The 66538-nt window shown below is 34.0% G+C and overlaps 5 protein-coding genes across 5 annotated transcripts; all 5 read right to left on the reverse strand.

Moving 5' to 3' along the window:
* Positions 1 to 5826: 5826 nt before the first annotated feature.
* Positions 5827 to 32039, reverse strand: LOC117785925. The gene is made up of 6 exons (XM_034624200.1): positions 31681 to 32039; positions 12929 to 13245; positions 11291 to 11707; positions 10072 to 10694; positions 8204 to 8924; positions 5827 to 7051 (listed from the first exon to the last, which is right to left on the reverse strand). Exons 2-6 carry the CDS (start codon positions 13241 to 13243, stop codon positions 6452 to 6454), a joined length of 2676 nt encoding a protein of 891 aa, XP_034480091.1. The 5' UTR covers positions 13244 to 13245; positions 31681 to 32039; the 3' UTR covers positions 5827 to 6451.
* On the reverse strand, positions 16765 to 24513 carry LOC117785926 (phosphatidylinositol 4-phosphate 5-kinase type-1 alpha). The gene is made up of 3 exons (XM_034624201.1): positions 24358 to 24513; positions 19910 to 21306; positions 16765 to 18402 (listed from the first exon to the last, which is right to left on the reverse strand). Exons 2-3 carry the CDS (start codon positions 21297 to 21299, stop codon positions 17390 to 17392), a joined length of 2403 nt encoding a protein of 800 aa, XP_034480092.1. The 5' UTR covers positions 21300 to 21306; positions 24358 to 24513; the 3' UTR covers positions 16765 to 17389.
* A 16543-nt stretch (positions 32040 to 48582) lies between the features above and the next one.
* LOC117785883 (probable 4-coumarate--CoA ligase 3) lies at positions 48583 to 51176 on the reverse strand. Its single transcript, XM_034624144.1, has 4 exons — positions 50813 to 51176; positions 50506 to 50698; positions 50318 to 50440; positions 48583 to 49609 (listed from the first exon to the last, which is right to left on the reverse strand). Exons 1-4 carry the CDS (start codon positions 51174 to 51176, stop codon positions 48634 to 48636), a joined length of 1656 nt encoding a protein of 551 aa, XP_034480035.1. The 3' UTR covers positions 48583 to 48633.
* A 1144-nt stretch (positions 51177 to 52320) lies between these two features.
* Positions 52321 to 55706, reverse strand: LOC117784255 (luciferin 4-monooxygenase). The gene is made up of 4 exons (XM_034621944.1): positions 55328 to 55706; positions 54708 to 54906; positions 54533 to 54652; positions 52321 to 53329 (listed from the first exon to the last, which is right to left on the reverse strand). The coding sequence occupies exons 1-4, from the start codon at positions 55668 to 55670 to the stop codon at positions 52357 to 52359; spliced, it is 1635 nt and encodes a 544-aa protein (XP_034477835.1). The 5' UTR covers positions 55671 to 55706; the 3' UTR covers positions 52321 to 52356.
* Positions 55707 to 58591: 2885 nt separating this feature from the next.
* On the reverse strand, positions 58592 to 59884 carry LOC117785884 (UDP-glucuronosyltransferase 2B20-like). Its single transcript, XM_034624145.1, has one exon. It carries the CDS (start codon positions 59882 to 59884, stop codon positions 58592 to 58594), a length of 1293 nt encoding a protein of 430 aa, XP_034480036.1.
* Positions 59885 to 66538: the final 6654 nt, after the last annotated feature.

Genomic DNA, 66538 nt, shown 5'->3' on the forward strand with positions numbered 1-66538 from the left:
TTATCATAATTTAAGCATAATCCCATCGAACATTTATTCAGATTCAGCTGAGTTTCATGAACTTGTTCGAGTTTGTAGTCAGATCGTTACAAGTGAGATGATGAATGAATGAATGAATATACCCACATTGGCACTCACAGTTGCTGCTAAAAGTCTTTTGGCAGCCTTTATGTTTATGCGCAGCCCCAAAACGCCGAACTTCCAACTTTCCACTCTGAGTCGGAGATGGTAAAAGAAGTCGCGACTCCAAGTGGCATACATTTTATGCACTTGCAATCAATTTGCGGCCATAAATTCCATGTGGCCCAAAACTCTCTCCCAAAACTCACTGCTTTTGAGTCAGCTTTGAGTCTGCCCTCGGCGCATCTTGTTCACGTCTGCGACATGGCCAAATAAAAGGCTAAAAGCAAGCTTAATGCCGTCTCCTTACAACCCTTTGCTGCAGCAAATAAAAATTTATTACAACATCGCAAACTGGGCAGGGGAGTTCAAATAAAATATTGGCTAATAATCGCATAATAATACCGAAAGGATTCACATTTCTTGAGGGGCAACAACATTATTGTGGCATTTCAAATGCTCTGGGGACAGACAGACGAACACACGCTGCGTATACGCAATCTACGCACTGCGAAACCATTTACACATTCGCCATTTCTTGCTACATTGTGGCACGTTGAAAACACTGGTCAACACTAAGAGAAATATCTAAGCTCTTGTTTATTATTCTTGGCTAAATTAAATCTTATGACTGGGACTATGGGATGGTTGTCAAGAATATAAACCTTGAGTAATTTCTTACTAATTTTAATTATGAAAATATTAATAACAATTTGAGAAATACTCCATTTATTTAATAAAACACAAAAATTGGTGTAAAATAATTTTGTTAAATATCAAACAGCAATTAATATTTTAAATAATCAATTAATTAATAAAGTAAAATAAATGTGAAAAATACAAATATCTTAAGTACAAGGAAAATGTTTGCATAAAAATTCAATTTTTTAGGTTCTAGGTTGAAAATTGTTCAGTGTAATGATTTGGTTTATTTGGCTTGCCACGCCTCTTCTCGAGTGGGGGGTATTCATAATGACAACTCGTTTATTGCGCTCGGCATCAAATGTAGCCTCAATGCCTGACTTACTGTGCAAAATGGAGGAGTTAAAGCTGCTTTACTTGTGCTCCTTTTGCTCCTTTTGCTCCTTTGCTCCAGCCACCCTGCTGCTTATCCTAATTGTTGTTGTTATTTTCACTGCGCTTTTAGTCTTGCCACAAGGGTGTGTATCAAATAAAACGTTGCCCCAGTGGCAGCTGATAAGCTGCCATCCGTTAAACAGCACACTGAAGTTGCGTTTAAGTGCAGTTGCCACCCTTCCCTCCGCCTTCCATTTCAACCCCCTTCCCCTCTATCCTCCTGCTGGCACAACACATGTAGTGCTTCATGGCAAGTGCCTATGGTTAAGTTGTTGCACGTTGTGCGCCTGTAAAACTTAACCCTCTATTATTATAAGCATGTTAAAGTCCTTTGATGGAGTCGCTCCTTTTGTAACGAAAAAGCTTAAGCTTTCACTTGTTAAGCAGCTTTTATTTCCATGTTGATTAGCTTGCAATATTGAACACACATTTTAGAAGATTTCAGTTTTCAACTTTTATAAGATTTTTTAATTTTTTGTATAATATCAACTGCTCAAATATCTGTTATCAAAAATATTCACACAAGAATATAATTATCAGGTTGAATGTGAAAACCACAGATAAACTTTATTCAACGGGGTGAATCAATAAATTTTAATATTATTTTGAATTTTCAATTTTATTAGTAAAATTAATTTTAATTCATGACCTATAAAAAAAAATATAAATAATAGCTATATTCTGTTTGCGTAATAAAAATAAATAATAGGAAAATTTTAAAAACAATAACATTTTATCTGATAGCTATTATTTAAAAAATGTAATTGAAGCTGCTAATTTTTTTTTTACATTTTATTTGAAAAAAAAATCAAACATAAAAGCTAAATTAAATATTCATAGCAAAAACAAGTAGCCAATTTTCTTCATTTTTATAATGAAAATCAAATATACGATACGAAAATGAATTATAGAGTCAAACATATATTTTGTTGTTAAAGAATTGTGATATTTTTTACTGTTAAATATGATTGAAGTTAATCTTTTAATAAAATATATATGTCTTATGACTTTATTTTAGTTTTGTTATATAATTGAAGTTAATCTCTTAATAAAATATATATGTCTTATGACTTTATTTTAGTTATCTCTGCCTTTTAAATATTTTTCAATATTTTTCACTAAACGTGGCTCTAGTTTTCTAGATTTTCCTTCTCTTCTATTGTACGTAATTTTAAGTAAGTGTCGTTCTTGTAAAAAGTTGCTATAATTTTTGAACAAAACTAAAAGGAAAGCTGTAGTAAATCGGATTATTCTGTGAGCTAAAACCGCAGCAAGTGTAATGTCAATTCGTGTGGCACTCTAACTAGCTCTTCCACTTAACTCATTGTTGTTGTTGTTGTTGCCAGTGTTGCACCTGGTGAGCAACTTGCAACTTGAGTTAAACTTGCAACTTTACAACGTTTTTAGCTGTTGATAGTCCGCAAAAGTTGCCAACTCCATTTTGTCAGTTATCAAGTCAAGTTGCAGCAAAGCTTTAATTATGCTGCAACTGTATGTGTAACACACACACACACACACACACACATGCATTGAAAGCGCGTTTTGGCCAACACGCAAATCGTTTTCCGCTGATGTTTTTGGCTTTGCATTTTTTATGGGATTTGGCTCAAGCTTTGCCACTTTAAATTGTGTGAATAGGAAAAATGTGAAAAGCGAAAAATTCATACAAAATGTGTCAGCCACAATATGTTAGCTGCCATTATATATGTGTGTATTTTCGTGTGTGTGTGTCTGTGTGTGTGTGTGTGTGTGTTAACGGGACCAGCGGCCACATGCGGAAATCACTAAAGGCATTTCCTGTCGCAGCGCCAACAAATGCTGTAAAAAATCATGAAATCAGGTTGTTGTTGTTGTTGTTAGGGTTGTCAGTCTAGTGTTCAATAATTCTATAGGCTTATAAATTTGTGACCATGTCTGTCTGTCTGCGTGAAGCAAATTTATCTCAAAGACTAAAATTTAGAACAAACAAATACTTTTTGGTTTTTATTTTTATTCAGCATCAAAATTAGGAAATTCAATTTTTTGTTCTTCACTGTCAATTTTTTGCATATTTTCGATCACTGTCCATTTTCTCCATACTTCCCCCTTGACACTTTTTATCAAATTTCAATCTGCCATAACTTTGTCAAATTTTAACCGATTTCCTTGCGGAATGTCAATTTTATCATTATTTGTCCTCTATTTTTATGCTGCATCAAAATTAGAAAATTCAATTTTTTGTTCTTCACTGTCAATTTTTTCCATATTTTCGATCACTGTCCATTTTTTTCATACTTGACACTTTTTCACAAATTTCAATCTGCCATAACTTTGCCAAATCTTAACCAATTTCCTTGCGGATTGTCAATTTGATCATTATTTGGCCTCTATTTTGATGTGGCATCAAAATTGGAAAATTAAATTTTTTGTTCTTCACTGTCAATTTTTTCCATATTTTCGATCACTGTCCATTTTTTTCATACTTGACACTTTTTCACAAATTTCAATCTGCCATAACTTTGCCAAATCTTAACCAATTTCCTTGCGGATTGTCAATTTGATCATTATTTGGCCTCTATTTTGATGTGGCATCAAAATTGGAAAATTAAATTTTTTGTTCTTCACTGTCAATTTTTTCATAGCTTTCAACACTGTCCATTTTCTCCATACTTCCCCTTTGACACTTTTTCGCGAATTTCAAACTGTCATAACTTTGTCAAATCTCAACCGATTTCCTTGCGGAATGTCAATATGATCATTATTTGGCCTCTATTTTCATTCTGCATCAAAATTGGAAAATTAAATTTTTTGTTCTTCACTGTCAATTTTTTCCATATTTTCGATCACTGTCCATTTTTTTCATACTTGACACTTTTTCACAAATTTCATGCTGTCATAACTTTGTCAAATCTTAACCGATTTCCTTGTGGAATGTCAATTTTATCATTATTTGTTCCCTATTTTCATTCTGCATCAAAATTGGAAAATTAAATTTTTTGTTCTTCACTGTCAATTTTTTCCATATTTTCGATCACTGTCCGTTTTTCTATAGTTTCGATCACTATCCGTTTTTCCATAGTTTCCCTTTGACACTATTTTTAAAAACTAAGAATGCCATAACTTTGTTAATTATTCTATTGCTATATTTTTCTTTTTTTTTATTTATTCCATATTTATTTCCTTGTTAATTTATGTTGATTGAATTGAGTGCCTATTAAGTGCCGACTACTGGGCATCTTTAAGTCGATTAGTCGTCTAGCTTGCTGTTATTGTATTTGTTGTTGCTGTAACAACTTATTCTGTTGTTGTTGTTATTGTTGTTGTGCACCTATACATAGATAAGCCCACACGTTTAACGTATTCAGCTCTAAGCCGAGGTCAATGGGTCGTTCTCTTTAAACGTCCCTCTTTCTAGCTCTCTTTCGCCATAGCAAAATGTCAGTCATACTTGTCATAACATGCTATCACACACACACACACATACACACACATGGTAAGCCGTCAAATGCCACAACACTTTGAGTCTGAGTCTGGCATTCGAAATGACGCAAACAAACCGCACAAACTGAAGACTTTCATGCTGTGCGACTGTGTGTGTGTGTGTGTGTGTGGGTGTGTGTGTCTATGGCATATTTCTAAGAAAATTCTGCCACCCATCACACACACACACACACACACACACAGACAAACATAGAGTCATGCTGGACGCAACCATGCAAAATATGCCGACATTAAATAACTTCAATCTACTCTAAAGAACTTGTTTATGCTGTGCCTTCCCCTGCTCCCTATTTCCACTCCCCCCTCTAGGGATATGGATAGCAAGGAAGCTTTTTGACATCTCAGCTAACGGGAATTTCACTGAGAATCCTCTTTGACACACGCTTACATATAAATATATGTTTATATCAATTTTTTTAGCATACTTTTCAGCGTTGCCTCAGTTCAGCTACAAGTGTATCTTTAAGCAGCTGCTGCTCTCTCTCTTAACGCTTTTTGCATGTGTAAGCCAAGATTATCAGTGTCCGATAATGTGCATTCCCTTATATAAACATATAAGTTTGTATGTGTATAATGTAAGTACTTTCTAGATGTGATCATTGCAATCTCTTAAGAATTTTCCCTTTTCAGTTTGTCAGTCAGATTCGATGGATTTTGCAAATGACATTGGCAAATGGAGTGCTGACCAAAGACAAGCTGTGACATTTCGTATGCAAACTGCACGAATATGCCAAAGTCAATATTGATTACATATTTGTGCGAGGGCAGCTTGAAAAGTCTATCAAATTAAATGATGCATAGAACTGCAATTTAAATATTAAAAATGCAAATGTGAACACAGAAACAAAACTCTTTCTATATATTTATGTGTAAGAATAAATTATAATGCAAATAAAATATATTATTTATATATATTACAAAAAAAAATTCATATAAAAATTCATTTAAAAGAAACTTTTCGCAATTACTTTAAATTATTGCTTTTCTTTGAAAAATTCTTATTCTGAATATTGATTTTTAAATTTGCAACCTTTTGCAATTATTATAGCAACCCTCGCTTGTGCTTTGTCCACTGAAATGCAGGCTAATTTATTACCTTAAATACTTCACTTTCACGAACAATTTCCGTTGAATAAAAAGCATATTGTATTGTTGTATTGTATAATAGATTTTATTCAATATTAAGGGAAAATGCATTTACAAATGTAAACTTCAATTAGGAAATTGAAAAATTAAATTAAATGCGTAATTTTTCAATGTTGTAACTTAAATTATTATAAAGATACGATAACTGTACATTAGTAATACGAAAATAATTATTTACAAAATAACGTTTTTCACATAAACATACATTTTTTTTGGCACACAATTTGACTATAAATACAAAGTTTGGTTCAACTGCCGTATGAAAAATATTTACATTGATCTATGATTAATATATATAGAAAGGGAATGAGTGGGAAAGAGAGAGGAACAGACATATGTACTTAAGTATATTTTTGCGTTTGGCTCACAAAAATGCTAAAGTTGAATGTAAAATGAAATGTATTAATTGTAACTTTGTTCCTATGTCTTTTTTTTTTGCTTGGTCGAAAATATAAAAATGACTTCGTTTACATTGACAAGCATGGCATAGGAAAAAAGTGGGATGTGGGATGTGGGATGAATAACGGGTCAGAGACAAGTAATAACACTTGACGCACGTTTCGGTCTTCCGGTTTTTTAGGCCCCGGTCAGAACGTGCTTGGAGCCATTCAGGTGTGCTCCTTAAAAACTAGACAAAACTTTCCTGACGTGTCAAATTGAATTTCAGCGATGATGTCGATAGTCTTCTGCTTTTGCCAGCTTGCGCCTCAGGCGTCTGATGTCCACTGCTAAATGTTGCCTCTCTTTCTGCTGTTGCTGCTCCTGCTGCTCCGGTTGCTCCCGTTGCTCCCGTTGCTCCTGTTACTCTAAGCGTTAAGAGCAGCTGTTCCTGCTGATGTGCCTGCAGCAATTGTCGCGCCAGCTGAGAAATGTCTCCACTGTAGCCAGCACTTTGATCCAATTGTGCAGCTCTTCTTTCTCCACCACCTCCTCCATTTCCACTTCCACTCGTGTGCATGGCCAGCGATTGGCGTAGTAAATCCGGTAGACACCATTGCTCCAGGAGTTCGGCGCCCAACGTGTGTGAGTGCTGGACAAGACGGGTGAGTGTGTGTAGAATCGCCTTAATACTTCGCCGCTGGGCATCGCATTCGGCACGTGAGTCGTAGGTCTTGTAGAATTCCGTTTGGTAAACGGACGTGATGAAATTTATGATGATGCCATTGGCCAAGTGACTGTGGCACTTCTTGTTCAGCGACATGTTCTGCAGCATCCCAACGATTTGTTCCTGTATTTTCCAAAAAAAAAACGATACCAACAAAAAAAAGGAAATGTTGATGAGCAAAAAATACTTGTAATACAAATGCATAAGTAGCAGTGTGTGTGACTCTGTGTGTGTGTGTGTGTGTGTGACTCTGTGTGTGTGTGTGAGTGTGTGGGTTGAAAGGCAAATGAAAAATCGTGGCCAAGATTGTATAAAAATTGCTTTGCAAATGCACAAATAAATTTTACGAGCTACTTCCACAAGCAATGCTTTCAATAAAATTGCTCACAAAACCAGGGCTGGCAATCGATATTTTAAATGGCAGCAAATAAGTTCCAAACAAATTTTTAAATTGCACAGAAATCTAATTTTTCATTTAAACTTTTCGTTACAAAAAATTTGGTTGAAAAAATGTATAAGGAGCAAAAACTTATTTCTTTGGTAAAACTTGCTCATTAGTAAATATGAGGCAGCTTAAAAGAAAATTTATCATTAAAAAATTAATGATAATGAAATAAAATTTAACGAGTATTAAAAAAAACAAACATTAACATTCACTCCTATTGAAAATTAAACTACTAATGAAATTTATCTATTAACATTGAAACAAGTAATGCTCGTAAAATAAATGTTTCATTAATTTTAAAAATAGTAATGCTAATGAAATGATTTTTAATTATTTATAGTAAACATTTAAAAGAAAACAAAAAGTTGGAATCTTTTCATTTAATAATAATAATTAAAACCTAATTTCATTAGCATTAGACATTATTTGTTAATATTTCATTAACAGAAAAAAATGTAAAGCTAATGAAATGATTTTTAATCATAAATAATTGTAATTAAAACTTAATTTCATTAGCATTAGAAATTTTTTTTTAGTATTTCATTGACAGAAAAAATGTAAAGCTAATGAAATTATTTTTAATTATAACAAAAAATTAAAAGTAATCAATATATTTGCATTTTCTCATTAAGTAATTATAATTAAAACTTAATTTCATTAGCATCCAAAATTATGTATTTTTAGGAATTTAAATTGTAAAATGTTTGGATTTTTAGTGCCGATTCAAAGAAAATGTTTGAGAAATTTAGTAAATTTAGTTCTTTAGTGAACTTGTTTCACACTCTATCCCTGATGCACAGTGTAATTTAATATTCAAAGGCAGCACTTACATAGAGAAAGACACTGATGCCGTTGCTCTGATGCTCCAGCGTGGAGATCAGCTTGAAGATGGCCTCGTTGGACATGATGGAGTAGTGTGAGGTGACCTCCATCCGGCTGAGATTGTTCAGGGCGGCAGCACACAACAACAGGGTCTGGGCACAGCAATCCGGCTGCAACAGAGCCGCCAAACCGGCGACCAGGGTCTCGGCACAATCTCTCAGTCCTGCCACACGATGCTCCGGTCCATGCCAGCCGGCTGTGATCTGTGCCAGCAGAGAAACCGCCTCTCTCCTCTCAATTCCGCCCCGTTCCAGACTGCCGCCCACCTGGAGTATGTCGCGTACAATCTCAATGCCGCCACAGGCGCCCAGCTGATCAATCGCTTGCGGGGCACAGCATAGGGTTGCCAACGCACGCAAAGCCAGAGCGCGCACCGAGCTGAGTTTGTGATCGAGCACCACCAAAAGCAGAGCACGTACTGCCTCGTTCTGCACAAAGGCATCGGAAAGGGAGGCGAATCCATCGTAGTCAATGTTCATCAGGGTTGCCACCATATTGATATTTGCACGCAGCAACAAATCACAGCGACTCTGCTCGATGCTCAGCACCAAAACACGAGCCAATCTCTCAAAGATGAGACGCAATGTGATCAATGTGTGACGTTTCAGCAGCTGCACATCATCGAGCAAGGATTCCAGATTAATGTAGTGCTGTTTTTCCAGGGAGTACCTAAAAAAAATATACGTAAAGAAATGTTAATTAAAAATATATTATCTAATATGTGTTTTCTATTATTTATTTAATTTTTAATCGTTTTCTAATTTTGCCTGCTTCATATTTTGCATTATAAATTACTTGTGTTCAGCGCCTCGACTCGAAGCAGCGTTTTTGCTGTGTGTTATTTATTTATTCACTTATTAAAAGGTTTCTAGCTTTGTTCTTTTTTATATTTTGTATAATAAAATACTTGAGTTCAGCGTCTCGACTCGAAGCAGTGTTTTTGCTGTGTTATTTTAATATTATATTATTATTAAGTGTTTCCCAGTTTTTTGTTCTTCCCTTTTGGATAATAAATAACTTGTGTTTAGCGTCTCGACTAGAAGCATCGTTTCTGCTGTGTGTTATTTATTTATTTACTTATTAAAAGGTTTCTAGTTTTGTTTTTTTTATATTGTGTAAAATAAAATACTTGTGTTCAGCACCTCGAATCGAAGCAGCGTTTTTGCTGTGTTATTTTAATTTATATTATTATTAAATGTTTCCCAGTTTTGTGTTCTTCCCTTTTGGATAATAAATTACTTGTGTTCAGCGTCTCGACTAGGAGCATCGTTTTTGCTGTGTGTTGTTTATTTATTCACTTATTAAAAGGTTTCTAGTTTTGTCATTTTTATATTGTGCAAAATAAAATACTTGTGTTCAGCACCTCGACTCGAAGCAGCGTTTTTGCTGTGTTATTTATATTTTTTTTTTTGTATTAAATATTTTCCAGTTTTGTGTTCTTGCCTTTTGGATAAAAGATTACTTGTGTTCAGCGTCTCAACTAGAAGCAGCCTTTTTTGCTGTGTGTTATTTTTTTTATTATAGCTAGGCTGTGGTTTATTTCTTATCGAAGCTAAAGAAGGCGACATTGTGACGACAATTTTGATGTAAAATTTTTCAAAATTCTAATAAGAATCAATTCGACTCCCAGAGACTTCCAATAAAATATTTTTACTATCGAATTTTTATAACTTTTTTGGATTTTAATTTCCCCATTACATATTTCCTCATATTAATTTATTAAATACAATAACTAAGGAACATAATTCTTCAATATATTAAAAATAATATATATTTTCTATATTTTTTATTTATTCAACAAATAAATCCCACATACCTTGTATCCCTGCTGACTGTGCGAATCTGCTCCAAATGCTGCTCGTAGCGTCTTCTCTCCACGCGTGCATCATTGAAGAAGATGGCACGACGTTCCAGCACACAGGTGAACTCATCCAGGTGGGTGAGCAGCCTTGTGGCACCGCTGAGTGCCTCGGGCAATGTGGTGGCCTGCAGTCCGCTCAGGACTCGCTCGCTCCGCTCGAAGTGTGACTGAAGATCGAGAGCTTGTTGCTGCAGTTGACGCATTAATTTGGCCACAGCACTTGTGGTGATGGTGAAGTTCTTATACGCCTCCTGGGCAATCGATTTGTGTTGCAGCATGCACATCACTTCCGGTTCGCAATTCCAACGTTCCTCGTCCAACCAAAATTGTACTGCCTGATTCTGTTTCATTGGAGACTTGACGGGTTTGCGGGTCTTGGTCTTTGGCGTACTTGTGCTCGCCGTGAAACGACTGCGCAGTGGAGAAAGTGCCTCCAATTTGAGAGTCTCCTCGTCATATTGACCAGCTGTACCGAAGGTAACGGTCTCATTGTTATAAGGAGGAGGCGCCTCGCCCAAGTAAACTGTTTCATTGTTGTAGGGCGGCGGGGGAGTCACTGGTGTCACAGGTTCTTCATCCTATAATTCGATAAATTGTAATCAGAATTTGAATATATAATTTATGAAATCAAAACTAAGATAAATTAGGAAATCAAACTAATAAATAATAATTTTATTTATTTGGATATTGCAATCAGATTATCATTATAAGAAAAAGTTAAAAAATTTGGATGAAAAACTAATAAAATAAAAATATTGAGACCGCAAAAATGTAAAAGAAATAAATAAAAATATTTTTATTACATTATTATTATTAAAAACGCATTATTTTTAGTAATTTTATTTTTAGTATTTTTATTAATAGTATTTTTTACTCCTTTTTAATATGACGGGCGAATTTTGAAAAATACTCTTTATAAAAAAGAACCAACATTTTGTCCTATAATTTTTTTTTATTTATTCAAGCTTTGATTCATATGTAAACATCTAAATCCTTTTCTCATATTAAAGATATAGATTTTTTTTAATATTTTTACTTTGATTTTCTCAGTTGAATTTCCTAATTTATATGCTTCTTTTTTCATACTTCTTTTGGTTTCCTTAAATAATATTCTTGGTTTTTTTATTGTTTTTTTTTAATTTTCATCAAAATATTTGCAATATGTATAATGTACCTCCGACAATTCCTCCTGCTCCAGCTTCGCTTTCCTTGCCAGACGCTTGCGACGTCGCACCGCAGGACGTGGCGGCGTTGCCGGACTGACCTCAGGCTTATCATCCAGTTGCAGGCTGTCCAATTGTTCAAACAGGCGACTGTGACTCGCCGACAACTCCTCAACCTCATCTCTATGCTCAGCTTCATTCTCATGCTGCTTTGGCGTTGCCACCCCGTTGAAAGAAATGCGACGAGTTACGCTGACCAGCGGCGAATAGAAGGACGAGTTGCCCACACGGCGTATGACAGTTGGGGGCGTGGCCACCGAGCGTAATGAAGTGGGCGAGACACTGGGCGTGGCTGTTGTATTTGCTGCTGTCACCACAGCTGAGATTTGACTATTGTGTTGCTCCTCGTTATCTGAAAATCCCGAATCCTGCGGATTGGAAAGCAAAAAAAAAGAATTAATATAAATTAAGTTATGAAATGGAATGGAAAAATTATGAATCGACTGTGTATTGAAAAGATTAAATATCAAACGAGTTGACATAAAAAATAATTGAAAATGAAACATAATGGAATTTAAATGAAAAGATGTGGCACAAAATGGAATTAATAAAGATAGTTAAATAGAAAATTATTTGGAAGCATAATTGTGAAAATTATAAAGAACATAAAAAGGTGAGACGAATAGAAATGGCACAAAATTTAAGTAAAAAATAATGAAATAAATTTAATGAATTGGAAATGTGACGATTATAAAAGAATGGAATGCATGGAAATGGAACACAATTGATATAATAAATTGATATATAAAAACTTATTAAATATAAAACAGTTAAAGCTTTAGAATGAAAGTGAGACAGTCTGAAATGACGGAATGAATGGCAATGGAACACAATGTTTATTATGAAACTGATTGTGAACATCAAAGCAAGTAAAATATCAACTAATTTGGAATAAAGACTTTTAATAGAAAAAAAAGCAGCCTTTACTGTAGGAATGAGTGGAAATGGAACAAAAAAATGTCCTGTTGCCACTAAATAAAAATTCTTCAAAAGGTAATTGATTTCTGAAAATTCTGTAAATTAAAGATTGTAGTACAAAAAATTGCATGCACTGATGGAATTAGTGGAAATGGAACATTACCATAAAATTTAATTTGTTAATTAGAAAATTCTATTAAATAAAGGCGTTAATTTGAAGTTTGTACACTGATAAAAAAAATGTTCTAAAATCGATTACATAAAATTTTTAAATTAGGAGCACGCATCTTGATATTAGGAACATTTTTAATAAGACCAAGTTTTTATTTTAAGAACAAATGTTCTTCAAATTGTAATTAATAAATAAAAAAAAATTTTATACATACATATTTTTTTCTTGTTTTATTCTGTTTTAGTAATTTTATAAATGTTATTTTATTTTATATTCATAATTTAAGTTTTAGTAATTTGGTCTAAAAATAATCTTATTTTTAGAACAAAATATTTAAGATAAATGTTCTTGATTTTAGAAGTTGGTCTTTCTTTTTCAGTGTAGTATTCAAAATGTCACTTGACGATTTCACTAACGAAAACTCTTATTCAGTCGAATTGTGGAACACATTGCACATGAATTTGAGATTGTTTGTGAAATATATATTTTGATAACACACCTGACTGCGCAGACTGCCGGGACTGTCGTGTTTGTGCCAGGATAATTTGGAGCTGTTCTGCTCATCGTCGACCTCCTGGATGCTGGACAAATTGCCCGAGTTGTGGCCGAGATGCCGTTGCAAGGCGCTGTCCAAAGATGCGGGTTGTTGCAGCTGCTGATGCGGCAGCTGATGATGCTGCAGTTGATGCTGCACTTGCGGTTGCTGGTGACCATAATTGTAATGCGAGTAGAAGCCGCCGCTGGTGAAGCTGCTGCCCGTCTGTTGACCCTCCGATCCCCACCAGACTTTACTGTAGCTGCGTTGAAAGGACATGCCTGCAGGCAAAGAGAGAGAGAGAGCGAAGTGTGTGTGTGAGTAAAAGCGAGAGCAATGCAAATCAGTTGTGTCAATCATTTAATAAATTGCCTCATTTGTTTAACCGCTTTAAATTCATTAAGTTTAATGCAATTGACGCCTGCTTCATTTATTTTCAACACGCCCCCAAGGGTCCAATGGCATTGGGGCAAATGTCAACAACTATCAGCAAAAGTTTTTAAGTGTATTCCCAAACATATACACACACACACACACACGCAGCCAGCCTTAAATATAAATAAACACACACGCAGACAGACTTCAATTTAATATCCGTTACAGAAAAAAATTAAATTTCCGCCGTGTGACGCAACAAATCATTATTTTAATCAATATACAGTATGTGCAGTAATTGTTTTGACAAAGAAAAAAAAGGCACGTATTCATGTGTGTGTTTTTTTCTTATTATTTCTATTGGTTTTTAATTTGTTTTAAGAATAATAAAAATAGGAAAGATTTTTTAATCAATACACATTTTTTTATCAATACACAGTATGTGCAGTAGTTGTTTTGACGAAGAAAAAATTGCACGCATTCATGTGTGTGTTTTCTTATTATTTTTTATTATTATTTTATTTCTATTGGTTTTTAATTTGTTTTAAAAACCATAAAAATATGATAGATTTTTTAATCAAAACACATTTTTTTATCAATACACAGTTTGTTCTGCAATTGTTTCGACACCGAAAAATTTTACATATTCGTGTGGGTTTTTATTATTCATAGATTTTGTTAAAAATATTTTTCAAGAATTATAATAAAATAAGAAAAAACATTATTATTCAAAAAGACCACGTTTTTTTTTTAATTTATCAAATTTGTCCATATTATATTATTATATTTAAAAAAAATGTAAACTTTTTTAAAAAACTATAGAACAATAAGACAACGAATTAAAACAAATCAAATATATTTTCTTTGCAAATAAAATACAGTTGGTCGAGTAAATATTTTGACTAAAAATGCACATATTTTTCTTTTTTCATTGTTTGTTTTATTGTTTTATAAAAAAATGCAAATAAAAGAGGTTTTTGTCAAACAAGTTTTTTGACATACTGTATATATATAAAGCTTCATATATGTGAGTGTCTTTGAGGTCGACAATTTAACCTCAGCGGAGATGTCAGACACAGTGAACACCCAAGAAATGATACAGAGAGAGAGAGAGAGAGAGCGAGAGCGAGTCAGTTGAGCTTTGAGTTGTGAGCTTAATGCAAAGTTGCTGTTATCAAAATGACATTTGACATGTGGCAGAGACATAATTAGAATGCAGCCTACTGCCCCATGTGGCATGGAAATGGGATTGTGGCAACTTCTGTGTGCGTTTCTCTGCTCTATCTGTACTTACATATATAATTGTGTTATAATTTCAAAGTAATTGATGTGATGCCAAATTTTGTGGCCAGGTATTTATGTAGATTTTCTCCGCCTCTCCTCTCTTCTCCCACCTAACCATTGAAATCTGCACAGCTGTCCAGCTTTCAACTTCAATTGGAGTCCCTTCTACAGTTTATACAGGGGGGAAAGGGGAAGGGGAAGGAGCAAATGCAAATGTTGGCCAAAAGCATTTACGCTATATTATGCAAATGAAATAAAGTAATTATGCCGCACATTTTCTGTACCGACTGCTACCGTTATTCCTCTCTCTTCTCTCCTCTCCTCGCCCCACTTTATTCACTTTTTGGCGGTTTTACGACTCCAAAATATATTTTTGGGTTGACAACAACCAAATGTACATTTTGTGGCAACAACATATTTATTACTGTTTATTTATTTTTTTATTTTTATTTTCTGTTTGCTGTCTGTTGGTTTTAGCATAAATATACAATCGGGTTGAACAAAAACGCAGTTAACCGAAAGCGTTTAGTATATTTTCATTTACAGCCGAAAAGTATGCAATGGTTTTGGTTTTGCAGTTTGACAAACACTGCACAAACATTGACTGCATAATTTGTTTTAATTGTATATAAATATTTATATATTTTAATTAATATTTATTAATTAATTTTTAACATTTTTTAATAAATGCGTATATTATTTTTTAAAGCCAAAGCACTTGAAAAAATACCCTATAAGAAAACATTAGATTTAAACACTTAAATAGTTTTTTGTTGATTACTTTTAAATATAAAAAACCCTAAATAAATATAAATCTCATTAACTAGCTGTTGTTATTACTGTTAATTATTTTTGCTAGACATCTGCGAGATTTTTAATTAAAATGTAAACACAAGAATTTATACCTCTTTAATAAATTTAATTTGAAATTTCAATAGATGAATTCCAAGTCTGCTTTTCATTTGCATTTGCATTTGCATTAAAATTGCTTTATTTATTTTGCGCATTTCTTGTAAACAAATTCATTGTGATTTTCATCCTGCGCTTAAAAGTATGCAATGCAAATTTTCATTTAACGAGGCGCGACATAAAAAAAAAGATGGCGGCTAATTAATGAAGAGCTTTGCGAGCAGCTAAAGGGGAATGGGAAGAGGGGAAGAGGGGAGGGGGATTGCACGCTCTGTTAAGGCTTGCACAATAAATATTGCGCAATTCTCGTTTGCAGCAAGGCGATAAAAATTAACGGTACTTAATACCAATATGGAAAATCATTAAGTGATTTATGGCCCAACGCACAGCAACAGCAGACAGAGCGATAGAGACAGAGATAAGGAGCATACGAGTGAGTGAGAGAGAAAGAGAGGAGTATAAAGCAGGCGATTAATATTTGTCAGCGCTTTTAAAGCTCTTCAGAGTGACACAAAGAATCAGCGTAGCGAACGAAAGCATATTAAATGTTGCAGCCCTGGCTTAAGCTTATTAATTATGCATCTCATTAAATGGAAATTCCATTGAAAAACTTAATACGATTTTAAAAGTGACAACACGATTTAATGTTTTTTTTATTAGAAAGTGCTTTAATTTGGCAGCCCTGGTTGATGCTCATTAATTGAGAATGTTGTAATGCATATTTCAGACCAGTTTTCATTAAAAATTTCATTTTTTAAATTTTTTCTTGACAAGATTTTTTATTAATCGAAATTTTCATTGAAAATTTGAAGTTACAGCCCTGATTTAAGGTGATTAATTCCTTACTTCATTTTCATTTATTTAACTCATTTTCATTAATGTGGTAGCCCTGGTTTATGCTCATTTAATCAAAAATCAATAGATAAATAAAATTTCATTCCTCTTTTTTATCATCAATTTATTTAATATTTTAGCCCTGGATTTTTCTCATTTAATGAGCTTGTCATAAAAACTGTGACAGTCATTAAAACTTGCATTAAAAGTGCATTACGTCAGCTTAAATTCAAAATGTTCAAGTTAAGTTCTCCTTTAAAAATTCCCAACGTGTTTTATACTCCCAATTTGTTGTTTGTTAATAATTTGTTTATTTATTAAATCTGTTAAGTATATACAATATATATGAGCCTAGCATACAGATAAACGCATTTTATAATACAAATACACAGATAAACAATGTCAAACTTGTGTTTATTTTTTCTCTCTCTCTAATTTTCTCACATTTTCTAATGCTAGAGAAAAACTTGCAGTACGAGTAATACATATAAGATATAATATCAAGAATTAATTTCCAATAAAGGCCACAGACAAATTACAAGTCGAGTTTACAACAAACAAAAAATGAAGGAAAAGTAAAATAAACAAATAAAAGAAAAAAATAATGCGGATTTTTTAATGAAAGAAAAGAATAAACAAATTGTGTTGAATTTTTGCTAGAATTTCCTTTAGATTTTTCAGTTGGTAGCGCGAATGTTGCATGTGTGTGTGTGTGTGTTGGAGTGTGCGTGTGTGTGTGTTGGAGTGTGCGTGTGTGTGTGTGTGTGGCAGTCAATTAACAAACGCGCCACATAAATTTTCATATTGAATACATTTTCGCTTTTTTGGTATTTGTTTAATCAAGATAAACGAGCTGTGCGAATATGAGAGTCCGCCACTTGCCACATGCCACATGTGGCACACACACAAACACACACACACAGTGTGTTGCAGGTAGTGAAAGCCAGCACCAATCTGTTGTTGGGTAAACAGGGATATATATTTATTACACGCCTCCAATCTCTGTCTCCACTTTCTTGCCCCTCAATGTGGCACATCGTTGAGCAGCAGCGTTGTTGTATAGCTGGGCGCCTTTGTGGTGGCATGCAACACCATCGGCTTGCCATTCGCCGCATCCGGTGTCTGCTCCACATCCAAATCCACCTCCTCCACATCCACATAACCCACTGTGGTCACTTGCACACTCGTCTTGGTCAGTTGCAAGGTGCGTTGCAAGCTGCGGGCTTTTGACTCGCGCTCATGTTGCAAGTTGCCATTGCTTTGACTGTGAATGTGACTGTGACTGCGATGTTGACTGTGTCCTGTGTTGGACTCCAGATCATCATCATCGCTATAATCGCTAGTCATTGAACTGTTGTAAGACATTGGTGAAGTCGTCTGAAGTCTGCCACCTGCCACAACTCCTCTTCCTCCTCCTCCTGCCACTGTTAATGACGATTGCCGCTCACTGTTGCTCGATCTTTGCTGCAATGTTGTGGAAGATGCATCTGCTGTAATATCCTCTTCGGAGATATCATCAAAAGCTGGCGGTGGCGTTGAATTGCCCGACAACATGGTCAAACCCATTGCACGTCCTCCCGTGCCACCGGCCACGCCCACTCCGGCTGGATTGCTGTTGGGCGTACGTAATAGAGGCGTACGCAATTGGGTCGTTGATGTTTTACGCTTGGAGGGGGAATGTTTAAGCGGAAATGTTGGCGTCTTTGTGAACACCTTGGCCATCGCATCCTGAAACCGCTTGGCATAAAACGACGGACGACAGACGGACACTGTGTCCCCATTGTACAGTATACTCTTGAATGTATGCTCCAGTTTCTTCTCCAATCGATACGATTGCAATATATCGATAATGCCAATGTACAGCAATAATCTCTCATCCCTCGCCGATCTGGCTGGAATGCCACCCTTCGGCTCATCGTCGCCCTCTTCGACAGTCGCATCCAGATCGGCGGTGATCGATTCCATGGCCGTGGAATGTGCCACAACACGATGACGATTCATGCTGCGTGAGCGATTCAAACCGGATGCGGAAGTGCCTGCGAATTTACGGGGTGGAAAACATCAATGTCAATTTATGACATTTATTTTTTTTAATCGACATAGTTCTGGAATTTTTCGTTGCATTGATGTTTGCTTCTTATAAAATCTACTTTTTACTTTAAAAATTTATGATTTTTTAACTAATAATACTTTTATCATTCAATGCTACTTTAAACGAAATTCATTTTTTTTTATTTTGTAATGTATAATGTCCAATGTCATTTTATTCCAACTGGTTCCCCTATTACAAAAAAAAAAATCATCAACTCCTTAAGTCGTAATAGGTATAAAAAAACACTTTAAACTTGATTTTGAGGCCTTTCATTTTTTTGTAAAAAATCATGCCAAATTGAACAAAAATTTGGACTTGTAAAGTGGCTAAATTCGCAGTCTGACCAACTTCAAACTGTCATAACTTGAGTAAAACTGAACCGATTTTCAAGCGGAAAGTCATTTTAATCATTATTTGGCATGTTAATTCATTCTGCATATAAATTTTAATAAATTCTTAAAAAAAAATATTTTTCTCTAGATTCTACCAGATATTGATTTCGATGCTTTGATCTCTCATAACTTTGTCAAAACTTAACCGATTTTCATGCGGAATGTCATTTTGTTCATGATTTGGCCCCCAAATTGGTTCTGCATTTAAATTTTATACACTTAAAAAATTTCATATTTTTCGACTATAAGCCAAATATCATCAAATTTTCCATAGCAACCCCTTGACAATTTTGCGAAAACTTTGATCCCACATAACTTTGTCAAAACTCAACCGATTTTCATGCGGAATGTCATTTTGTTCATGATTTGGACCCTAAATTCATTCTACATTCAAATTTTATTCATTTAGAAAATTTAATTACTTTCGACCAAGATTCGATTTTGATGGTAAGGGTCCCCCCTTTGAAATTTCGAAAATTCAAAATTTTAAATCTCAAGTTTTCATTTTTAATCAACTCCTTATATCGTAATTAGTATAAAACAACACTTTAAACTTGATTCTGAGACCTTTCATTTTGTTGAAAAAAATCATGTTAAATTGAACAAAAATTTGGACTTGTAAAGTGGCTAAATTCGCAGTCTGACCAAGTTCAAACTGTCATAACTTGATCAAAACTGAACCGATTTCCAAGCGGAATGCCATTTTGATCATGATTTGCCCTCTAAATACATTCTGCATTCAAATAATTTTAAATTAGTTACTGATACCGAAACCGAAAGAAAAGAACTGAAATAGAACCTTTTACCGAATTAGTTATTTCGGGACGTACCGGAACCGAAACCGTAACCTATATTTGTTTCGGTTTGATTCCCTGCATAATTTTAATGTTCTAATAAATTTCTGTTTGTTTCCCCTGTTCTATTTGATTAAAGTTTTACTCATATTGGTATTTCTAGCACTATTTTCAGAAAATCGTATATGATAGTCTCAAAAACAAAGAGCAACATCGATGCAACGTATTCCAAAAATACATTGTTGTGTTTCTTAAATTTATCTACCTGGAATGGAGGCATAGGAAGCAACTGCATGTAGTTGATGCACTTGATCTGCTTCGGGAGCATTAACATTTACACCTGATCCTCCTGCTCCCTCCTTTTTCTGTAGCTTTGCCCGCGCATTACGTATACGTTCCTCCCTCTTTTCCTCTGCCGCAACGTCGAGATTATGTATGCCAAGCAACAAGGAATAATCCATAATCTGAAAACTCTCCAGCACCATGCAATCCCTTTTAATAGTATTCATTAAAGCTGTATATGTATCTGCTTCCAGGTAAATGCCATGTGGATGATGCTCGGCAAAATCGAGATCCTTAAAAGTTGGACTCGCCTTTTGTCGCTCCGCTTTGGAAGCCTTTCTGCGAAATGTGGAACCCTTTAAATCGTATTTGGAGTGCATTTTAATGTCCGAAGGCAGCAAATTATTCATGGCTACCAAACGCACATTCTTCGAGTTGTAATGGAAACAGTAGAGACCAAAGAATTTGGGTAGTAGAGTGCGTGGATTCTGCGAGAGATTCATGTAGTAACCCGGCAATAGTTTCTGCAGAAAATCACACTCCTTTTTCTGCACCGTTTTAATGATAAACTCATCATCATCCGTCAAATAGAAAATGGAACCAGACGCACCCGGATTCGATAATTCTCGCATGGGAGATGCACACATGGACATGAGAAAATCATCGGGTTCAATGTGGAATAAATCTCGAAAATAACGAAAAGCAATTGGCGCATAGACTTTGAAACGAAAGTCGTTATAATGATGGGCGGGTGTTAAGGAGGAACCATCCGGGGGAAATGCAATTGTTTCCATCTCCCAGAAATCGTTCATTAATAGATCTCTTTTGGGTTTCGATGCCAGACTTCCCACAGTATGTTGTATGCCCAATTGTATGGATCCCATGATCTGTTTGGATTGTATCTTCTTGTAGGTAACCTCTCCTCCTTCGGCCACCCGACGATGTCCGAGTTTCTTTTCGTGTCCGTGTCGAGTTCCGCCTGTTGTGGAGGGATTCCTGGAGACGGATGGCTCCAATTGTGTTGCCGCAATGTTGTTTAGTTCATGTTGCATGAATGCCGTTGATTCCATGACTCCATGTGCACTTGACGCCTCTTTAAACAGTTGTCGCGATGTTCCCGCTGTGGCAGGTGTTGCAGGTGTTGCAGTTGTTACCGTTGTTGCCTGTGTTGCAGGCAGCGGCGTTGTTATCGATATGACGGGCAGCTCTGTCACATAGTTCTCCTGTTGTTGTTGCAACTCCACTTGCAGCAATTCTCTCTCTTCCTGCTCTTCTTGCTCCTCCTCCTCTTTGCTGCTGCTTCTTTTGCCACTCAGCTCTGCTTCTTTTTGCCTCTGCAGCGGTTGCAACTCCAGTTCTATGTGTTGCTCCATGCTAACACTGTTGCAACAACAACAACAACAACAGTGGGGAAGGGGTAAAATTAAAGGGTATTCAATTAGTCGAGCAAGCGACAATAATGTGAAATTTGACAGTGGCTCACAAACTGTAAAACTGTAACAAAGGCAACGCGCTCATTATTTAATTGCAGCTATTCAAACTATAATACAAAACCTATTATTAATAATTATAATTTATTTTTATTTTATACTTATTTGATTTTGCTTTTCTTATATTTCAATATTATTTTTTTTTTCAATTTTTATTCTTTTTAACTTATTTTGCAATTGAATTATGTTTTTTGTCGTTTTATTTTCTATTAATATTTTTTTTTTATTCTTTATTTATAATTTATTTTATTTTATTGTATTTTATTTTAATTTTCATGTTATTTTTATTTATTCCTTATTCCCTATTCAATATTTTCCTTTTTATTCCTTATATTTCATTATTTTTATTTTAATTATATTTTTTTGTCTTATCATATTTTATTAATATTTTGTATTTGAATATTAATCTATTTTTCTAATTTATTTTATTTTAGTTTTTTATTTGAACTTTCTTTTTATTTTTAATTTTTCCTTATTTTATTTTGTTAATATTTTTGCTAGAATTATTTTCTATTAATATATTTGTGTTTAAATGTTTATCTTTTATTAGGTTTTTTTCAACTTTAGTAATCAAGATTTTATATAACTTTAATATTACTTATTTATTTATTTAATTTACATTGTTGTTTAATTTTCTTTTCGAATGTTTCTAGGTAACATTAAATAAATAAATACAATAATGTGTGTGTGCGACTTTGTTGATGATTAAGCTTCAAGTCTTAACAATAATTGTCACGTTTGCAATTGCACAACAATAAATTCAAGGGACAGTGCACACCCGTTATGACGCATCAGTAAATAACAATTATGGTTTGCCTGTTAAGCATATCGAGAGTGCACTGTAAGCAAGTCTGAATCAACTGCATTCAGTTTAATATCAATTGTTGACATTTTCCATGATATTCCGTATTTTCCACTCACTTGGAGATTACTCAGCGGGCAGCTGGTGGCACAGACACCACCGCACCACAGCACCACAGCACCACAGCAATACTCGACACCAAATACGCTGCTTATCGTTGCTTACAACAACAACAGTTGAAGAAACATAAACAATTGCAAACAGTTTTATCTTACGCATAGAGCAAATAATTATATTTAGAGCAGTGATTCTAAAACTGCAGTAGAATTTTTAAATTGAAAATAAAAACTTAAAGAACGTGCCAAAAATAGAAAAAAAAAACAATACTAAAATGCATTTACTGGTATTTATATTTATATTCTGTTTTTCATTTGAAAATAAATATACATGTGAAAAATTGGAAAAATACTAAAATGTATCAACTAGGATTATTTGGAATTTTTTCGCATGTGTAATTATATTTTATTTTCAACTTACATATTATATTAAAAATATTAAAATAAATTTTTATTAATGAGCTTTTAAGTTGAAAATAAAATAGATAGGAACAACACTAAAATTGGTATTATTTAGAATTTTTGGCATGTATATTTGTATTTTATTTTCAATAAATACATTAAAAATTGAAAAATAACTTAAATTTAAAATTATTTAAATTCGAATCATAAACTTTAATTTGAAACTATATTTTTTTTAATGCAATTAAGTGCTCTGTTAGTCTTGAAACAATTTAAAAAATAGAAAACTGTAGTGCTACTTAAACTGTGCATGGAAATTATTGAAAATATTTGCAATAATCTAATTACACTTTAGAAATGAGAGCAAAGCAATTGTTTGCACATTTGGGGGCAAAAGTCAAAACAATTGTGATAGAAAAAACATTTATTTTGACTTTGATTTTCGAAATGGAAAGCGAAAAATAACAAACACACACACATACACGTGCACATAAATAAAAGTATATGTATTTATTTTATTTTATTTTATTTTTGTACTTGTCAAATGCTCTCTTGGATACAGATACATTTACAGATACATATAAAAATACATATAAAGATACGGATGCGGAATTATGTATAATAGTGAAATATATATTTATATATATATATTTATGAGCAAAAATGACAACGGAAAATTTTCATAATTCTTTTGCTGAATGAAAAACTGAAATGATGTGTGTGAGTGTGTATTTATACTGTGTATTCATCATTTGTTAAGCAATTGCCAAACTGTGGGCGTTGGAATTTTATCTTATCAGCTACAGCAACAAAAAATTATAGCAGACGTCATTGACAAGCCAAAAGTATTATTAGCTACTGAATTATAGCTAATTAATTAAATTACTTCACTTGGCCTTAGTTTAATAACAGTTAACAGCGCTACGTTAACAGTTTCTATACTCAACAGACCATTTAACAGTCGTTTAATATCAAGTTCATTAGTTAACAGTGGCTTTAACAGTCATTAAAATTAAAGCTCACGTCACAGTGTTGTTTGTTGCATTGGCGAAGACAAAGTTAACAGTGGTTAAAGTTGTAGCTGCTGCCACTGTTATTGTAGTTATGGCCAGTTTAGCTTATTTATATCTAAGTTAAGAATATTTTTAATGGTTTATTACTTTTTAAAATTGAAGAACATATTTTGTTAAGTTGGTCTTTTCTTTAATATATTTACATTTATTGCTACACTCTATTGTTTGCTTTTAAATTTAATTTTATCTATCTTATTTTTCACTTAAAGAAAATAATTTTAAGCAAAATACATTTTTTTTGTTAAAATTTATATATATTTTAAATTCCTACACATGTTTCTGACTTCCAATTCGTATATTTTCCAATCTAGCTTTTTTTTAGCTGTCACAGTTTTGTCAACACTGGTTGAATATTGTTATCGCTGCTTCAAGGAAGCTTGGAAAAAACCTTAGCTAATATTTTGTAAACGTTTGTTGTTGCCATTTGGTTACATACATACATATGTTTGTTTGTATGTACACATTTATGAGCTTGCAATTTAATCGCGTTGTTGCCTTTTGTTTCAGCCGTTTTGCTGCCATTTGAATAAATTTATTAGCGTACTTACACAAAAAATGCTCGAGGGGAAAAGAGAAACGCCGACAAAGGTCACACGCACACACACAGCGCTCGCTTATATGTATATATGTGTGTGTGTATGTACGCAACAAGTTGTGCTTGTTGTTGTTGTTGTTGTCCAGCAGAGTAAGCTGTGTGCTACGAAACTTGCGTGCTGCTCTCTTTTACTCCTGCTGCTGCTGCTCTCTTACTGTAATTTGCTCTTACTGCTAGCTGTCGTCGACGTTGTTGTTTTTGTTTCTGCTTAAAATTCGGATGCGATCAATGAGCGTTGTTGTTGTTCGATATCCAGTTGATAAATTGCTTTCATAATTTACAAATTCAACAACAATATCAATGAATGTGTGTGTGTATGTATCACTCTGTGTGTGCTTGTGTGTGTGGTCGATGACGTCGGCGGCATTCAACACAACAGCAACAACAACAATTTCTGCGACTGCGGCAGCCGCCTTAAAAACCCGAACATTTTATTTTAAGAGAGCGCGCTCAACACAAAAAACAAATGAACAACAACAAATATCAACTGTGAGTTAAACTATAAAGTCTTCTACTATTGTTTAATGTTTGAAAAACAAAGTGAAATCTTTTTTCTTTATAATTTTCTTGCTTCTTTTACTTAATTTTTTTTGTTAAGCGCACAGCACAGCTGTCCAAGTCATACGCGCAGTGTGAGTCAACTGATTTGGCTCAGTGCTCGCTATGCAGTCCAAAGCACGCGTTGGAGCAGTGCCGCTATATGTGTTTGCAAGGCAGGCGAGAATGAGTCAACAGGTCTAGTGCAGCTGTTTATTTACAGTGCTGCAAAGCGCTATCGGCAACTGCTGCCAACTTGGCTAGTTTAAAGTCGTTTTAAGAATTCGTTTGCCAGAAAACATGGAAATGGAAAATTCAGCCATAAATCTGTCTATGCTAGGCTCTTATTATTATTATTTTCCTGATTTGCTATTAATTTTCATAAATGATACACGAATTTCATACTTTTAAATATTTAATAATTTTATTTTTTTGGTTATTTATTTTAGCAATAATTTTGCTCAACTGTTATTAGTTGACCTTAAATAAATAAATAAATTCATGCATATGAAAAATGCTATAAATATAAAAATAATGTTTATAAAAATGTTGGCTCTTTTTAAAACCAATGTTGCTTTGCAGATTTAGCTACTTTTGTTTTTCTTACCACAAACAGCCATTTTTTCCACTAAAAAGTTGACAGCACTGCTGGCAGCTGGCGCCATCTATCAGACAGTTGCGCAAAACAGCCACAACGATCACAAGCTATCGATAGACATTTGGAAAATGAACGTTACATTTTTAAATGGAAAATCTAATTAGAAATAATATTTGTAATATAACCAGAGCCGTCGCACTCTGTGGATTAACTAATTAGATTATTAGATTATGGCCGAAGCCAGCTAAAGACACAGAAAGCGAAGTCGACTCACACTCACTGTGGTGTTAATTTACAGCAACAATTTAATGCGCCTCATTAGCAACAACCACCAACAACCAACAACAACAACAAGCAGAATAGCTGCGACTGTAATTTACAATTGATTAAAAAACAGAAATAGAATCGATATTTATTGCCAGCGATGAGTAATTTTCATAAATGTTACGCTCATTAAAATCACAACAACAACAACAAAGGCGAAGCTCGTTAGAAAACAACAACAAATTGTCACGTTTTTTCTTTTATATTTTTTTTTGAAATTGCATTTAACAATTGACTGCGCCCCGAGCTGTGTTTAATAGTGTACAAATTGATGTAAATTTCCATTTCGATTTCGATTACAATTGGAATTTGTGAGGCTGGCAATTTTCACCCACGGGGGGAGTTTTATTTCAAGGCAGGCATAATTATATCACATTTTGTGGTTCCCGCACTCTCCCTCTCTCTCTTTATCACCATCTCCCTCTCTCTCTCTCTCTAATTAAAAGATCGATAAGCAAAAAGTGTCGACCTATCAAATTCATATGCAAATTGTTAAAAGAATCTTAATAAAGTTGTTTCAAACTGGTTTTGGGTTATCATTCGTATCGAGTATTATTATAGCGATTTGTATTCGTTTTTGTATTCATAGCCGGCAGCATTCTCGATATGTGATGAGTCGATGCGGAGGGAGGGGGGGGAAAATTAATTGCGCTTTATCGAAATGCTTAGAAAGGCGATAAATGAAATTCCTTAATTTATTTATAGACTAATAAATACCCTGATAGCAATTATTGTATATAATCAAATATGAGATTTAAATTTGCTGTTGGTATTAGAGGTAGTCCTTGCTTCAAGACATGAATTTAAAAACAAGAATTTCAATAATTTAATAAGGTATTTTATTTTAGAAAATAATAAATAAATTTAGTTAATTTTTTATGAAATTCTTCTTTCAGTAATTTTAAATTAATATTTATTGAACTTTAATTAATATTATTAAATATTAATGGTAATTTATTAAGCCAACATTTAGGGCATTCCATAAACAGTAGATTTCCTTTTCCGCTTGTATTTCTCTTTTCGTCATTATTAAATTATCGAAACCAACTAATCGTCTCTTTATAGGGTATGTTTAGGTCATACCAAAATGAACTCATAATTTATGCAACACGCGACGCAACAAAAGCGGCGACAGTTAACGGCACTTTTGCTTTAAGCCATATACAATAAGCCAGCATACAATTGGGCCCATATCCATTAACGTCTTCACATAACGTTGAAAACTTTCAAGAAATGACGATAACAAAAGCGATCAGCGATAACAAGTGCTGATAAAAAATTAAGGGAGATAAGGAATACCCATAATGTACATAAAATTAACTTTTTAAATTTGTAGCATTTGTTAAAATTGACATACAAATTTAAATTTATATGAATCAAGTAAATAAATGAATTGAACAAGTGGAAATGTTTTCCATTGAAAAGCAGGAAAAATAATGAGAAAGGTCGAACTCAATAAAAAAACAATGCATGTAAATAATTAACAAGAAGATAATATGAATAATTATGTTAATGCTGCATGATTCGCCATGAATTTTGGTAGTAATTTAAGTAAAATAAATATTTTACAAATTTTACATTCGTAAGAAATTTAAAATAATTAGTAGGCAATGTTTTTTCCCTCCTTTTCAACAGTTTTCTTTCATTAGTTAGTTGTAATGATGCAATTAATTTCACTGTTCATTTCATTTTTAATTTGTTAAGCACGATTTTGTGGAATTTTGCGGCGATTCATGTGGAGATTTACTTAATTAAGCAACACTTTAATTATTAATAATAATGAAAACAGCGGTCGCATTTTAATAGTTTTGACATTTAAATGACAAATAATAAATTGATAAATTGAATAAATGCGAAATGTGAAATGCGAAATAAGCGCAAAATAAATTTTAATCGCTGTGTTAAGCATTTCCCATTTGTTTATACACATTTTGCCAATTTATATTGATTATTATTGCTATTACGAGTAATAATATTAATGTGAGGGCAACTTTCTTTCCTCTTACTCCCCTCATTATTTTATTTAATACTTATTTTGTCGTCTGGCAGCTGTTGCATTGATTACAATGCAAATTATTTATTTATTCATCCTTAAACGGGGGCATTATCATTTATTCATTGCATTTGTAACCTGGGAGTAAAGTTAATTCAGCATGTTCCCAGTTGCAATTTCACAGCAATTTCGCGAAATGCTTTTTGGTGTAATATTCAAAAAAAATACAGGTGGTCTAGATTTTTTTTAAATGTATACAGTTTTTACAATACAAAATTTTATATGAAAAAGCCATTAAAAAATTCATGAAAAGTTGTTTAAAACATCTAGAATATATGTTGAATTGAAAGCAAATCATTTCTAGGTATATTTCAGCTTAAATTTTCGGTACAATTCTGTTTTTAATATTGTTTCTAATGAATTTCACATATTTTGTAGAGTTATTCCTAAAATGTTGCTTTTCATCTAATCATACATAAAATAATTCAAAGCTTAAAAGAGTATTAAAATTTCTGCATGTGCTTTCTATTGTCTCATTATTTTATTTGTTATCTTTATGTATTGTATTTCAGTCTTTAGTAGTGCATAATTAATTGTTGCCATTCAAGTGACAAACAATTAAAGAATAAATCAGTTTTTAAATAATTGTGCAATTATGTTCAATGCGTTCTCCACTTCTTATTTTTCCATTTTTTTTTTGCTTTTCCAATTGCAATATAAAGGAAATTCTAGTCAAGTATTTTCCGTGTGTGAATCATGCGCCACAAAAAAAAAAATAAAATAAACGACAACAAATAATTGTTAACAACAATTGCCACAATAAACAATTGCCAAATGGCTCTTAAATAGAATTTGGCATTGTCAAATGGTGAAATTTATGACACATTACACAACACTGTAACACTGTAACACTTTCAACAATGCAACACTAAAGCTCCTATTACAATTGTTGTGCTTTCTTGAAAGTCGCTCCATATTGGGGCATCTCGATTGGCATTTTCAATGGAAATTCAATTGAATGCCAGCGAACGATGCATTAATTCACTTTAATTACACCTTTAAGAGCGGTATTCCTTTCCATTCGATGACTAACGGTAGCTAATGTTATCGACACCATTGTCATTGATAAACATCTCATCATCTCAGCTTAGAATGTGAATGTGAATCGGAATCTGAATGTGAATGTGGATCGCTCAGTTGGTTCAGTAGCCCAGTATTAAATAAATAAAAAGAGTTATAAGTTTGTGGGAATGTTTGTCTTTTGTATTAAATAATCAGATCTCAGTGACTATAAGAGCTAGAGCTACTAAATTTGATGACAATGCTCCTATGCTCAGCTGGCAGATAAAATTTATTTTGAAAATTGAATAAAAAGAGCCAACTTAAAGTTATAGTCTTGAAATTTGGTATGCAGAATGCTTGCTATTTTATAAATGTTTGCTTAAAATTTCATCTCGATCGGTAAATAAACAGAGAATATAAGTGAAATATAATTCGAATATTAAAAAAATTAAATTAGAAAAAATATACATATTATTCAAATTTCGATCACAAATGAATCTATTAGTATTTTATCTAGATTTCGATACCAGAAATTAGTTAAAAATGTTGTAATTATTATAAACTTATTTATTAAATACTTTTTCCGACAAGCACTGGGTATCTAACAGTCGAGCAGCTCGTCTGCAGCGTTTTTAGTTGTTTTAACTGGAACTTGGACTTGGACTGAGACTGGTTTAGCTACTCTCGTGTGGTCAGTCAGTTGTTGCATGCCACATGCCGCCTTGTAATCAACTTGAATAACGCCTTGACATGGTCAGTTATTTAGTTACTCAGTTACTCCATCTGCAACACGGCACCGATCTTTAATCTCTAATGACTCCTCTTTAACACCGCCGCCAGGTTACACTCTCCGTGTGTGGCACGTTGCATGCACCTTGTGGCACGGAATCGGAATCGTGTTTAATTCAATTCAATTCAATTACGAGTGCCATAATCAAAGTTATCAACAAACTGTTTGTAAACAAATCGCGCTGACAAATTGATTAATAACAATTAAATGTAATTACTCAACGAGGGTTGCTCATTACGTTGCTTAAAGTTAAGGTTGCACTTAAAGGAACTCAACTTTGTTTATTCACAATTCAAGTAATTAATCAAAAAATTTTCTTGAACAACTTTTAAAAGTTGGAAAGCTAAGAATAGAATGAATTAAAACAGAGAATAAAGCTATAAAATGAAATATCTATATGTATAAAACTGTTTGTCCTGTCTGACTGACTGACTGATCTTCATGCAGCCCAAACTGTAAGATCGAGGAGGATGAAATTTTGGCACAACATAGCTGAGAACATTTAATCGTGCAATAAGACGGCTTTTTGCGCAATTCGCACTCTAAAGGGGTCAAATTCATGGTTAAAGCAGTATAAATTTTTTAAATTTTAAATAACATTTGAAATTAGAAGACAGTTAAGAATAGAATGGAATGGAACTGAAAATAGATATAACAATAATATAGAGTGTAATATGATAGTTTCATTAAAAAGAATAGATTGGTTTGTTTTTATTTTATATCTTAGTTTGGCATTAACATTTCCTGGTTTCCCCAAGAGCGAAATCTTTGTCTGATGAGTAGACAATTTACTGCTCTTATTCAATGAGTCATTCATTCATTCATCCAACTCAACAAAATGGTGACGTCACAAAAGGTAATTTGTTGTCATGCTAATTATATATAAATTTTATTCTTTTACGATTATGGTGATGAATCTAATTTAAAGAGATTCTGAGGATTGAGAACTACAAAATTTCACAGTTTTTCACAGTATCTGAAATACTTATTATTATTAGAATTAAATTATTTATCTAATATTTATACTACTTTTTTAACTAGTAGAAATACTAAAATCTGTATGTAAAATTTGTAATTTAGATAACTTATTATTATAAGATTTCAGTAACACATTTTCTAAGAATTAGGAACTTTTCTATTTATTATTTTTGCAACATTCATATAAGTTTTTAAATAAAGTCACAAATATTTTAATGCATTTAAGATATTCCATATCTTATCAATATTTCGGGAAGTTAATAATTAAGATTGACATAAGTGTGTCACTGATAAGGTTGGGACAGTTTGCCATGCCTAAATTTTGGTTTTTTAAAAACTTTGCTTCGATTAGCAACAATCGTTATCAAATGTTATCGACTTGTCAAGCATTTTCCAAATATTATTCAGTTTTCCCACACTCGAGTTTCAGCTCATAAAAAGATGATTAACCATTTTGTGCTCAGCTCAGCTTATGATCACTCATAGGGGGTGGGGGTAAAGCTGCCACAAAAGCTCACCAGGTTGTTCCTGCTGAGCATGACTCATGGGCGACAGAGATAGAGAGTGAGTGCGTGAGTGAGAGAGAGAACATTAAGATATAAGAATAACAAACAAAGACGCTAAAAATCCCTGAGTCATAAATGGCGCTTGGGATATTTTGGGGTTGGGTAGGGCATTTAGGGGCGTGTCAGTGGGTTTATAAATCCTACAACCCAAAAGTAAGTGCTCGTAATTACAGTGTAGTTAAGTATGGTGAAATGTCAAAGCCCTTTTAATGAGGGGCGTATTTAAGGAATGTTGTTTAATATTTTTGTTTGTTATTATATCTGTTTCTGTGCTTTTATTGATAAGCTACCATAATATTTGTTGTCGTACAGTTATTGGGGTCAACATCAACATTAAAGCCCCAAAAGCACATGTGAATATATATGAGTGTTCTTTTGAATATGGTCATGAATATGCCGCATAGTATTCACTTTTATAGTCAACTTACCGTTTGTTTCTTCTTTTTTTTTGAGGTATCAATAAACAAAAGTCGAGGTAATCCCAGTTTAGTATTAATAACGTTGTTTAGTTTAGTATTTTAAGCACGTGTCATTTGATTATGTTCAGCATATATTTACACAAGCACAAAACACACACAAACACAAACACACAAACAGTCTGTCATTGAGCGGTGGGTGGAGTTAGAAACACCCGCTATAATTAGTTTTACACTGCGATAAACAACACAAAAACACCGCTTAAATACGTAAATATTAAATTCGAGAAATGAATTAACGCGACACGATCGCGACGTTTGCGTCTGCGTTGTTTGAACGTTAACTGCCGAATGACAATCGTGCAGTCACTCCGGCTGCTCTGAAGCCACGCAGAGAGGCTAACTCAGGAAGAGAGTAAGTTGATGAGAGTGTGCGAGAGAGAGTGGTAGGTGGCGTGCATTACCTGAGAGCGCAGCTAAGCAGCTGCCGCTGTCGCTGTTTCAGTCTCCCATTTGCAGTCTCCCTTGTCTCGCTTGGTTCGTTTATAGCTGCTGTTGTTGTTGCTGTTTGCTTAATCATATTGTACATAAGCTTCGCATAATGCAGCCGCATTGTTCGCTTCATTGCTTGTTGTCGTTGTTCGTGGTGGTTTCGGGTTCTGCTGCTGTCGCTGCCTCTGCTGCTTTCTTACTATTTCTTATCACACGCTGCACAGCTGTTCAGCTGCTCACCCAAACCGGTAGCTACGTTACGCTCACTAACGGTGAGTGACACAGAGAGTGTGAGAGCGGGAGAGCAACTGCAACTGAGGTGTGATCTTTCGCTCTCTCGCTCTCACTCTTTCGTTTTGGGCATGCGCGGCATTCCATTCATTTGAACTCTCAGCTGCCGTGATTTTCTTGTTGTTTTTCTTGTTCTTGTTCTTGTTGCTTATTATTATTATGTTCTGTCTTGCATAATTACACACATTTTTGGCGCTGACTTTTTTTCGTTGTGTCATTTGCATAGCAGATGAACACATTAATAGTGCGAGCGAGGTGAGTTCAATCAGTTGCAGCTGAAGTTAGACAATGCTTACAAATGTCAATAATAAATTGTTACTCTCTTAAAATTAAAAAAAAAAAACAATTATGAGTGTTTTTAATTGCTCAAAACACTTTCTTAACTAACTATATCTTTTAAAATGGGAAATAAATTAAATAAAATTGAAATTGATTTAAGCAACTCAGTTTGTTTCAAGATTGAATGAATGACAGTTTTTTGTACTAGAAACAAGTACTTAAAAAAAGACTAAAACACAAAGATACTTTGTAGAAATGAAGTGACTAACAAAAGCTGAGCTTACAATTCATTTCAGCTTGGCTTTCTTTTCTACCTGCAGAGCTTTCCATCTCTCAGTCAACTTTCTTAGTATTTCCGTTTCGTAATTCCTTTAATAAATTTACAGCCCAAAGCACAAATGCTGATAAGATTGAAAACAAAAAAAAATACTCGAAGTTTACGACCAGCTGAATTGTGTAAACTTTGAGGTAGCTGATTGAATAGTTTGATAAACAAACGCTCCAATTTCGAAAAGTTTTATTGTAAACAATTTAATGTCAATTATACAATTGAGAAGACGTAATAAATGTTATTAATGTCGCCCACCTCACAGCAAACAACAATTAAAGCAACCCACGCTTCAATATTAAATAATTCGCCAATTTTATAACAAATTACAGCTGACAACGCTAAACACAAGTCATGTTAAAAAGCTCGACTTTTTGAGTGTCTGTGTGTGTGTGTGTGTGTGAAAGTAGTGCAGAAACAAATTGCGACAGTGAGCGAGAAGATTGTGGGAAGAGAGCGCACACGTGAGTGAGAGTAATAACGTAAGAACGCAACGTAAGGAAATTAAAATTGAAAACAAATGAGCATGCAAAACAAAGAAAGAGGAAGAGAGAATGTGTGAATGCAGGGCTTAAGAATATCCTATAAGCAATCAAGGTGTCTAATCGATATGAGTTAACAAATATCCTCTACAATTATTTATTACTTTATTAATTTAAAGTACATCAAAAATAATGATACTTTATTATTAAATATTTTAAGTAGTACAAAGAAAATAATAATTAAAATTATAATTTGTAATACATATTTAATTATTCAATTTTTTCAAAATAAAAGTATGTCAACATATTATTTGTTAAAATAACTACTTCACTTACTTTTTTGACTTTTATAAATAAATAATTTAGTACATTTTTCTTTTATCAATATATAATTAATAAATTATCTATCGCAACCAAATTAACCTATAGTTGTACACATTCACAGGGTATATCAATTGTTGTAGTTGTAAAGGAAATAAAAATTGCGACGCGAATGTCGAACTATTTCATTTGCAAGGAAGAAAATCGTGCTGAGTAAACATACGGCAGTCACTGTATGTGTGCGTGTGTGTCATGTGTGTGTGAGGGAGGCACATAAAGAAAGTTCAGAGTGCACACGTTGAAAGGAATTTCGTTGAGCGAGCAATGTAATTTGTCAGTTCAAAGACCTTTGCACGTAAGCGCATCAACAACAACAACAAGAGTGGAAGAGAGCGTAGAAGAAGCAAAAGAGCAACAACATGAACAACAGGAAGAGGAAGAGGATGCAAAAGGATCTACGTGCATATTTTGACCGAGATGCTTACACTGCCGACGACGAATACGCCGCCGCTGACGTAAGCGCCAACGCCAACGCAGACGTAGACGAAGACGATGATGTTAAGAGAGCGAGCGAGCGAGCGAGAGTGGAAGAGACAAATGTGCCGAGTGTGCAGACGTGAGCAGTCCCCCTTCCCCTTCCCTCTCTCCTATAAGCAAGCAATGTAAGACAAAATTTAATCAATGTATTTTTGTCACGTTAACGAAATTTAGATTGTTAAGAAAGCAAGAACAACAAAAAGAAGTAGGTGATGCAGTAGCAGAAGTAAAAGCAGAAGAAGTTGAAGTGCAGCTGCCTTTGGATTTGTTGTCGTTGTTGTTATTGCTGCTGCCTGGATATAAACATAAATTCAGTTGCAGTTGCCGAATTTGCAGCGTTGTGTAGAAATCCGAGCAGCACAAAGGATTCAAGTCACACACACACGCACATTATAATTATCCTCAGTCACAAACAGAAACTCAACTAAAAAGTCGCAGCTGCCTTTGGCGCGAGCTCACCTCACTCTCTATCTCCCTCTCTCACTCCCAGCCTCTCTCCCTCTCTCTCTCGCTTTCTGTGCAATTGCTCAATTGCATGTTTGTTAGTTACCCCCTCCTCTCTTGCATTTGCAGTGATGTGTGCCTTATGCCACGACTTCCGAGCATACACTGAACAAAATCTTACACTTTATGTATTTTTATAAAAGCAAATTTTTAATTAAATAAATTATTAGATATATTTTAGACAAAAATTATTAATTTTAAGAAAAATATATAATTTAAGAGCTGAAAATTCTTAGTTTTGCAAGAAAAATATTAATATCGCTTTAGAAGTAAGTAGAGAACATTTATTTAAAAATCGCTTATCTTATATTAGTCTTTGTATTGTGAAAAATATTAATTGTTTTTATATCACTGATGTTTAAGACCTACAGTCTTAGTTTTGAAGGAAAAATATTAATTTTTTAATCATTATTTATTTTTTTTTTTATTAATTTTTATTAGTTTCCTTGAACTAAGCGACAATATCTTAAATATTTAAATGTGTTTATTGTATTTTGCTCATAAAGTTGTCTTTCTTTACAAAAAAGAGTTAGTAAAAGGAAATTTCTGAGTTTTTGAAGCCGATCTTTTTTTATAAGTGTAGCATTGTAGTATATTCACCCCCCGAAATGTGAGACTGAAGAAAACTTAAGTGCATTATGCGCCATCGTCTGCCAGCTGTCTGCACCCCGATTGCCAGTCCCCTCACACACACTCTACCTCCCTCTCTCTCTCTTTCTTCTTCCGTACCTCACTCCGTCAAGTAATTGAGTTCTACGTTATCGCAACTATTTCGATATGCCGTTGCATTGGTAAATTTACGAGCACGGCATTTTCTCGACTATTTATAGGCCAACTAATTGCACAACGTTACCAAAATTCGAGTGCATATTAAGCTATCTATCGATAACTCGACTTTTTAACAAGGTTTTCTACTTAAATTTGAAAGATAAGCGAGCTAAAAACTTCTGATTAAGTTTCAAAAGTTTCAAGGTTATTAACTTTGGAAATAAGTTTAAATTTGTTTATTTAATGTAAGAAAGAACATTTTCAACATTTTTCAATACGGTCATGATTTTTATTGGAAGTATCTCTATAGAAAATTGTCTCATTTGAAGAAAATATAGTTTTGATAGGAGTTTTTATTCAATAAGTAAATAATAATTAATTGCTGCTGATTTTATATAATCGAAACTTGACCTATCCATATATCGACTTTAATACCAAATATTTTGCTGAAATTTGCAGAAACAGCGTACTACGTTCTTTTCTTAATATTTAACTTAAATCAGCAAATTGTATAATAATATTTCTTTATAAATTCAATTGATAATTTATATAATTTTAAACCTATCTGAGATAAATCTGTCTCAAATAGAATGAATCATGTGAATTCCAAATGTGTCAGCGAAATGAATAATGAGAAAGAAAGAGAGAGAGACAATGGGTGATTAGCTGCTGTCTCTTTCTGCTGCACAGTCATTCAGTGGAGACACTTTTGCTGTGTTGGCAAAAAATAAAAGTAAACAGTTTATAATCCGAGTGTATCAATTTCATCGCCTCGTAATTTGACTCCTTGAAGGCGCCTCAAAATGCATATTATTATTTATATTTCACTTTTCTTATTTTCTTCACTTTTAGCGCTGCCTCAGCATTTTCCGCTTATCGGCGGCGCAGCTCTGTGTCATCATAAAGTAATATCGAAAAAATAAAATAAAAAGAAGCACAATAAATAAAATATGCCATGCAGTAAAGAAAAATAATTTAACGACGTCGCGACGCAGCGCCAATCAAAACAAGCGCATTAACAGCGACGCGACGTCGACGCAGCGACTGCAACAAGTCAGTATGGAATAAAAAAGCTATATCAACATTTAAAAATAGCTAGAAAAGGCTAGAAAAATAGATAAAAAGTATTAATAGATGTGGGCTTTAATTTATTAGGGAACTTAATCATTTTAAGTTTTATTTTTACTGTTAACATGTAAAGGAACATTAAATAAAAAATACTATATAAACACTTTCATTTTATTATTCATATATATTATGAAAAAAAACTAGTTTTAATTAAATCCCATTTCTCTAGCAGTGATAATTAATATTTTAAAAACATTGACTAAAGTACGGCTACAAAATAAAAACTAATTATATTTTAGTCTGCTTAAACTTTCAAACTCTTCAGTTGGCGGAAAAATAGCTGAGCTGGCAACACTGCTAAGCACACGCGTCAACGTCGCTGTCGCAGTCAGCGTTGCTCGCTGTCGCTTGCTGTTTACCTTGTGTCAGTTGTCAATGCGGCGTGAAAAAAAAAACTGGCGTCTAAAGTTCCAGCGACTTGAACTGTTATCAGCAAGTGTCGCTGTTGTTGCACTTTGTCCCTCTCCCCCAACTTCCACACACTTTTTTTTCTCTCTCTCTCTTCACTCACTCACTTCACTCCCGCTCTCAGCGGTGCATTGACATTGTTGCTGTTTGTATTTGTTCTTCTTAAAGCTTTAAGGCAAATGCAGCGACACTCTTTGCATTTCTTTTGAATAAAGAGTAAATCAATAAGATTTCTAATTCAAATTATTTAAGTGAGTTTTATAATTTGTTAATTGCTTATTAAATTAATTTAAGCATGATTTATAAATTGTTAAAGACTTTTGCTCTTAACACGCACTTGACCATGTGCCTTGCTTTGTCTTTGTCTTTCTTATTTTCTTTGTTGTAAGAGCTCAAGTGGCGCTTATTAAGTCATAGCCAAAGCTTAAACTAAAGCAAAGTTCACAAGCACTTGACGCACACACACACATACACACACACACATAAGTGTGCATGAATTGAGCTGAGTCTGCTCTGCTGCGTCGCTGCTGCTGCTGCGCTTCCTTCCACTTTTTTTCTCTTTGTCTCGTTTCATTGTTGTAGTTGTTTGTGGCTGCGATTTAAGAGCGTGTGTGCTTTATAGTAATTTACTATTTTAGTAGCTAACACACACGCTTTTGTTTTCAAAGAGAGCAAGAGTGTGGGAGAGTAGAAGGAGCGTGGGCGCGTGTGAGTGAGCGAGAAAGCACGCTTCACTTGAGCTGCATTGTTGCTTAAACTTGCGTTGAAAAAACACCCAATTTACAAGTGTTGGGGCGACAGCAGCAACAACAACCGCAAGTGCGCTGTGGCCTATCTGCAACAACAACAACGAAACAACAACAACAACAAAGACAACGGCAACAAGTTAACAATGCAGCGGCTTTTATGTATTAACAAGACTTGATGAACGGAAGGAGTGAGCGTGGGAGGAAGCGAGAAAGCGAGTGGAAGACAGCTACAACAAAAGCAGCTGCGAAAATGGCGAAAAATAAAACTGTTGACAATGACGCAAAACAAGCGAAAACATTGCATAAACTTGAGCGCACACACACACACAGACACCCACGCAAGCTTGTCTCTGTGTTTGTATATGTGAATGTGTTGAAATTTATGCTGTGGAAAATAATGCGATGCCAACGCTGAGCGCTGAGAGTGAGGGTGAAAGAGATAGAGTGCTGAGAGCTGTAAGCTTTAAAACTCTTTTCGCTTTGCCATTATGGCTGCTTATCGGCATGTCACTTTGTGTGTGTGTGTGCAATAACATATGTAGTATGTGTGTGTCTGTGTGTGTGTGTGTTTCTGCGGCCTGTGCGTGGATTATATAACAACTCGCTGCATTTGAACAATGCGACGCTTTTGTTGTCGTTGTTGTTGTTGTCCTTGTCTTTTTGTCCTCTGGCCAACACACAAATTTCGACTTTTCTTTCTATATCTTTCTATACCCATCGATCGCAGAGTACGAGGGTATATTCTATTTGCTGCAATGCATGAAAAACACGTTAAAGTAACTTTTATATATTTTTGATCAGCATTAAAAGTGTGTATTTTTTAAATAAATGGAAAGCTAAAAAAAAAATTTATAGTTTAAAATACATATTTGAAATTTTTATTTCTAGAAAAAAATTAATATTAAATTATTATTTAAAGGTTTAAAAGCTCGACGAAAAGCGCTTAAAAATCATAGATACAATTACATTAAAAGTTCTAGCTATTTTACTGAAAATATTTAATTTATAAAAATATTTAAATGTTGTAACGAGTATCTTAAAGTCAACACTAGCGCTTTTTTCCATTCTTCAGATCTAATTTTGATTTTTTTCTTTACTGTTCATAATTTATATTTAATATTTACTATATAATAAAATTCTATTGATATGAATTATAATATTTAATATTTAAAAATAATTCAATTGAGTAGCGAGTATATTAAAGAATCAAAAAGCACTTAAAATTCACAGGTAAAATTATAATAATAATTCTAACTATAAATGTTACCAGTCAATCAAAAAAAAATAAATAAATTTTACTTATAATATTAAATAAATAAAAATATTTATATTCATTAACGAGTATCTTCAAGTCGTAGAATCGTCTAAAAATTCTAACTTCATATTTTTTTCGGGAACACTTTTAAGTTTAGCAAAGTTGCATGTGAATGTGTGTGTGTGTGTGTGTGTGTGTGTGTGGAAAAGCCAAAATATTTGAACAATTTGCGCTGCAGATTTCCTTTTTTTGGCAGCCAGTAAAGCGTCTCTAATCCCTTTGTTTACGGCACTTTCTCTCTCTCTCTCTCTCTCTGTCTCGCTCTCCCTCTCTCTTCATCTATAGCTATCTCTGCGTGTGTCGCTTCTGCATATGGCAAACTCGAACTTCCTGTTGCCCTCTCTATCTTTCTCTCTCTTTCTCTGTATGTATTGCTTTCTCTTTCTGCTGCTGCACTCGTTTAGCATCGTTAAGCTTTCCACTTTCCGCTTTTGTGTGTCGGCCACATTTTTCGTGCTAATATCGTTAAAATGTTATTACAACGTAGTTTTTGCTTTAAATTTCGTTGCATTCGCTTCCTCTTCTCCTGCTTCTTCTCTTCCCCCTTTCCCCTTTCCCCTCATTCTTCAGGTCTTTTTGGAAAATTATCGTTAGTTTTGTTGCTGTAGTTACAGCTAGCTGGATTTTCGCTACATCGTGTAAAATTAATTGAATGTTGCTGCCTGCAGAGCAGATGGCCAACACGAGATGGCCAAGGAAATGGCTTGTAGAATCTGGCTGTTAAAACTGGGTGGATTGTACAGTGGGCTGCACTGTGGGGCATATAATTTAGCAGCTCAACATGCTACTTACTCCCAACTGCGCCTTTACTCTCAGCCCTAAAAAATATAAGTACTTTAGTCGAGTGCTTTGGCAAATCGTTATTAAAAATTTATTGACCCTGTCGAAGCATTTTAAATATTGCTATAATCCAAATTGGGCGAAAAAAATAAGTTTTCGTTTGTTTTTCGCAAAGAATTTCAATTGTTTTGTGCCATCAGACCTTTTGGCAATAAAACAATTTTATTTATCAGTTATTTTATTAATTATTTTTAAAAAATTATCAGTCGACAATTTTTTCAATTCATGTAAATTATCTTCTTTAATTCTCAATTGAAAGCTAAATAAATTATTTTTTGAAATTGAAAGAGACTAAAATGTTTAATTATTATTTAGTTTATTTAAACAATTATTTTACCACGCTTAGCTCTCTTTTAAAATTTTATTATATACAATTTTTTTCACTTCATATTTAAACATAATTTTTAGCAGTGTATTCATTTATAAATAATGACAGCTGCGTAAATTTAAATAATATTAAATGCCTTGACAGAATCGCAACATAAAGTGAAATATTAATTAATAATTTTAATTTCAATTTATATGGAAATGTTGAGAATTATTTCGATTGTCAGACAGGATATTTATATATATACCTTTATTTATATAATATATTTATAGATTGAAATGTGATTAATGTTTCTATACAACTGGATATCCTATCTGCTTAAAGTAAACACCAGAAAAAGTATAACTTCAAGAGTTCCGTTTAGAAATACGACATGTTAAATCAACACAGCAATACTTGAAGTAGTTTTATCTTATCAGTACAGTGCCTCATGCGATTAAATGCCCCTGCAACACATTGTTGAAAATTGTTGAACATGGGAATGGAAAAAAGGGAGAGAAAAAGAAACGTGATAAATATTTGTTTATGCTTTAAGCTTTGATAAGCGGTAGATACTTTTTGTTATTTGCTTGACTGACTCGAAAGTTTATGTCCCTTTCTTACACACACACACACACACACACACACGTAAATATATAAATATGCATAAAATACTAAACAACCACAACTAAAAGTACCCTCGGTAAAAGGCATAATAAATATGAAGTGAGTTGTGGCTCAGTTTAATAATGTTTTGCAAATATTTGCACGAATAAAGCAAAGGCAAGCTTATTTTACTTGGCAAATGAGCCAAGTTTATGCCAGAAGGGAAGGGAGTAGGGTTAAGGGTAGGTAGAAAACACAGTTTCCTCCTTTCCGACCTTGTGAAAGGACCTCGCAATGTGAAAACGACCCACGCATATTGCACTAATGATTTCATTATGGTTGAGTTGTATTAACATAGCTGCCACACTGCGTGTCAATTTAAAATGAGATTTAATATATTGAATTTTAAAAATTCCATGAACATAATTTGAATGCGGAATTAATTTGGGAGCCAAATCATGAACGAAATGACATTCCGCATGAAAATAGGTTGAGTTTTGACAAAGTTATGAGAGATCGAAGTTTTCAAAAAAATGTCAAGGGGTTGGTAAGGAAAATTGGATGATTCTTGGCTTTTAGTCGAAAAATATGAAATTTTTTTACCCTATAAAATTTGAATGTAGAATCAATTTCGGGGCCAAATCATGAACAAAATGACATTCTGCATGAAAATCGGTTAAGTTTTGACAAAGTTATGAGAGATCAAAGTTTTCGAAAAAATGTCAAGGGGTTGGTAAGGAAAATTGGATGATTCTTGGCTTATAGTGGAAAAATATGAAATTTTTTTACTCTATAAAATTTGAATGTAGAATCAATTTCAGGGCCAAATCATGAACAAAATGATATTCCGCATGAGAATCGGTTGAGTTTTGACAAAGTTATGAGAGATCAAAGTTTTCGAAAAACTGTCAAGGGGTTGATAAGGAAAATTTAATGATTCTCAGCTTATAGTCGAAAAATATGAAATTTGTTTACTCTATAAAATTTGAATGTAGAATCAATTTCGGAGCCAAATCATGAACAAAATGATATTCCGCTTGAGAATCGGTTGAGTTTTGACAAAGTTATGAGAGATCAAAGTTATCGAAAAAATGTCAAGGGGTTGGTAAGGAAAATTGGATAATTCTTGGCTTATAGTCGAAAAATATGACATTTTTTTACTCTATAAAATTTGAATGTAGAATCAATTTCGGGGCCAAATCATGAACAAAATGACATTCCGCATGAAAATCGGTTGAGTTTTGACAAAGTTATGAAAGTTTGAAGTTTGCTTCTTCAAAAAGTAAATATAAAATATGTAAAATATGGAATTTGTAAGCTAAAATTCATTTGAAAAGTAAGTAGCAAGTTTCTTTCTTTCAGCATTAAAAAATAGTACAGTTTTTTCCATAATTTAAGGACTTTTCTTTTAAGCATTTAAAAAAAGGATATTTTTGAGGCAAGAGCGAAACATTTATTTCTGTCGGTTGCTTATCAGCGATGAAAAGTGAACTATTAGTCAGTGGGCCATGGCCAGAAGGCGCTCAACTGAGACGTGGCGTGTGGCAAGAGACAGAGAGAGACAGAGAGAGACAGAGAGAGAGGGGAAGAGAAAGAGGCAGCAACACGTTGCGGGTATCTATCAACATTCCTGGCTCGTGTGGGCGCCATGAAGCGTGGCCAAAAGGCAGGCAAGACGTCATGTGGCATGTGGCAACGTCGGGACACGCGTCCTTTGAGTATATTATGATAAGGGAGGAAGAAAAAGAAGGAAAAAAAGTAGGAAGTGTGGGCGTTACGTTCGACGGCTTTTGTGCCAGTTTTTCTTGACTTGGCTTAAAGTTAAAGGAAATTAAAAGGAGCAGCTGCTTCTGCTTTTCCCACACATTGAAAATTGTGAATGAAGGAAAAGCCGAAAAAACTATTCAATTGTGGTTTATTTATTTGCTTTGGCTTATCTTGAGGCCGGAAATGAGGAGACTTTTCCCACTGACAAAGATGCAAATGTGCCACTTATATTATATATCAGTTATCATTGAAGCTTTTATCACACACACACACACACACACACACACACACTTGAACACACTTTGTTGTCTATTGTTGTGTTTATCATTTTTGGGGCCCGCAGTTTATGCGTAACAATTTCTTGGAATTTGTCTACGATTTTGTTGCCTCTGCTTTTCATCAATCAAAAGTGCGTGAAATCAAAAATCTATGCCTCATTGACAGTTAAGGACACGCTTCAGTGCATACGTAAAGGACTCCAGGAAATCAGGAGGTTGATAAAAACCACAATACAACCAAAGGAATCAACCATCATTCACAGATATGCGGTCAACAAAGGTAGCTCAGAGAAATGGCCATAAAATGGCACAATAATATCTGATATATTTATATATATATATGGGCAAGCTGGGGAAAGCCAAAGAATGTGGCAAGCCAACAAAAATATAAATTTGATTAGCCGACAAATGCAAAAGATACAGCTAAAGATATACATATAAGCAAAGATCTTAAAGCTTATAATTTCTTAAGTAAATATTATCTTAATTATTATCAATAAATTTATATATTTATTTTAGTCTGAATATAAATATTACAAAATAGTAACTAGATATTTATTTTTATTCAACAAAAATTTTACTTCAGTATTTCCTACAACAATCGAATTGAATTTATATTAAAATATGTTTAAAATAAAAAATAGTATAGTAAATTAATTATATTCCCAAGTTTTGTTATATAATTATTAAGTATTGTGAGTATTTATTATTTATTAATTACTTTCGAGCACTACAAGTTTGTTTATTAAAATAATAATATATATCATATAATATTATTTCTATTCCTATTTTATTAAAAGTTTATTTTCAACGTTGTATACAAAAAATTAAAAAAATGATTTGACTTTTGTAATTTTTCAGTAACAAGGAAGTTTCAAAATGTTACTTTATTTAAGCACATATTTTTATTAATCAAAAATAATTAATCTATAAAAAATTACTTGAATATATGGATAGTAAAAACTTATTCTTCGTCGCTATTTACATTTTTATTATATTTGATAATCATAAAATTAAATTTTTAAAGCCCGTTACAATTCTGATTTTTATTTAATTTTATTAAAAGTATACATATTTTAAATAATGTGCAGTTTCCATAAAAAATTTAATTTTGTACTATAGTATAGTATTTAAATTAAAACAAAAACTATTCATAGACCTATTAAAAATATAATACACATTTTTTCACTTGAGATTTTCGTGCTTATTTATTTTAATTTATTTCTTTTAAAATTAAATTTTTCGGTTTTGATTTTTTTAAACTCTTGTATCTCTTTTTAGATTCTTGCATAAACATTTTTAGATACACATACTTTTATGGAGCAGTGTTAACCACGCAGCTTGAGACTTTAGTATAGCCACAAGTCAGCTGCATGCCACAAACATTCAGTTAACAGCTCCACTTTGAACCAATCTTCCTCTTCCTCCTCCTTTTCCTCCTCCTCCAACTTGCTCTTGCTTTTATTGCGGTTCCAGCTTTGTTTGGCATTAAAATTGCATGAGCTTGAAGTTGATTTGAATGTGGCAAGCGTCCAGTGGCAAAGTGGGGCACATAGGCGCAACCGTTCTCTCTTTCTCTCTCTCTCTATAGCTTTCTCTCCCACTTTCTGGGTGTGTTGAAATATGTATTACCTGTGCAACCACATGGTCATATTCCCAGGTTGTGGCGCATGTCATGGACAGCATAAATTCTTGCCACTGCTGGTTGCTTGTTTCTGTCCCTTTCCCCCACTGTCTGTCTCCCTCTCTCCTACTCTCGTTACTCAAGTATGTGCGTATTGATAAGCCGGGTCAACAATAGTAACGGCTTTTTATGCTGTGCTACTAGAGTTGCCACCACTGTCACATTTTATTTTCACCCCTCGCGCATTTGAAATCAACGTCGCGTCGTTTGCACATCTGCCGCTCCGACGGCGCAGGACACGCTCGACAGCGCAGCAGCAGCGCAGTAGCAGCAGCAGGACATATGTCTTATGCCGCATGCGGGACGCGTTCCCCCTTCCACACCTATCACCCTCTCTCTCTCTCTCTCTAACTGCTGCAGATCAACCCTAGAGCAAATTATGCTTGTTGTGTAATTACACTTTCGTCCTTCCACCCAAAAATGCATATTGTAATCATTTCAAAAAAAAAATAAAAAAAAAAACAAACAACACAATATTGTTGTTGTTGTAGTTTTTGGTACAGGCACAAGTTGATCATAAAGTTTTGCCTTTGTTGTTGTTGTTGTTGTTGTTGCTTCATGTTTACATGTTTCATATGCTACGGAAATCCTTGATGAAACTTTAAAGGGTTTGCATAAATTTGGTTTCAATACCCTGTGAATATAGCTTAATAAAGGCTATATTCAATGTGCGCAAATTTATTCATGTATTTTCTTAACATCAACTAAAATCAGTCAGTAACAAAAATTTCTTTCGACTCTAAAGTTTATTTAGAAATTAATATTAAAAAGCTATTTATAAATTTAAAAAAAACAATTTATACAATTTCAAAATTCAAGCTGATATGCTCAAAAAGTTTATAATAAATATTAATCTGCAGAAAACAAAAAATAAATAAAAATTAGTATATTTTTTATTTATACATTTACATTAAAAAAAAAATAAAAATATAATAATATAAAGTCCATATCAAAATAATGTTTGATTGTAAATTTCAACTACAACGTTTCTGTAAAAATGTTTGACATTTTTTATATATATTAAAATAAGAAATTATTTAATATTTAAGTTCTATACTCTACGTAAAAATGAAAAAAATTCTGAACTATAAAGTTAAATAGCTGAAAAAAACTCTGAGATTATTTAAATTATATTTTATGTAGAGTATCTTATAGTCAATCTACTTCTACTTAAGCATACTGCATATTTTCGTCTTCTCTCTGTGTTTGTTTGCTGTTTTTTTTCTTTCTTGTTTGTTACTCTGCAGGTTTTTCGCAAAATATTTTTTATGAGCAAAATATTGGCTTTACTCTGAATGTTGTTGTGCACAACAAATGGTAACTCTATGTAGAGCAGTGCACTTTAAGAAACACAATTTAAGAGCTTGGATGAGAGAAGAATAAAAATCATTTTTAGAAATGTAACATAGTTAAATATTATTTAAAAATATAAATATATGTATTTTGATACATTAACAATTAAATTCATAAATTTACAATACAGAAAAACTTAAATCCGAACTGTAAGTAAAATTTGGCTGCAAAGAAACAAACCGAAATAAATTTCAGCAAAAAACTATCACTTAATGAAGTTAAAAAATATAATTGATTCCAAAAAAGTCTAATTAAATTTATGCTTCTGAAAATGACAATATAATTGAAAACCTTTCATTTAAAAAATACTTAAAAAACAATCTAAGCAAATATTTTGTTGATTTATTTTGTCAATTAAATTTGCTGCTGGAAAGCGTCGCACAATTGCAAACTCTACAGTTCAAATTTATAATAAATTTGATATGCATAATAAATACGAAAATGTCAATGAAATTACCTTGAAATTGAATGAATCATTGAATTTATTGCATAGTTATAGTATAAAGTTTAGAGCTCACTATAAAGCAAATTGCAAATTGCCAATTTTTCAGTTTTATTTGTGGAAAATGAATTTTTCTATTTTACAATCAAACTTGAAACTTAACAAATTGTGCAGCAAACAGAAAAATATTTTGCAACATAAAAGGAATTTTCTACTCTTTTGATTTGCTTTTAGTTGTGGCATTTGGCATAGTTTTTTTTTTATTATTGTGAGGGAGAGAAATAGAAATCTGTTGCATAAATGTGTGTGTGTACAGCTTAATCTGTCGAGAGTTCTTTGAAAAGTGTTGAGAAAGTGCAGAGAAAGGATAAAGAAATGTTTAAGGTTGCTACTCGTACATTCATACATTCATTCTGGCAGTTATTCATTCAACAAGCATTCACTTCATTCATTGGCTATGCAAATCCTGAGGCACAGACAAATTTAACACCTTGGGGTGTAGTTTGCAAAGTCCTCGGATAATCCGCATTAGTTGCACAATGGCCAGGTCTGAGTTTAGTTTAGTTCACTTTAGTTTAGTTTAGTTTAGGTATCGGTATCGTGTTGTGCCTCAACCACGTGGCAGTTGCAACAATGACAAGAACAACGCAATGTAAATTGAATCGTGTTTTCTAGCATTGCATTTGGCATTTGTCAATTGTTTCAAATGTCCAAATGTCCAAATGTTAACCTCAATGGGAAAGCTTAACACACATACAAATGCAATAAAATATGTATTGCATATTGCAATTTTAATTTCTCAATTCATTTTATTTTACATATTCACTGTGCTTCGTGTTTGTTTTTATTATTATATTATATTTTTTTTTCTTTGTATTTTTCTATACCATCTAAGGCAAAAGGTAATACAACAGTTGCAGAGGCAGCAGGAGCAGCCACAGGAGTGCCACAAATAACAAATTGCTTGTCATTGGCATCCATTGGGCCCACCCAATAGACCCATAGACCCATAGACCCATTCAGCAATTTCCAGTCAGTTGGTTGACTCGCTTGTCCGGTACAACCTACAATTCCCAGCTGGAGGACATTGCATTTACAATTTCAATCTCTATTAAAATTCATTGAATCCCTTACATTAGTTCTGCGACTGTCTTTTCATCGCACAGTGTCTCAAAGTGTATGCAAACTAATTGAAATGAGTTTTAAGTATACTTGACAATATGATCTTATATTTCAAGTGAACACCTAACCAAAGTTTCCTTAAATTAAATTGATATTTAAATTAAGATATCATTTGATAGAGTTCAATCATAGGTCAATTTTAAAAATAATCTTCGAATTTATTGATCAGCATATTATTGACTGATGATCATTCGCCTATTTCAACATTAAATTAAAGTGATCTTAAAATTTACGATATATAATTCATGTGATTTTTAAACTGACTGACCAAAGGTACAATTTAAATGATTTATATGATCACTGATCTCTTCTGATCTTAAGTTTTACTGATAAGAACATAAAGAGTACTCCAAATGGTTAAATATAATCACATTGACTCAATGATGTTATCTTACCTATTAACAATTTTAGCTTAATCACATATGTCTGATCACAAGCTTGGACTGATCTCTTGTGATCATTTATTCACTGATCACAAAGTACATATTTTATCTAGATCCATAGCATTTTACAAATATCTGCTCTATATCGCTATAATATTTGTTGACTGATCGCTTGCGATCTTCTCTTGGATCAAAATTTAAAAGGATCTTCATACGATAGATATCTGATTAAAAGATATATATCAGAAATCTCGACTGATCACTTGTGATCTTATTTTTCACCAATAATCACATTTAATTTGCTAGAGTGATTTTTTGGGATCTCTTTTTTAAATGATCAACTGCTGATCATTTTCAATCTATCAACTTAATAAACTTATGTGATATTAAATTTTAATATAAATATAGAGATACATTTTTTAATGATCGCTTGTGATCTTAAATTTTACAGATCGTAAGCAATTTAAATACTACACAAATATAGAGATAAATTTTTTAAATAAAATAATCGTAGTCTAGTACTATTCAGCGACAAGTCCTAGGGACTTAATCAAGTCGGGAACCTTGCGCCTTTGCAGTTTATCATTGGAGGTCTTGGGCAAGGCATCAATAAAGTAAATCCCTCCACGTATATGATAGGCACTACTCAAGTGTCGCTCCACAATGCTCCTCACTTGATTGGCGACCAATTCTCGACCCTCTTTGTCGGGTGTACGGACCACAGCACAGGCTGTTAGGTTGTTGGACACCTCATGAGGAACACCAAAGACACAGGCCTCACTGACACCAGGCAAACGTAGAATAAACTCTTCAATTTGCTCGGGATAAATCTGAAAGTTGTTGTACTTAAAGACATCCGTGTCGCGTGTCTGAATGTACAGGTAACCCTCGCTATCGAGGTACCCAATATCGCCAGTTCTCAGCCATTGTCCATCGGGACTCAGAGCACGTTTTGTGGCCTCCGGATTGCGATAATATCCGGCCCATTTGTAGCGTAGATGAGCATAGATGATGCCCACCTCATTGATGCCCAGAGGCATCCGTAGTTTGTCCAACACTCGCAGCTCCACATTCCGCATGACTTTCCCCTCGCTGCCGAGGGGACCGCCGAGGTTCTTGCTGACTCCTCCGACCTCGGACAGTCCGTAGCCCACAACGAAGCGCATGTTCCCGATCAGTTCGTACATCCGTCTCGAAACGGCCTTGCAGACCTTTGAACCGGCTCCAATTAACACCCGAACCGACTCCAATTGGGCTTTGATTTTTGGCAGATCACTCTGACATTTGGAGAGTAAGGCTATCTGATGGGAGGCAAGAAACAGGAAGGTCACCTGATGTCTCTGAACCACCTCTAGTAGATACTCCACTGTGTAGGGTCGATTTGTGATGATACGCTTGCAACCATTGAGCAGGGAGGCCAACAGCATGTAGGTGCCAGAGATCCAATACAACGGACTGAAGGACAATACCACAGTGTCCCTGGTATAGGTGTTGGGACTGAAAAGTAAATATGAACAGGGAATGAAAAGATCCGAAAGAAAAATGAAAGAAATAATTTTATTTATTCCGACCATAGTATACCCCTTACTTATTTCAATATATATAAAAGTACTTTAAAGAAATTACTACCTAATAAAAACTATTGCATACTTTAAGGTGATTGTATTGAAATAATAACTTTATTAATAACTTTGGTTAGCTATTACTCCCGTTCTACTTGTCCGTTCTTGCTGCGGTTAAGTGATATTATAGATAATATTAATAGATAACGTGAATTACCATAAAAACTGTATTATCTTAAAAACTGTGGGTGTGGTGGTTTTTCGCGATTTGCGGAGCTGGAAGAGGGCGTGTCAAAAATTTAAAACAAACTTGAGCTGCTACAACACATTTGGATTCTGTGGGTAAAAGTTTGGTATCTCTAGCTCTTATAGTCTCTGAGATCTAGGCGCTCACACAGACGGACAGACGGACGGACGGACAGACGGACGGACGGACGGACAGACGGATAGACACACATGGCTATAAAGACTCGGCTGTTGATGCTGATCAAGAATATATATACTTTATGGGGTCGGAGATGGCTCCTTCTCACTGTTACATACATTTCAACAAACACAATATACCCTTTTACTTATTTTTTAAGTAACGGGTATAAAAAAACTAAAAACTAAAAGTTAACTATCCCTCCAAATCTTCACTTACTTTTTGCAATTGCAGATGAGGCTGCGATGGGAACGAGTCACTCCCTTTGGCATGCCGGTGGTACCCGAAGAACAGACAATAAAGGCGGTGTGATCTCCGTTCAGCCTAGGACAGGGCACATAGCTACAAAAAGAAGGAAGAGTTGAATTTAGAGAAATACCCATTGAATTTCATTATCAAAAACTCACTCAGTTGGCGCTATACCTTCGGTTTCCTTCAGCAGTTCACTGACATCGCGAACACCTTCAAGTTTACCATTTACCAGGTAAATTAAGGCTGGATTCAGCAATCTATCATTTACTCCCTTGATAGTTGTATAGTTCTCCACATCGCAAAAGATTAATTTGGGTTCTGTAATGTCGTACATGTACTTGACTGTCTCTGTAAAAGAAAAAGGAAAAAAGAAAGAGAAAAATGAAGTCAAAAAAAAAAAGTATCTCAAGTAAAATCTCAAAATGTAGTGCAATATTTAGGAAATTTTAAAGTTGATCTTACCCTGATCGAAATCCGGATGCAGTGGATTGATGGGCGTGCCCGAGAGCATTGCTGCGATAGTGACACCTGTCAGGTAGTTTGTGTTATTCGCTGAAATGCCAATGACATCACCACAGCACAATCCAAGTTTCCTAAATCCTTGGGCAATTCTTAAACCCTGTTGGGCCAGTTGAGCGCCCGTTAGTTCCAATCCGGTCGTATCGCAATGTTGAAGTATCTTATCCGCATTTAAATTGAGCACACGCATTGTCACCTCGCCGAGCGTCATTTCAGGACCGTAGAACTCCTTGCCCCGCGGTCCCTGCCAGGTGCGTGTGGCAGCATCGTAGTGCACCTCACAGGTGGCGCCACCACCACCACTCATCTTGATAAACCGAAGTTTGTCTTTCAACTAAGTGTTTTACTGCGTCTCAAAACGTTTTTATACATGTGAAAAGCGTTTTGAGAAGTCGTAAATAAATAGGAAACAAAAGCGTTAAATGTTAATTGTTTTGTCACGTTGCCAGACATCGAAGTCGGAGTTAATGTTGTTGTTTTCTTTGTCTTCGAAATTGGTCTAAATAGATGCTTATTTAGTGGCCCCATGATATCGACAGACAGACAGACAGTTGGCCAACTGGAGACAAGTCTAAAATGCCGCTAGCCAAATTAGAGCCAAACATCAATTAGAATTCATTCCATTGAAGAATCTGTCGCCTGACTTGCCAATTTAAGCAATTAATTTGTTTAAGTGTAAGCTGATGTAATTTATTTCCCTTGCCTTAAAATGAGTGCGGAAAATTCCGTTCTCAATTGTTAAAATTTGGTAAAGAAATTTGATTCAATGCGTTCTTTTTCGAAAAATTCCTTTTTTGACAAAAAAAAGTAACATTTTTTTCCAAAAGTAAAGTCCTTTGTAACTTGATCAAGCGTTATATGATGAATAAATATAAATATCCTTTTAAGCGACATGTCTTGCTTTTAGAAAAGTCCCTACTTACTTAAGAGGGGCTTTCCTTTTTTCCCGAAGGTAAAATCTCGATAAGATGATGTTAAAAACTTACTATAAATTGAAAATTTTTCTTGGAAAAATTTGTTTCTTACTAGGGGGGGATTCTCTGATATTTTCCTTAGAAAAATACCTCGTTTAACTTGATCAAGTGTGAATTTCTCGTCAATCAAAGTCTTTTCTTCTTAAAAAATTTACCTTCTAACTGAAGAAGGAAAGTTAATCGAAATATCTTCCTTCTAGGAATATTTCTCTCTTACTTAACAGGGATCCTTTGGAAAACTAAATTTTTTAAATTCATGGTTAATTAGCGTAGTCATTTTCTCCCTTACTTTAAAGGAAATCTTCATTCCTTTGAGTAAAATTCGTTCCTTATCTTAAAGCAAATCTATTTTTGTCCATAGCAAAATACTCATTTAACTTGATCAATTTTATGATGGGATAATCACTATACCATTATATAAATTATATTTTTCTTAGTAAAAAGGGAACCTTTTTTCTCTCACGAAAAGCATTTTTTAATTATGACTTTATATATTTTTATTACAAGTTTTCTCTATAAATGTGTAGAACTGAGTTGTTTCTTGAGTTCAGCGGGAACTCTGCGTCTTTGTATCTTCTTATTCGGAGTCTTGGGCAGCTCATCCACAAAATAAACCCCACCTCGCAGATGAAAAGCCTCACTCAGATGCTGCTCGACAATGCCAGAGATTTGCTCCGCCGTCAGCTGTTTACCCAGCTCACTCTGCTCGCGGACCACAGCACAGGCTATTAGATTGGTGGCTATGTCATCGGGAATGCCAAAGATTGCAGCTTCCTGAACACCCGCCAAGTGGAGAATAACATCCTCAATCTGTTTGGGATAGATCTGAAAGTGATTGTAGCGAAAGACATCCGTGTCGCGGGTCTGAAAGTGCAAAAAGCCCTCGTCATCGAAGTAACCATGATCTCCAGTGAGCAGCCATTTTCCATCGGAGCTCAAGGTCGTCTGCGTGTCCTGGGGATTGCGATAGTAGCCACCCCATCGTTGATTCAGGCGTATGTGAATGTGACCAGTCTGATTGGGACCCAGAGCATTTCCCAGCTCATCCAAGAGTCGTACTTGCACATTACGCAAGAGTTTTCCCTCGCTGCCCAAAGGACCGCCCACATTTTTACTAACCCCTCCAATTTCCGAGAGTCCATAGAGCACGGCGAATCTATCGCTGCCCAGCAGCTCATAGAGTTGCCTCCAAATCGACAGCGGCAACTTGGAACCACTGCAGACAAAAGACTGCACCGTTTGCAGTTTCTGTAGAATTTCTGGCTCTTGGCACTTGGCGAGCAGTGCCATGTGATGTGGCACGGTGAGCACAAAGTTCACCTCATGCCGTGCCACCAGCTCGGCAAAATACTCGGCACTAAAGGGTCGATTGGTGATCACGCGCTTGCAGCCGTTGACCAGCGAGGCGAAGAGCGTGAAAATGCAGGAGATCCAATAAAGAGGGCTGAAGCAGAAGAGCACTGTCTTGGCCGTGAACAGCTGCGGGCTGAAAAGAGAGAGAGAGAGAGAGAGAGAGAGAGAGAGAGAGAGAGAGAGAGAGAGAGAGTAGAAGAGGTAGAAGTTGAAGTAAAGCCAGAGTTACACTCAGAAAAAATTATTACACTCATTTTAGAAAATCGCCTTTGTCTTAAAACCGTCATGATTATGAGAAAAACGTTTAATTATGTGAAAGTTACCCTAGTAAGTTAAATTAAAAAATATATATTTCGGCATTCTAGTCGGAAAATGTACAGGTACACTCGAAAAAAGATTTTAAACTTATTTTATAGATTTTCTTTTGTTTAAAAATTGTTATGATTGTTAGAAAAATATTTAACGATCAGAAACATTTGTTTAAAATAATGATAAAAGTAACAACTCAAGTTATTTTTAGAAATATATTAGAAATAGTGGGAAACTCAATTTTTTTCTCAAAGAATAGAATCGCCCAATTAAATCTATTATTAACTGAACTACTTTTCTTAATTCGAAAAAAAGTTACCCTAGTAAGTTAAACTAAGAAATATATATCGGCATTTTAGTCGGAAAATGTACAGGTACACGCGAAAAAAGTTTTTATCCTTAATTTATGGAATTCCTTTCGTATAAAAATTGTCATGATTGTTAGAAAAATATTTAACGAGCAGAAACATTTGTTTAAAATAATGATAAATAATGATTTTAGAAATATATCTGAAATATTGGAAAACTTAATTTTTTACTTCAAGGAATAGGATCGCCAAATCAAGTCTAGTCCATTTTATTATTTAAGAAGAAATTACTTTAATATTAAGAATTTACAAGGAAAAGAAAATTCTTGATTGTGAAATAAGGGTTTCTCTTATTTAAAAAAATAGCCTTAAATGTGAGAAATTGAGATTTGATAAACTTATTGTAAGCCTCCCTTGGAAAAGATTCAATAATAAAGACAATGTAAAAAAAAAAAAAAAAAAAAAAAAATGTGAGAAATTAAATATAATATAAGAAAACATTTCTAGATTGTACTAGAAATTTTCTTATCAGAAATTTTTGCAGTATGTTTCGATTAATTTGAGACCAAGTCGTTTAATTTTAAAGTAATTTATTTTCTAACAATATTGAAATTTTTACTATTAAAGGTTTATTTCTGATTTCAATTAGAGCCATTCTTTTCTCCAAGTGTAGAGAGTTAGGGTTAAGCTCAATTTGAGACCTAGGCAACTTCACTTACATTTTGGTGTTGTTCAATAAACTGCGATGCGAGCGCGTGACGCCTTTTGGTAAACCGGTTACCCCCGAGGAGCTGATAATAAAGGCGGTGTCGTCACCGCTCAAATGCGGGCAGGCAAAGCTGTAGACAACTTCAATTAAGTAAAGAAGGAATAAATTCAACTAGAACCACTTACAGTGTCTTGGGATCGTAGCCAACAGCGCCGTCTTTAAGCAAATCCTGAATATTGCGCACACCCGGAAGACTTCCGGTTAGGAGAATAAGTTCCGTTTTGAATTTGAGACTTTGTTTGACAGCATCTAAGGTCTCATAGTTGTCCACGTCGCAGAAAATGACCTTTGGCTTGGTTATCTCATACATATATGCAATGGTTTCTATAAAAAGTAAAAAAAGGGATCAGTAAAATAATAAAAAAAATTACAAAAAGAAAAAAATATAGATTAAATAAATTCTATTATTTGGTATTAGTGTGAAACACTTTAAATTCACTTTAAAATTGATATAAAAATTAATACTACAACGAATATTATTAGATAATACTTATGAGAGTTCAAAGAAAAAAGTACTATATTTAGAGTTATATTTTAGTAATAAGTAAAATAAATAAGAAACCCTAAATAAATAAATAAATAAATTTAATTCGATCCTAGAATTTTTGAAAATATTTATTATAAGAAATGAAAAAAAATCTAAAAAATAAAAACAAAAATTTTAGACTAATAATAATATTTTAGAATAATAAAAAATATAAAATAATAAGTAATGGAGTGATAAATTTGCAAAAAAGTAACGTACCTTTATCGAACTCCGGATGCAGTGGGTTAATAGGCATGCCATTCAACAGGGCTGCAATTACCACCTCGGTGAGGTAAGTGGTGTTTGTGGCAGAGATGCCAATCACATCGCCGCGATGCAACTTCAGATGCTGAAAGGCATGAGCCAGAAGACGACTCTGCTCATAGAGCTGAGCTCCCGTTAGATTCTCTCCAGTTGGATCAAAGACCTGCATCACTTTATCCGCATGTAGTTTCAATATAAGTAATGCCACCTCGCCCAGTGTCATATCGGGTCCATAATATTCCTTGCTCTTCGGTCCCGACCATATCTTTTCAATGCTATCGTAAATGGTATCCGTCATGTCTGTCTTTCTTTTCCAAATCCAATCGACACACACTCTTAACACTCTAAATCAACCAACTGAACAGTCGATTGTATTGATGCACTCTATATATAGGGAACCAGTTGCTTCCAACTTTCAATTCTCATCTGTTAATTGACTTCACACGTTTTTGGTCCAACACCAACTAAGCTGTTGTTCTAGTCACAACAATTTAGTTGAAAGCTACAAATTTGTCATATTCTTTACAAATTCACACTGATTACGAGTTGGTTTTTATAATTTATATTTTCATTAATAAACCAGAAAGAAATTTGTGGTGTTAAAAATAGACTTTAGCCTGCTATAAGAAAATAGAATAAATAAAACTGATTCATTCATTGATGAAAAATATTTATTTTCATACTAGTAACTGATGTTGTATTTAACATTTTTTCTCTAGAGTCTAGACTAATAGGATATTTCCACGACCACTCACATTTGTCACATTTGCTCACATTTGAATGTGTCAGATTTTTGGCTTTCCAAGACCAAATGTGAAACTGTTAACACATTTTCCATTCATCCGATATGAATCATCAGTTCGATTTCTGTGCAAAAACTATAAAAAGCTGAATTTAAGAACATTTTCATTTCGCGCAAATTTAATGCTAAGTTATTTATTGAATAAAACAGCTGGTTAAAGTGATAATTGCTTTTTTTCACGAGTTTATCGATAAGCATCGCGTGTTCGATAAAAAAAAGTACTGAAATTCGCCGGGGCGAATGTGAAAAAATCTTCACATTAAGTATGAATGAGCCAAAATGATCATTCGGATTTTGTACTGAAATGAAGTTCACATTCGTGCCGAATGATGAAAATGGCGTTGAATGAGCCAAATGTGCTGTCGTGGAAATAGGCTATTAAAATTGTGTACCTTAGAAGTAGCTTTCTTTTTTGTTCCCTCATTAGCTTTTAATTACCTATCTACTCTTTAAAACTCTTCCATTAAAATATCTTTTCCTTTATACTGTACTTTGGTTATATTTTCTCGATTGAATTGTCAAGAAAAAAACCCATTAATTAATCTTGACATCCGTAGTTCGTTTGAGTTTAAGTTTCTCTTTTTCTCCAGCAATGGCCAAGTCTTTAAGCCTTGTTCTTCTATTACTTATCTTGTTTTTAATCTTCTCTTACAAAAAATCCCTTAATTCGTAAAGCTTTACACTTCATCTTCTTCTTCTTTAAGAAAAAGGACCTCACTTTTTAAACATTGAATAAAATCTATTCTTACCATCTAATCCATCTAACTTTTAGATTAACTAATTAATTTTTTCGTTTTAAGGCAAATTTTTAAATTAGTTAACCAAACACACTATTGATTTATTAATCCATAACTTTAACCTATAACAATATCTTATAATTTTACAATTTAACAATTTCCTATAAACCTATAATCTTAAAAAATATATTTGACCTGTTATGATTTACACTTTTCTTTCAATTGATCCCTTGTATAGGTTTTATTCGTCTTTTTAATAATTCACAACATCTTAATTTTTTACACTTTACAATAATATTTCACTGCATACTCAAGGCATCTTGCACCACTGTGCAACTGCTACGATTGCATAATTTTAACGATTAAACACAGTTTGATCTCAGGGCTCTGTCTCTGTTTCTGTCTCTGTGTCTGTTTCTGGTTCCAGCTTTGTGGTTGCAACACGCGCAATTCCCTTTTACTCCGCCTTCATCTTCTTCTTCTCCGTGCTCTGGTTTACTTTGTGAGACGCACAGGACATGGTGCATTGAGGAAACGGGACACTCGGCGATATATAGAGGCGCATCCTGAATGCGTGCACGCTTCATTTGCGTGCTTAGTTAGGAAATCAAGCGTGTGCTTCAGGACATGCCATAGCCAGAGACAGAGATAGAGACAGAGACACAGTCAATGAAAGAGAGAGAAACAGAAACAGAAACTCGCAGTCTCAGTTCTAGTTGCAACTTAACATGCAAGCTGCAACTGCCACACCCCCTTCTCCCTCTCCCGTTTCAAGGCAAACTTCAACTGAGGGCTCAAAGTTGCTCAGCGAGTGGTGCAGATGAATGGACGCTTCTTCTTCTCCATCTTCTTCTTCTTCTTACCTGTCGTTAGCTACTTTCAAGCTTGTATTTTCTATCTACCTGTGTACGTGTGTGTGTGTGTGTGTGTGTGTGTGTGTGTGTGTGTGTGGGAGTCAAGTGAGAAATGAATTTGCCTCTAAGCTGCACAAAGTTCATTTATTGATTTTCATGCAAGTGAAGGGACACAACTTAAGCTGTTTTTTAAGCCCAGTAACCAAAGAGTACACTGGCTTTTCAGTTTCTGACAAAAAGTTATAATAAATGTAATTTTTTTTATAAATATTTTTATATTTATTTATCAGTTAACAATATAATTAAAATAATAAAACATATCAACATAATAATTTTGTTTATATGCAGACTTTGTAGAATTCTTTCAATCTGTTTATATCAAATAATGTGTAAAAAACTGTAAGACTTACGAACTGATTAATAAAATACGTGATAAGATAAGAATATCAGTAGAGCTATGTATACATATAGCATGTATATCTGTTTATAATATTTAAACAACTTCAAATAATTAATTGGTAATTACCATATATCTACATAGATAAGATAACATATTATTTATGAAAAGTATATAGTTAATATATTCAGTCGCTTCTTATTTGACGTAAGCAAAATAAAAATAAAATACGAAGATTTCTTTTTTTTGTACTAGGCTTAAATTGTATACCTTCTGGCAATTCGAATTTCGCAAAACGACGTGTTATTGCCGCAGCTATGTTGTGTGAAAATTTCAACCTCCTAGTTCTTATGGCTTGGGCTGTGTAATGATCAGTGAGTGTGGACAAAGAGTCTTATATATACAGATGATTATATATATTTACAGGATTCATGGAGTTAGTGTTGGTGTTGATATTATAGATAGTGTTTTTTTAAGAAGCTGCCACAATTTGTGTAGTGCGTAAAAAACGAGAACAACGAGAAAGCTCAGACGAGCAGTGATCAATAGAAGATTGTCCAGGCAATAGTAATCAACGAATTTCATATTGGAGGGAGAGATTCGCATGTGAGGAGCACCCTTGTAGCGCTGAATATACTCGGTCCAGTAGACGGCCGTGTCCAACGGATGCATGGGTTGATCCCGAAAGCGTTGTGATAACGCCAGGGCATTCTGACGATATTGGGGCTGATCCAGCAGCTGTCGGATAGCTGACTCAAAGTCCTGCCGGCTCAGTGTGAGAATGTCCAGGTGTAAAGCGGCGCCCTCCAACTGCATACGCTCTGCATTGCGGAACTGATCAAAGAATAGGGGCATTTCCAACACTGGTTTGGCATGGTAAACCGCCTCAATGATGCTCAGCATGCCGCCATGACTGATAAACAGTCGCACATTGGGATGGGCCAATATGGCCTGTTGTGGCAACCATTCGCTCATATAGATGTTGCCACTCACATTGAATCTGGGCTGATTTCCCTCGAATTTCCATACAATTCGCTGTGGCAATATTGCAAAAGTGTCCAATATTAATGCCAAAGTGTCGGCTGACAAATCGCAGCTTCGCAATTCCATGCCCAATGACATTAAAATGACGCCATGTGGCGCCTCATCGATAAACTGCGACAACTCTGCTGGCATCACTTTGGGCGTCTCTTTGGGCACATGCATGCCACCAATCTCGATCAGATTGGGCACATTGGGACGCGCATCGAACAGGCTGAAATGCTGATTCAGCAATATCAGCGAAAAGCTGTGACGTATCTCCGTGAAACTCTGGCTAAGATGACCAAAGAAATGCTCATGTACTGCCAACAGGCCTGGCAAAAATATTAGTCTATGCATCAGCCATTCCTCCGAAATGAGCATCCAGTTATACAAGCGATCGATCAGACTTATACCACGTCTAAATCCAGTCAACATTATCGGCTCAATTGACGATGTGGCCAAATAGCCCACCAATGCATTTAGATTCCAATCCCCGCCACTTGTGGCCAGGCCAATCAACGTGGCATTAAAATGTGCCGCCAGTCCAAAGAGTGCATCCGTGTGGGTTGGTTCCATTATCATCAGATCGTAGCTCTCCCCCGATTGCATCAGCTGTTGCACCCCATCATTGTGCAGGACGTTGAGACAGGCCTTTACCATATAGTTGCGTATGGAGCTCACCTCGTCCCATTTAGTCATACCTCCAAATTCATCGTAATTGACTTCTATTTTTTTTGGAATGAATGAATATAGCATTAGGAATATGTAAATATGATCCAGTTAAACTAGAAATAAACATTATTATTTATGAAAATCCAAAATAATCAATTGTAAAATCATGGTGAAAATGCTAAAATTTCCTTGAATGGATCATTTTTCTTGTATGTTTATTAGGGTGCATAGATTTTTTCACAAAGAACGGTTACCCCAATTCTTAATGAACGGTAAATTCTAAGATGTTTTCACCAAGAATCCATAGCTCTAAAATCAATTACTAGTTCCCGCTTTTTGAGTTAAAAATTTAATTTTATTTTTACGTATTTTACGATTTGGGTTAACATTTTAAAATCTTTTTTATTGTTATTGATTTCTTGATTTCAAAAATTAAAAGTAACCACACTGAAAAAAAAGACCAACTTCTAAAATCAAGAACATTCATCTTAAATATTTTGTTCTTAAAATAAGATTATCTTAAGACCAAATTCTTAAAATAAAAATATTTTAAGACCAATTTACTTACACTAAGACAATTAATCTAAGACAGAATAAAATATAAATAAATTATAATTTAAAAATAAAAAATACTATAAAAATAATATATAATTTTTTTTTTAATTTTAGGAACATTTATTTTTAAAATAATATTTTGATCTTATTTAAAATGTTCTTAAATTCAAGATGTGTTCTCTTAATTTAAGAATTTTATGTTCTCGACGCATTTTTTAGAACAAAAATCTTAGTAGTGAGACCAAAATCGTGATTTTAGAACATTTTTTTTTTCAGTGCATTATTTAGGATTCCCGATTGAAATCTTTCGACTCAACAGTTTTGTATTCCAGCGCTGGTTTATAGCGATCATTGATGTATATAGAGTGTAATTTATCCACGATTTCACAATGTGAGAATGCGTGTATCAGTGTTAATTGATGGCCACGATCCAGCAAGGCTTGCATATAGGGCGTCAAAAGACTACACTGCGAATTCACGTCGTATGGAAAGACGAGTAGAATTTTGGCAGACCATGTGGGGCACAGTTGCAGCAACATTGTGGCAAGGCCAACCAACCAAATTGGTAGCTGTTGCAACCTCATTCTATAAAATCTACCGTGTAGCGAATCGTTTCGATGAGAAGCACACACGGAATTCAACTAACGTTTAAGAGTAGCTCTATTTTTCACCTACTGGCAATATACAATTACAGACTGATAAGATTAGCAATGGTTTCTCTTATATTTGCCAGCTATCTAACTTTATCAACATTTTTATAATGCTCAATACAAGAAAGAGCTGTGAAATGTACTGATAATTTTATCTCGATCGGTACATAAACAAATAAGATAATTGAGATACGGCTATTAATAGTTAGACTCAAATATTAAATATTTTGATAATTCATTAATTTGGTTCTGTCTAGAAATATTGCAAAACTTTATAAAAAATAAATACAAACCTTTCAATGACGAACTTTAGCTGCTAATAACCTCCACACGGATAAAAAAATGTTCTAATATCAAGATTTTGGTCTCAAAACTAAGAATTTTGGCTTGAAATTATATAATTATTCCATTACTATGTTTTTCGGTCTTTAACAACACGGTCTACTATTGCACTGAAATAAAATAAGACATATTTCTACTTTCTTAACAATTTTGCAATTTAACAACCAGGAACTGCGATATTCTAGATTAATTTTCTAATTATTATTAGTAATTTGGTCTTAAAATTGTCTTATTTTTAGAATAAAATATTTAAGATGAATGTTCTTAAAGTTACAAGTTAGTTTTTTATTAAACATATAGTATATTATTAAAACTAACTAAACTAACTATACTCAATTTTTTTCTAGGTCCAATTGGATTTTGCTTCATTTTTTTTTTAATTCATTACCCCCGGAAAATTTAGATACAATAATGTTATTTTCTAAAACTTTAAATTACTTGGATTTTAAACTTTTTTTTAACTTTAGCTGGAGTCCAGGAATTTTATGTTCTGATTATTTTTTTTTTAATTTTTGTTTTTTGTAATAATTAAATTTATGTTGATAAAATGAAACGACTGCATAGATATAGTTACTGGACATCTAACAGTCGCGTAACTTGACTGCAGTTCCTACTGGTTGTTGTTGTGCTTTTAGGCAACAACTTGGCTAATAACACGGCCCGCTAAATGTGCATACAATCACAACGAGAACAACAATAACAACTTAAGTATCTGTCGGGTTGAGTGATGAACTGCAACGTGGCTAATAAAACTTTGGCAAACAACTTTGATATTGGCTTTTGATGAGGTCGTTAAACAGTCAAGCAACAAAATGACAACAACACAACAACCTATACACAGACAACACTCACTCACACACTCACACACACACACACAAGGGAATTTCTGTAGAAATCTCAGCAATTAAGTGGGAGAAACTGACACAAAACGAGCTGAAAATGCGACACAGCGCCAAAAAGTTGGTGAAAGGCCGCCAGGACACGCTCTCCATCTCTATCTCTCTCTCACTCTATCGCTGACTTATTCTCTCTCACTCTATCACTGACTTATTCTCTCTCTCGCTCTCTGTCTCTTTTGCTGTCCAAATGTAATCAGGCTCAACATTATAATTAACCGCAAATGCAGTTAGAGCCGCGAGTTCTTTCGTGCTGAAATGCGACCCGCTTTTAGGTCCAGCCGCGGGGCAATATGTTGTCGTCACCCCCACCCCCATAAGCGCCCAACTCCCACACACACCCACTGTGCTCTATGCTGTCCAGTCTCAGCTGCTATTAAAACTTTTACGACAAGTAGGCGAAAAAATTACTTAATTAAAATGATTGACTAACAGAAAAGTTTGTGCGAAATCATTTTTACTTTTTGCATACCCCTTCAAAATGCCCAAAAAAGGGTAGTTTAGTTATATTCCAAATTTTTTACTCTTATTTTTAAAATTATATAGCATATTAAATCTGACCCTATAAAAACTTTAACAACTAAAAATTGAAAAAAAAATAGTAAGTACATCTTAGCTTCATTTGGAAACAAAATTAAGAAATTACCAATAAGTAATAATATTATTAGTAAACTCAAATTAAGGTTCAATTATTACAAATATAACTGTTATACAAATTGTTGTTAATCGATTAAATTATATTATATTTATTTATCTCTCCCTTAAATTTCAATAAAATCGCATAATAAACTTAAAAGTTATACAAAAAACAAATACAATTTAAGTTGTGTGAAGTTTTTCTTTGTCCAAATTATTAATCAACATAATATATAACAGCTTACAGGGTATCTCATAGTATCAGCTGCATTTTTCTAATTTGACTATGTTTTTTTTTTTGGCCGTTCGCTGCGGATACTCGTAACTAGCTGGAATACTTTTCCGGAACAATAGTTCTTTCCGGTTTGCGGTTAGCATGCTCTCTCTCTCTCTCTCTCTCTCACTCACTCACTCTCTCCTGCTCTTACTCCTTGGAGCTGCCTCTCGCTCTGGCAGCCACACGTATTTATTGTTTGTCTTTGGCCGCCGGCACTGAAAATTGTAGGAAACAGCGCGAACATGGCTTAGTCGGCTTTTGGCCTGGCTTGAATCATGCCGCAAAAGCACTGCTAAAAAATAGGTTCTTAAATCAAGATTTTAGTCTTAAAACTAAGAATTTTGGTGTGAAAAAAAACGAGAACATAAAATTCTAAAATTTAAAATACTTTTGAAATAAAACCAAGTTCTTATTAATAAGAAAACAAATTCCTATACTTTTTAAGACTCAAGACAACAAATTAAAAAATATATAAGATAGTTATTAAATTTTGACATTAATCAAGAAAATTAATGGAAAATGTGTTGTTCCTTCCTTATGTTTTTTAAACTTAGAAGTTGCTCTTTTTTTCAGTGTAGGCTTAGATACGACTGCGAATAAAAATCTACAGTGGGCATCTTGTTGTTCGGCTAACAAATTAACGAGCGCCTCAAGTGTTGTTGTGCGGTTTCCTTCATTTTTCTTTTATTTTTTTTCCCCCATTTCGTTTGACTTTCCCTTCCCCATTTCTATGCAGCGAAAAACTTTGAAGTGTTAATGAATTGCAATGAGTGTGAGAGAGAGAGAGAGAGAGAGAGAGAGGGGGAAGACGGGGAAATGGGCGTTTTAATGGGCATGGTCATGTCAGCTACTGGGCATTGCGGTGTAATGACCGTTGGTTTCTGTGGTTAATTTTCCGTCTTCTAATTGAAATTATGATTTAATTGAATTTGCTGCGTTTGCTGTGTTTTTGCTGTTGCCTGAAGTGAGAGGGACTAAAGTGGTAAATCTAAAGTGCTAAAGGTAAAGGGTTTTAGTTAGACAGTCAAGTGAACATCAAGCACATCATCATCTTTATTCCATTGACTGAACTTTACCCATTTACTTCTAATTTAATACGATTTAATCTCCTAAGTGCATCTCTTTAATTAATTTCTAAATTTGTGCAGGCTGAAAATGCATTTAAAGGGCCCTTTCATTTTGAAGAAAAGCTACGCCTGTAAACATATTAATTTTGACATAATTAATACTTAGCATAGCATTTAATATGTGTGTGTTGAGCCAAGCTCACTTTAGTTATATATTGATAAATTGTAGAGGAAAATCCTGGAATTGCAAGGAAGACGAATTTGTACCCTAATACTGTCCTAATTGAAAAATATAGTAATATTTTTGTCTGAGACATTTAATTTTCATGTCGAAAATCATGTTAAAAGTCAGACCAACTGCCAACTCCCATAACTTTTCCAAAACTCAACCAATCTTCATGCGGAATGTCATTTTGCTCATGATTTTTCCGCGAAAATGATTCTACATTTAAATTTTATAGAGTAAAAAAATTTCATATTTTTCGACTAAAAGCCAAGAATCATCAAAATTTCCTTACCAGCCCCTTGACATTATTTCGAAAACTTTGATCTCTCATAACTTTGTCAAATCTCAACCGATTTTCATGCGGAATGTCATTTTGTTCATGATTTGGCTCCGAAATTGATTCTACATTCAAATTTTATAGAGTAAAAATTTTCATATTTTTCGACTAAAAGCCAAGAATCATAAAAATTTCCTTACCAACCCCTTGACATTTTTTCGAAAACTTTGATCTCTCATAACTTTGTCAAAACTCAACCGATTTTCATGCGGAATGTCATTTTGTTTATGATTTGGCAGTGAAATTGATTCTACATTCAAATTTTATAGGGTAAAAAAATTTCATATTTTTCGACTAAAAGCCAAGAATCATCTAATTTTCCTTACCAACCCCTTGACATTTTTTCGAAAACTTTGATCTCTCATAACTTTGTCAAAACTCAACCGATTTTCATGCGGAATATCATTTTATTCATGATTTGGCCCCCAAATTGATTCTGCATTCAAATTTTATAGAGTAAAAAATTTTCATATTTTTCGACTATAAACCAAGAATTATCTAATTTTCCTTACCAACCCCTTGACATTTTTTCGAAAACTTTGATCTCTCATAACTTTGTCAAAACTCAACCGATTTTCATGCGGAATGTCATTTTGTTCATGATTTTACCCCGAAATTGATACTACATTCAAATTGTATACAGTAAAAGAATTTCATATTTTTCGACTATAAGCCAAGAATCATCCAATTTTCCTTACCAACCCCTTGAAATTTTTTCGAAAACTTTGATCTCTCATAACTTTGTCAAATCTCAACCGATTTTCATGCGGAATGTCATTTTGTTCATGATTTGGCCCCGAAATTGATTCTACATTCAAATTTTATACTGTTAAAAAAATTTTATATTTTCCGACCATAAGCCAAGAATCATACAATTTTCCTTACCAACTGAGAATACCTGAAAATGTCTTGTCTTTCAAATTAGTTTGAAATTCAAAAAAGGCTCTTTTCTTAGGGTTGTCAATAGCTTTTACAAATTCAACACATGCAATCGTTAAGGAATTATAAGTACGTGATGCATTGTCGATATTGTGGCAAGCACTTGAGTTGAATTTAGTTGAATTAAGTTGAGACTGGCAACAAAGATGGCCAAGAACAATTGAGGTGTGATTATGCAACAGAATTTAATAATTCATTGCAATTATGTGTTTTAGGCGTGATTACAAATCGCTACAAGACTAATAATCCGTTCAAATGAGCAATTAACAATTAATTAGAACGCCTTAGAGGCAAGTGTTTGTGTACAACACACACACACACACACACACACACACACACACACACACACACACACACACACACATGTGCATAATTGATGCCTGCGAAGAGACATAAAGTGAGCAGAGTCCTTGGTTGGAATAGGAAACTGAGAGCAGCCACAAACCAATTACATATTTGATTTCAAGTCTGAAACCCCTTGGAAACGACGAAACTGTTAATGGAGTGCACACACACACACACACACACGACTAGTTAGAGATAAAAAAAGTGGCAGAAAGAGAGAGAGAGAGAGAGAGTTAGCAGAGAAAGAGAACTCCCTGATGGCATATAAAAAGCATTTAATTTAAATGTTCTTGATATGCCTTCAAGTTGGTTTTGGCATTTTGGCTGGAAAAGCCAATGGGCGCAAATTTTAACTACAAAATTCGCACATATGTCCGTTATGTGACCAGTTAACTGGAAACGGCTAACTGG

Source organism: Drosophila innubila (genome assembly GCF_004354385.1).
Source record: "Drosophila innubila isolate TH190305 chromosome 2R unlocalized genomic scaffold, UK_Dinn_1.0 1_C_2R, whole genome shotgun sequence".
In the NCBI taxonomy this organism is placed as follows: Eukaryota; Metazoa; Arthropoda; class Insecta; order Diptera; family Drosophilidae; genus Drosophila; species Drosophila innubila.

Excerpts from the sequence above, each read along its gene's own strand:
- LOC117785925 (XM_034624200.1), bottom strand. The coding sequence starts at position 13,243 with ATGTCCTTTCAACGCAGCTACAGTAAAGTCTGGTGGGGATCGGAGGGT. Across the intron at positions 11,708-12,928 it reads CCGGCAGTCTGCGCAGTCAG|GATTCGGGATTTTCAGATAA; the intron begins GTGTGTTATCAA and ends TCCAATCCGCAG. Across the intron at positions 10,695-11,290 it reads AGCAGGAGGAATTGTCGGAG|GATGAAGAACCTGTGACACC; the intron begins GTACATTATACA and ends ATCGAATTATAG.
- LOC117785926 (XM_034624201.1), bottom strand. The coding sequence starts at position 21,299 with ATGGAGCAACACATAGAACTGGAGTTGCAACCGCTGCAGAGGCAAAAA. Across the intron at positions 18,403-19,909 it reads TTCCTATGCCTCCATTCCAG|GCACTTCCGCATCCGGTTTG; the intron begins GTAGATAAATTT and ends GTAAATTCGCAG.
- LOC117785883 (XM_034624144.1), bottom strand. The coding sequence starts at position 51,176 with ATGAGTGGTGGTGGTGGCGCCACCTGTGAGGTGCACTACGATGCTGCC. Across the intron at positions 50,699-50,812 it reads GCATCCGGATTTCGATCAGG|AGACAGTCAAGTACATGTAC; the intron begins GTAAGATCAACT and ends TTTCTTTTACAG. Across the intron at positions 50,441-50,505 it reads GAAGGTATAGCGCCAACTGA|CTATGTGCCCTGTCCTAGGC; the intron begins GTGAGTTTTTGA and ends TTCTTTTTGTAG.
- LOC117784255 (XM_034621944.1), bottom strand. The coding sequence starts at position 55,670 with ATGACGGATACCATTTACGATAGCATTGAAAAGATATGGTCGGGACCG. Across the intron at positions 54,907-55,327 it reads GCATCCGGAGTTCGATAAAG|AAACCATTGCATATATGTAT; the intron begins GTACGTTACTTT and ends TACTTTTTATAG. Across the intron at positions 53,330-54,532 it reads TTATTGAACAACACCAAAAT|CCCGCAGCTGTTCACGGCCA; the intron begins GTAAGTGAAGTT and ends CTCTCTTTTCAG.
- LOC117785884 (XM_034624145.1), bottom strand. The coding sequence starts at position 59,884 with ATGACTAAATGGGACGAGGTGAGCTCCATACGCAACTATATGGTAAAG.